General features: G+C 32.5%; 7 protein-coding genes and 1 long non-coding RNA gene across 9 annotated transcripts; 6 read left to right on the forward strand and 2 right to left on the reverse strand.

Moving 5' to 3' along the window:
- Nucleotides 1–20838: 20838 nt before the first annotated feature.
- Nucleotides 20839–23425, forward strand: LOC146953217 (uncharacterized). The gene is made up of 5 exons (XM_085741185.1): nucleotides 20839–21312; nucleotides 21405–21640; nucleotides 21722–22349; nucleotides 22426–22563; nucleotides 22646–23425. The coding sequence occupies exons 1-5, from the start codon at nucleotides 20842–20844 to the stop codon at nucleotides 23423–23425; spliced, it is 2253 nt and encodes a 750-aa protein (XP_085597311.1). The 5' UTR covers nucleotides 20839–20841.
- A 327-nt stretch (nucleotides 23426–23752) lies between these two features.
- Nucleotides 23753–24999, reverse strand: LOC146953218 (uncharacterized). The gene is made up of 2 exons (XM_085745450.1): nucleotides 24370–24999; nucleotides 23753–24284 (listed from the first exon to the last, which is right to left on the reverse strand). Exons 1-2 carry the CDS (start codon nucleotides 24514–24516, stop codon nucleotides 23937–23939), a joined length of 495 nt encoding a protein of 164 aa, XP_085601576.1. The 5' UTR covers nucleotides 24517–24999; the 3' UTR covers nucleotides 23753–23936.
- Nucleotides 25000–36231: 11232 nt separating this feature from the next.
- On the forward strand, nucleotides 36232–39242 carry LOC146953219 (heavy metal-associated isoprenylated plant protein 22-like). Its single transcript, XM_085708465.1, has 3 exons — nucleotides 36232–36414; nucleotides 36515–36590; nucleotides 38740–39242. The coding sequence occupies exons 1-3, from the start codon at nucleotides 36340–36342 to the stop codon at nucleotides 39030–39032; spliced, it is 444 nt and encodes a 147-aa protein (XP_085564591.1). The 5' UTR covers nucleotides 36232–36339; the 3' UTR covers nucleotides 39033–39242.
- Nucleotides 39243–39852: 610 nt separating this feature from the next.
- LOC146953220 (uncharacterized) lies at nucleotides 39853–40495 on the forward strand. Its single transcript, XM_085741195.1, has 2 exons — nucleotides 39853–40032; nucleotides 40130–40495. Exons 1-2 carry the CDS (start codon nucleotides 39853–39855, stop codon nucleotides 40493–40495), a joined length of 546 nt encoding a protein of 181 aa, XP_085597321.1.
- A 1088-nt stretch (nucleotides 40496–41583) lies between these two features.
- On the reverse strand, nucleotides 41584–42565 carry LOC146953221 (uncharacterized). Its single transcript, XM_085741208.1, has 3 exons — nucleotides 42481–42565; nucleotides 42182–42424; nucleotides 41584–41951 (listed from the first exon to the last, which is right to left on the reverse strand). Exons 1-3 carry the CDS (start codon nucleotides 42563–42565, stop codon nucleotides 41584–41586), a joined length of 696 nt encoding a protein of 231 aa, XP_085597334.1.
- Nucleotides 42566–48418: 5853 nt separating this feature from the next.
- LOC146953222 (heavy metal-associated isoprenylated plant protein 20-like) lies at nucleotides 48419–51447 on the forward strand. Its single transcript, XM_085708467.1, has 3 exons — nucleotides 48419–48611; nucleotides 48712–48787; nucleotides 50850–51447. Exons 1-3 carry the CDS (start codon nucleotides 48537–48539, stop codon nucleotides 51140–51142), a joined length of 444 nt encoding a protein of 147 aa, XP_085564593.1. The 5' UTR covers nucleotides 48419–48536; the 3' UTR covers nucleotides 51143–51447.
- Nucleotides 51448–51825: 378 nt separating this feature from the next.
- LOC146953223 (uncharacterized) lies at nucleotides 51826–57281 on the forward strand. 2 transcript variants are annotated; one of them, XR_015008741.1, is made up of 4 exons: nucleotides 51826–52188; nucleotides 52268–52358; nucleotides 56532–56569; nucleotides 56892–57281. It is a non-coding gene; the product is annotated as an uncharacterized LOC146953223 (long non-coding RNA). The 2 variants fall into 2 exon arrangements; XR_015008747.1 differs by lacking the exons at nucleotides 56532–56569; nucleotides 56892–57281 and adding an exon at nucleotides 56570–56786.
- Nucleotides 57282–66093: 8812 nt separating this feature from the next.
- On the forward strand, nucleotides 66094–67826 carry LOC146953224 (MLP-like protein 43). Its single transcript, XM_085708466.1, has 2 exons — nucleotides 66094–66302; nucleotides 67281–67826. Exons 1-2 carry the CDS (start codon nucleotides 66119–66121, stop codon nucleotides 67556–67558), a joined length of 462 nt encoding a protein of 153 aa, XP_085564592.1. The 5' UTR covers nucleotides 66094–66118; the 3' UTR covers nucleotides 67559–67826.
- Nucleotides 67827–71713: the final 3887 nt, after the last annotated feature.

The following is a 71713-nucleotide window of genomic DNA, read 5'->3' on the forward strand; positions in this document are numbered from 1 at the left end:
ACCAATTTTCACTTTCGGTGGTAAGCTTTTAATTCATATCTTATCACATTTTACTGTCATTATAATAAGGTTGTCTTTGAAGAATTACGGATAGTTTATCGAACACATAATAAAAGTTAGCTATATTAGTAAATTTGCAAGTTTTACCCCTGAACTATTTTTACTCCACTTGTAAGTTTATTCATGCGTCTAATTTTCGATAGTTGTTGGATATATTACTCTGTTGGCATGGAGATTGCGATGTGGAGATGTTGGGGTTTGAACCTCATATTCTCTTCTTATTCACTTTAAGATGTGAATTTTTATAAAATAGGCTTCTTGACAAAAATTATATTTAATTTTGTGCCTTATAAAGATTAAAATTGTTCTATTTACATACGTACTTAAAGCAATTTTGATGCAATTTCACAACATGGGGGCTTCAGTTCCGGAGTTTGGACCCTAATGTTGTCGTTTAACAATGTATGTGTGTAGTGTTTATTTGTCATTTCGACAAAAGTGATTAAAAAAAACAACAATGAGATCCTTACGTCGATAACGGGGTTAAGCTTCACACCTGTGGGGTATGAATGAATCAACTATTTACCAAGTGAATAACAGTAATTTACAATTAATTTATCTTTCCCATCATAGGAATAACTTTTACTTACTACATAAAAAAAGATAAAACAATCATAGGTATTTTGATTAAAAAATAATTAATGTAGAAAATTTGAAGAGGGGTTGGGGAAAACACATTCTAGCATTGAAAAGTCGCATATCTTCATACGAATTAGTTTTAAAAAAATAAATTATGTTCAATAAAATATTATAGAAAATCTTAATATAAGATGAGAGAGTCTGATTGATCTAGGTCAACTATCATATAATTTACACATCAAGTTCAATCGTGTTGAATGTGATGGTGTAGTGTGAAAAAGTCAAAAATCATATATTAAGATGTAAGATATTTCTTTTATTTTTATATCGTGCGGCATACACATATTACAAACCGATTATGCAAGAATAAGTTAGACATAATATAAGTATAAAAAAACCTCCAAATACGCAGTCTTATAAAAATAATTAACCACGTGAAAGTGATTAAATACTTTTTTTTATCGTATGTTATATGTACAAAGTATCCACCTCTATTCAGACGTGATTAATCTCTATTCGAAAATTTGTCAGACAAACAAAGTGAATTCTCCTTTTTCAATTTTATATCTAAGAGTCGAAGATCGAACTCCCGAACATTTTCTTAAAGGGTCTGAATTTTTTTACCATTTAGATCTATCTATTGTTGGTAAGAGTTTAAATATTATACACTATAACTCATTCTTTGGTTTATTCTACATTTATACACTATAATTCATGTCTATTTACTTTTATTAAACATTTAAGTGAATTGTTTTATGTGGCTATAGTAAGTTAACCCGTATTCTTTTATAGTTAAACAAGCCTATTGCTGCTATCACAAGTAAAGACGTGTTCTCTCACCCAGTCACCCTATAGGTATTTTGATTGCACCATTAAGAGAGCAAGAATTTTCTTTTTTTGTATATAAAATGAAGATATTGTTTCCCCAACCTTCCAACTCACATCTTTATTTGAAATTACTTCTCAATGTTGATAATGCCTATAACTTTTATCAGTATTAGCTACAAATATTAATTATCTAACATCCTCAATTACGTGTCTATACATCCCTAATCCTTATCTAGACAATCCTAAATATTTCTATTAGAGGTGTACTTTCTTCCATACCTAATTGCTTTACCTGTTTTCTAATCATGCAATTAATGATAGCCAAGTAATAATAGCAAAAAGATGTTACGACCTCATTTTAGAGAAGCTCTAGTTGCTGACCTCTTAATATTTTAATTAATCACTATGAAAAAGGCTTGTTACAATTAATAAACAAATTTCTATCTGATTAGCTTTGTAACAAAAAAAAAAAACAAATTTCTATCTTGATTATTAATTTTTAAAACGTGAAGATAAAAAATTTCTGCCACATAAGTTGAAATTATCTTAAAGCGTCTTTTTCAAACATTAGGCCATGTTATTATTTTATGGGTCTTGTTAACGAGTGCTCCCGGGACACTCTTTAAGCATTCGTAATAAGGAAATTATTCTTTAAAAAAAGTAAAGATTTCGATTTCCAAAGCAATAAATGCACAAACTTTCAAAAAATCTTACTACTTTAAGTGCTTAAAGAGTGCCCGTTAACATTTCCCTTATTTTATTTTAATGTTGCACATGCAAATCTTGTTTTCACTCTTAATCTTAAATCACGATTTAATCCACAACCTAGTCAATGCTAAGTGCTAACGTTATTTGGCAACAATATGTAATTAATACTAGTAAAAGAAATTGTACAAAAAACTAGGTAATTAAAATTTGATTAGTGACAACATATTTACAGTTGTGTGTGAATTTGAGTTCTACCCATTAATAAAAACCTAATCTAAACCCTCATTCATATTCTAAACACGTGAGTACACACAAGAACCCTAAACCCCTAAAGTCTAGCATCTTAGGCTAGGATATTATGTGATGGTGTTATGGACGTTTAACCAAAGGTGGAGGAGGGTGATGCCTTATACCTTGTGACAGTCTGATAAACCACATGAATTATATGCATAATATTAAGTCATGAATTAGCACTCTACGTGTTTTGGGGAAGTACAACAATGAGCCTGATACGAAAAACAACACAACTAATAAAATGATAGAAATAATTCAACAAATTACTTAATAAATAATTTAATATTAAAATGATTTATTTTTCAAAGTTTATTCTTGTCATTTTGTTGAAATAATAATATGATAGAGAGAATATTTTTTCATAAAAGTTGATAATGTTTCTCGTTTATATGAGAGGATAATATCTTGTCCAATGATAATCTTTGAGATGCTTTAGTAAAGGCATGAATTAATGTAATCATTGTGAGAATTATCTTTGAGAGTATATATAATGATTAAAACATTTATGCCTTTTGTATAAGCTACTTTTAAAACTCATTCGAGATTATTCTTAAACATTCTCATCTTGAGACGCTTTAGTAGGATAACACTTTGAGTAGGTTTTAAAGATCCTTATAAAATGCATATGCATAATTTCTATTGGCATGAATTGTAATATTAAATCCTTAAAGCATGTAGAACAAATATCAATTGAGTTTTGTCACAAAACATCAAACATAGTTTTGTGAGCATGTGATGCAATTTTGTTTATCATGACTCATCAACTATGAATCTCCTTATCTTCCTCGAACCTTAAGTACTTGTTGAAAACCTTGATACGTTGAAGAAAAATATATATGATAAGTTTCTCATCTTAGCACATGTAGTCACATCTCGAGCTAGCCCACATGTATTTATTTTTTAAGAGCCTACATGTATTTATTAATCTATCACCGAGTATTAACGAATTGATATCTAATGAAATGTTATACGATTTTTTCTCTTAAAAGAAAAGATTGAACCAAGATTAGATCGTTCTAAATTAGTCAAAAGACCTAACTAATTAAATCAACAAATTATTATTTTTATTTAATTTTTTAATGGCAAATGTTAGTGTGCTAATTGTTATGTTAGTTTTTTTCTCATTGTCAGGACTTAAACCATAAACTTCCAACTCCATTATCCTTAACTCAAATTAGTTGACTGTTATGTTAGTCTTATGACGGGAGAACAAGGCTTACTCGATTAGTTTCACATACCTAATCAATTAGTGTCACATAGATTGTGACAAAAACATAATCAAAAGGACAATTTTGAGGCTTTGGATTGAATTGTCAAAATTTCTTCACAAATTCATGGGGGGTTACATGGTATCCTATAATTAAAAAACTCTACATGAGACTTGGGACTTTGGCAGAAGGATTCTGCTACTTAATTCTATTTTAAACAATATCAAAATTTTCAATATTTGATATTTGTTTTTTTAAAAGAAACCAAACTTGTCCACCAAAATCGATACACATGAGAATGAAACCCGAGACTTTGAGATGACCATACTCCAGGGTCTCAAAGGCAACATCATTCTATATTGTACTTAAAAGTACTTGTAATGGTTTGGAAACTCATCTCCTAAATTTAGAGAGTGTTCCTCTTGGTTAGTAATAAAATGGAAGAAAATTTCTTGGGTTCGTTCGTCTGATATGTGTAATCTTAAGTAGGATGAAGGGCTAAGGGTTAAGGATCTTCGTCTCCTCAATTTAATTATTTTGGGAATGCCTTTGGAAGGCGCCAATTGATGGTCTCGCACTTCACCACGAGGTGTTGATTAATTCTCTATTTTTTTCTGTATTTTGTAGAGGCTGTCGGCAACGACGAAGATTAGTAGTCGACTGAGATTCAGTTGTATATGAAGAGGTCACAAAATGATGTTATTTTCTCCGACGAGGTTTAGTATTTTGAACAAGTGATGGACCGAATTCAGTTTTCTGCTTAGAAGTGATTTTAGGGTAAGACATTTGGATCCTCTTGTAATTTCATATATGAAAGAAATGTGTGTCTCCATTGCAAGCTCCATACTCAACAATTATCCTCATAAAAGTCCGAATTGGCCATTGATAAGTTTTAGTCTTGAGCAATATTATAGAGTCTTGGCTCGAAGGAAGTCATCTTACTTTTTATGCTCCATTTCAATAGAGCTTAAAACTTACACCTTACTTCATGTTCAACATCGTTGATGCGTACCACTGATAAAGCTTACACCTTGCACAATATTGTTTTCTTTTTTCATCTTTAGTTCCTTAACGAGTACATCAAAAGAAGATACTTAAAAGGAATATAAAATAATTAATTTTGGGATGTATGTTACATAATTTCATAAGGTCATGTGAATGTCACTGCATTCGAGAATTAGGCTTTGGCACTAAAGATTTTCCCCACCGTCCCCCAAACAAATTGAAATGTGGCTAATCTTCAAATAAACAACTTATAAAACAAAGGCTTCTTTTTAAAGAATACTCGCGTAACTGGTAAACTATGACAAAAATTTCGAGTTTTTTATATGATAGAGATAGACACAAGTAAGAAAAAAATAGGAACGTTCATATTTTAAAATATTTTCGAAAATTGGTCTCAACAATGTCCTCATGCGTGTCCATTTTTACTTATCTCTCGATCGACTCTGAATTATTAGGACACTTTTTTCCTTATGAATCGGAGGGTTAAAAAAAATTGAGCCTGTCTTTCATTTTATATTTTTTTTTTAGAAAAATGGAGAGATGGTGGTGTAGGCCAAAGTGAGCACACATGTTTCTGCAGTGGCTTAAGTGCGTTCTTTGTTGTTGAATTTAATATCCCCGCCTAACGGGAAGTGGAATCAGTTCAGATAAGAATCAATCTCATTATTGATGAAAATGTGTCATATTATTTGAAATTTGTCCTTATGTGATGTGGTGACAAAGTAGTTTTTTAATTATTTCATATATTAAATCATACAAGATTATGTTCACCAAAAAAAAAAAAAAATCATACAAGATTATAAATATTTCTAGAAACAAATTACATTTTTCAAACAAAAGCAATATCATTCATAAAATTGGCATCCGAAGTATGACTATAATAATTATCCACAAATGGTGTATCAGCTAATAAAAAGAGATTTAAAAGAACTATCCAAATGTACAGAAAATGTTTGTAGATGCAATAATGATACATGAACGCTTACTTTTTATAACTCACGCTTCATTCATTTGTTCATTTTGAAGATTTCAAGGAAAATTCTATGGTGAAGTCATGAGAATAACTTTTCTGGTGAAGTTAACACTATAACATCAAAAATGTAGTGAGTAACACCCAACTGTTTGTACAATGACATCAAAAGTTCAGTCCTCATAATATCATCAATTCATCAAATTAACAAGACTTCATTTAATCTAATTTTATCTTACCTTGTTTTAAGCGTAACACCCCACAAAGGGTAACACTTAAGACTATCACATAATATCATAAACTATGTTTGCATGTTAAAGATTCCAACGATAAAATAGTACATGTAAGTCCAAGATGTTGCAAGCATTACTAGATGAATTACTATTGATCATTAATCAGTAATCAACAATTTAAAAATGAATTTAAAAATGAATCAAACATTAATATCAAAATTAACTTTTTCAAAAAAGTCAGTTTCATGACTGCACCGCAGAAGCTCCCTTTTTAAATACGTTAAATAGTATCCAACACTATAGATAGGAAGATTATTTTTTTTTTTTTTTTTGGTTCAAGAGATAGAAAGATATTTACGAAGTCATATAACAATGTTATTTGATTTTTGTATTAGGCCTAACTCCTCATTTCAGTTTATAAGACGGTGAGTGTTTTTTTATAGATTCATTTTAGCCTTTATTTATTTTATATGTAGGATTTAAGTTTTTTTTTTTTCTCAATACAACCCACACACACACCAGACATTATTGAATTTGGTGGGCAAATATAAATGAAGGGCGGTACATAACGTCTCTAATATTATATTATATATATATATATATATATATATATATATATATATATATATACATTTTTTTTTTTGTGGTGGTCGGGGTTCGAACCCCGTACAGTATATTTTATGCATTGTCCCATACCAACTGAGTTAAGTTCACGAGGACATATTATATTATATTTTTAGCGATGACAAATGTACCCAACCATGCTAAACATCAACAAAAAATACTTTAAATGGGCAAATTTAAATAGGTATGAATGTTGATAGGACACTCTAGTATCCAATTAGTCCCGCAACCCTCACATATAAAATATATAATCATAATTTTATATAACACTAAAATTATTAATTAATCATAAACATTTCATATTTATTATAATATGGACTTTTTTATGCTTCAAATGTTTTTTTTCCTGTTAAATGCTAAAACTTAAAATATTTTATAAGTTTATTTGAGATATTTTGGATCATATTTAAATATGTTGTGATGTTTTTCTTTTGTCTTTTGTTGTTAAAATACAGGTAATAGGTGCAGGTATGAGAGCTTTGGTGCCTAGAGGGTAAACTGATGGGCACTAAATTTGTTTCCAACGAATGTATGAGCTTGGGTAAGAGTATTTTTCAGAAACAAGAGTATGAGATAGACACTAGTATCTTTGTCATAGGGTGTCAATTGCTATTCTATATATTTTACCTAATTCATCTTAACAAGATCAATTTGTGAGATGAGTGGTATTTTTTCGATAGACGAAATGACGATAGTCATTGAAAACTCACAGATAATTGATGGAATCGGGTTCGAGTCTCCGTCATAGTGTCCAAATTAACAATTTCAACATTTTTGTTTTGAGTTGAGACTTGTGGCGAAAGACGCCCGTTTTTATAATCTCTAATTTATGTTATTAAATTTGGAATGGTTTTTTTCAATAAGTGTGGTATTATAGTAAGATATAATAGATTTATTCATGTATATGAAGAAAGTAAGATATAATAGATTTATTCATGTATATTAAGAAAAAAAGTAGTATAAGTTCATACTCATTAAATTTTTAAATAATTTAATTTTGCTTTATATCTACCGAATTCTGGCTTCATTCCATTGCATCATTCATATATATTCCTGGCAACAATTCCCTGTTTTGAATCTATACCCTTGATTCCGTTAGAATGACCCACAAATCAAATTTCAATATACGTTACGTAATAGATTCTCCAAATAATTTATTTGGCAACAAAGTAAATATATTTGAATATATAAGTGCAAAAAGCAAATAGATCATACACCCTACAGAATAAGTAAGAATGCTAATGAGTATTCTATATATCGGTTAAACAATCAAAACAATAAGTTTTTGGATTCTTTAAAGAATGTTATTATAATACTTATTCACATGATACAGTTTATATTTGTGGATTTCTTAACCAATGTTCTTGAAACACTAGTTAGCAAGACCTTAAAATCATTTAAAACATGAGAGAGAAAAAAGGTGTAGTAAGGAAAATAGATGATAGAAATCCCTTTTTTTTGTTTTTTTTTTCCTTCTAGAAATCCCCATTTTTCTTGTTTAAGGATGTGGTATTAAACTACTCCGTCCGTCCCATAATAACTGAACCATTTGCAAAAAAAAAAGTGTCCCAAAATAACTGAGCTATTTCACTTTTCAATACAATATTAATTACTTTTTTACCTTTATAACTCTAATTAATACTACTTTCATCATTCACAATTCAATATATTCCAGTTTACATTAATGATAGTGGATACTTAACAAGTGCACTTAAAACTATTTTTCTCTCTCATTTATTTATACATTTTTCTTAATACGTGTGAAATGAGCTTTTGGCTCCGTTAATCCGGGACGGAGGGAGTATATAGTGACGTGTTTAAGGTAAAAAACCTCAACATTATTGTGTCCACTTGAAAAGTGGAAAGATGGTGGTGACATATTGGTGAATTTTGTGGAATAACTTAGGATCGATACGTGGCTTTTTCAACAACTTTAATTTTGATGACGAAATTAATTTTGATGACGAAATAAAACACAATTTCTATGGATGATGCATCGTGCAATTTAACTTGGTGAAAACTTGAGCAAACATATAATGATGGTGTTTGGTGACTTTTAAAGAAATGGAAGTTATGATGCAGGGAATAGGAAGGGATTCACATAAAGGGAATGAAAATAGGACAAAAATTTGCTACACCTCTTATATATGGTTGTGTTATAAGAGTATGACATATGCAAAAGAGAGAGTTCATTTTAGTGTATATTTTGTAATTTAATAATGTCAATAGATATTTCATAGGTTTTACTTTGATATACAAGCAAACACAAAGAACACTAAAAACATTTATCACAATACAAATATCTATGTTTTATCCATGAAAATAATGCTACAAGAAAGAGGGGATGGTGTTAATTTTCTTAAACATTAAATCATTATCCGAACACTTACAAATTTACTTCTCGAATTCCCTTTTAGTCGTGAATAATTTTATAAAGTTAACATAATCTAAACTTAATTCACAAATATTTTAAAAGACATGATAAAAGTGTGAACGTGAGAGAATGTATTCAAATTATCCAAGTCTTCCGTAGAAAAAAAATAAGGCATAATAGAGTATATATAAAAAATATCACCTCTTATCATAGGTACCAAATTTATATTAATGAATTAGACATAAAAAACTAAATAATTTGAAGCTCTCACTCTAGTCAGAGGTGAACTCAGACATTCGATATGAGTGTGGCTAAAATTTCAAAGAAGTTATGATGCAAATTATAATACTATATATATGGGGTTTTGCTAGAAGACATATATATTAATCAAGTGAAATTGTGACATATTAAGCATTATAGCAAAATGCCTAGGGACTAATCCATTTCATCCATATGGTTCAGGTTCGATTCTCAGCAACTCGTTAACGAGTGTCTTAAGGATACTCTTTAAAGGTATAAAATAGCAAGTTAATGATCTTATAACTTCTAATTGTGAATCCTTAAAGAATGCCCTCATCAAAATTATGATAGATCTTAAGATTCAAATAATACTTACAAAGATACATACAAATTGCTTATTAACACAGTCTCATACTGTATAATGAAAATTGAACTCACGCCCTTACATGATACCGACCAACTGAAAATCAGCTGAACCAACATTTATTGTTTCTCAATCAAATCAACTAAGTAAGCGACATCAGCAGCAATACCAAATTGGTCTCAAAAGTTTATTATATTCTAGCACTTTACCTAGCTATTACTATAGAGCATTATTATTAATATTTTATGCATGTATATGTTCGTTAATGCTTGCTCATTCAGTAGACATTACAAGATTCCTCCAATAGAATTTCCTTTGGTAAATGAACATAAGAAGAATCTTCTATATATCTTGTGGCTTAGGAAAACATGAGCTATCATTATCAAAATATTGGATTAAACACGGTATTATTAGCAACTAGTAAAAAGTAAATATGATATGCGGAAACAATGGGTTGCTTAGTGGTCATTAACTTATCTCTTTTTTATGAGTAGTGGTTAATTTGTCCTTTAATTTCACTTAATGGTTATTGATCTTATAAAACTCACTTTTTACTACTTATCTATAAGCTTTAATTAACACTATTTTAGACCTGTCAAATTATGCTCATTCTCATAATGTAGTCCTAATTTACGACTTTTTTTTGTTTGATATATGGACGTGCATATATCTGATATATGCTTCTTTTTTTTTTTGAAGAATATCTGATATATGTTTATCTAGGGCTTGTTTGGTTAAACAACTTATCTATGCTTTATAATACAGACACTTAATGTATAAGCTTGCATAAGTTATTTTTATAAAAAAAGAAAGATAAAATAAAGCTAAATTATTTTTGTATATGTTATAAATTGTTTTTATAATTTTTATTGAAGAGCTTATGAAAATAAATTTAAAAAGTTTATAAAAGTTGTTTTTTTTACAAGAGTTTATAAAAGTTTTTTTTTATGAAAGAGGAGTATATAAAAGTTGTTATAAGCTATATTCATAGTTTATAAAAGTTTTTTTTTTTACAAGAGTTTATAAAAGTTTTTTTTTTTTGAAAGAGGAGTTTATAAAAGTTGTTATAAGCTATATTCATAATTTTTTTTGTTCAGACGATCGTATAAAACTCATGTAAGTAGATAAACTTAAAACTTATTATCATTGACTTTTGTTACTTCTCAAAACCAAATTGATGACCAAAGACTAATTAAAAAGTGAAAACGATTAATGACTAATTTTGACTCGTGCACCAAATAAATTACTATATACCCTCCGGTCCTATATATAAGAAAAGATTCTTTTTTTAGATACATTGAATAATTAATGTATCTCGTTTACAATGAAGATTAGATACATTGATTATTAAATGTATCTAAAAAAAGAATCTTTTCTTATATATAGGACCGGAGAGAGTACTATAGTAGTGTTTAACAGTGAAGGTGTTGTCGTGGCAGACATGATAAATACTGTTTTAGCATGATTAATTCAAGGTATAGCTGACTCAAAATATTCCAGCAAAAAGAAAAAAAAGTTGATTTTAAATTAATAGTGGATATTGACGTCTACAAATGCAGTTTTAACTTTTAAGTTTGAAAGTGGAAGTACACGATGGGTACAAGAATGGTACAACATTTTTTCCTCAACAATATGCTTAATGCGGCTTAATCCATTCTCAGCCAAACGTTATCAAGTTGCCTTGCCAATTCTCTGTAGCACCTCCTTTAAAAAAAAAAAAAAAAAATCTCTGTAGTACCTTTTATTTTACTTCATCATCCTTATTCCTTAGTGCTTGATGGTTACTTCTCGTAGCATTTAATATCTACTATTGGAAAGCATGTAAACTTTTCTTTAAAAATAATTAATTTAATATAGTTTGGGTTCTATCAACACGGTTTGTGAGTGCCTAAGTGGAGCTAAGGGTTTTTAGGAAAGGCAATGCAGAAATTAGTTAGTACTTTAATTTTGATTACATCTAAAAATAATCTAAGTTGTTAGTTGAGAACAACCAACAATCAAATTAGGTTTAGATGATGTCTATAGGTAGTTGAATAAGAACGGCTGAAAACGAGTTAGGTTAGTCATTCTCTAGCCCAAAGGGTCTCATGAAGGTTGTGAGAGTGTCAGAGTAAGTCAAATAAGTAAAAAAATATGCACCACCCCCGTAGGAACCAGTGAAATAATGCGAGTCATGACTAAGTTTTGTAGGCCGCGATGTTTCTTGTCATTTGGATTAGCTTTGTCTATAAATACTTGGTTTACATTTCATTTTATACATACACATCAATCAAACTTATCAGTTTTTTCGCAATTCATCATTATCTTGCTGCTTCGCGATTTACTCATGTTTTCATAAGTCCAATAGCTCACAAACGAAATTCAACTTTGTACTTCAGACTCTTTTGACGAGTTAAAGAACCCACAATCGAGGACAAAGTTTCTTCTTTACTGTAATCATTTAAAACAAAAAGGGAATAACAATTAAGAGTTATTACCGTTATAAATTTCAAGTTTTTAAAAAACTTCATATATTTTTCATTGTAATAATATTTTTGTTTTTTTTTATCAATTGTCATTTATGTCAACTATTTAGTTTATTTCATTCAATTTGGTGTTGGTTTTGAATTCATTATTAGTAAATTGTTCTTGAATTCAATAAGGTTTTTAATCTCTCATTATCTTTTTGAGCTTGAAGACATTTCCAAGATTTCATGGTCCCCAGGTTACATATTAAGCTGTCGTTCTTGTTGCCATCCCATCATCAAAAGGAGACAAAGAGAATATCAAAGAGTTCTCTCAATAAGAGTGTGTGTTAATTTGAAAAACCATTAACACATCAACGATATCGGATTATGAATTCAGATATGCTTCCGCATATTGATTTGTTATTTCTGATGATTAACATAATTGACTCTAGAGTTTAAAAGTAAGTTTAGTTCTAACAATGCAATGTCAAGAAGATGTAGGTTATTTGAAAACCCAAATATTTTCCTCGGTAAATAAGAAGTAAAATTGGGTTAACATGAAAGAAATCCTATGTACAACGTAAAATTTCAACAAGTTCTACCTGCAACAAGCAGTTAAAAAATAGTTTTTCAGCACCGGTAATCGATTTCCTACAATGTGGTAGTTGATTATATGATTCCATACCATGATGGTGAGACTAGACCCTGTGACTTCCTTTTCCTTTGTCCATGTTCTACCATGGATCTGATTATATATAATACTGATTTCAAGCATGATATAAAATGCAAAAAAAAAAAAAAAAAAAAATTGCATTTTATATCTAAAAAATCATTCACGTGTATTTTTAGTCTCAAATGACATGTTCTCTCCAAATTTTACATCTTTAGTTGCCATTTTTTAGAATTGTTTCGATCAAAAGAAAATACATGTTTATGATAAAATATTTAACAGTAGTCCTTCGATATACTCCCTCTGGTCCTATTTATAAAAGAAATTTAGGTCAACAAAAGTTGATGTATCTGGTTAAAAAATTGGACCTGATACATCAACTTTTGTTGACTCAAATGTCTCTTATAAATAAGACCGGATGAAGTACTTAATTTAAGACTCATTCTTTTCCCATCCTATTATTTCTCGTGTGTCCTTTGCAGTTCGGATTATAGAATCTGAACGATATAAACGCCTCATAAAAATCTTAAAAACACGTTAAAACATTTCAGATTTTAGAATTTGAATACGATGCACTAGAAACTTATAGGACAGATTAAAAATAGCCTTAATTTAATTCATCTTTAAACTCATTTTCTTTGCATTCTTTAACCCATCCAAGGATTTAGTTCAGTTTTAGGCTCAATGCTAATTATGTAAAACTTGGTAGCTTGTAATCACAATAGACACATCCTATCAATCTGTGGATCAATAACAGGGAGATAATTGGATCGTGAGGGGACACGATGGTGATAATTTAGACAAGACGCTACTAAGTTGGTTAAAAAAATTGTGGTATCGAAATAAGTGTTGAGAATTACTTTTGAAATGCATCCATAAAACCCTATTATGAGTACATTGGAGAAACACTCATAATTTGGATTAGCAGTGATAGTTGATGAAGATCATTTTCACATTAGGTGTGAGGCTCATTTTAAAATTGGATTATTCATAAGGGTTTGAAATTCCTTGTTAAAATTCGATAATGTGTGAAATCCTTTAGGGATCATATGCACAAAAGCCAACATTTGCATCATGTTTAGAAACTCTTAAATGCGACATTAAAGTAAGTTTTTCAAGATGTTTGACGACTCCAAATTTTTCAAGATGTTCGAAGATAAGTGAATCGAGGTAGAAATAGGCCAATTAATGTTATCACTCGAACAACACTAACCAAATTTCCAACCTTGAAGTTTGTGATGTGTGGAGAATTCATCGGAAAATTAAGGAAGTTTATGACTTTTTCGGATGAGTCTAAAAATAGAAATTGAATATGCTAAAAACCCATAGGGTGTGTTTGGTTTGCAAAACAGTAAGTACTGGACAGAACAGTACAAGACAGAACAACACAACACAAGGTAGAACAGTACATGACAAATTTTTATAGCATTGAATATTTTTTTTTTGTTTTATACCATTTTTGGGGGACGAAATGCCATTATGGTATTTTAGACAACTTGTACGTGGGACAAAAATTTGTGCTGTGTTTTGGTGAGGGACAAAAATATCAGTTTTTGTCCTGTCCCTTGCCTCCAGTATGTCCTGTGCCTGAAACCGTTTTACAAATCAAACACTGGACAACTGGATTTGTTTTGTCATGTCCTTCATTTCTTAGCAAATCAAACGCACCCATAGAGTGTTATTCTATCGGTTGTCGTCATCTTAGACCTTATAAATAACTTATAGGTTATCTTTCAAAAAAAATAAAAAAATAACTTATAGGTTACAATTCATTAAGTATTGCTACATGAAAATGTTATTGTATATGTAGTGGTGAGGCAGTGAAATTGGCAAATGAAAATCCATGACAAGTTAAATGTTTTTTCAACATACTGAGGTCTCTTTAAATGGTTTAGAGGATTTTGGAAAGTGGTTTAGAGGATTTTGGAAAGTATCAAACTAAGATACTAAATTTGGATGAAAAAGATACTTGACCATAAGAAATATGTTGACTTAGATGCTTTAAAGTATGGAAAATAAAATAAAGGTCAAATGCATCTAAAGGTCCTTTAAGTTTTTCGTTTTTTCCCAAAGTGGTCCTTTAAGTTTCAAAAATCCCAAACAAGTCCTTTTAGTTTTTGAATCGTTTCAAACAAGTCCTATTGTAGATAGCATAGTTGGTAATTGCTTACTTGAACTCATCTTTGGTACCAAATTTGGCTCCTAACACCCACTTAAAATTAGTCATCTTTTTAGGTATGGCAAATGGTGGATAATGCTCTTTGTTGCTATCATCTGAATCATCACCATCATCCTCTAAAATGACTTGTTTGAAACGATTCAAAAGCTAAAAGGACTTGTTTGGGACTTTTGAAACTTAAAGGACTTGTTTGAGACTTTTGAAACTTAAAGGACCACTTTGGGAAAAACGAAAAACTTAAAGGACCTTTAAATTCATTTAACCTAAAATAAAAGAAAATATCTCAAACTGTCTGATTAAAATGATGATGTTTTGGGTATACCAATTACTACAATTGCATTGAAATCATCATATAGCATTGGTGGACGAATACTTGATAAATAACAAAATACTCTATTGCCAATAAATGTTGAAGCATTGTGTACATATGATTGGCTTAATGGAAGTATTTATTCAAATATATGTCCACTAATGATAAATGTTGATTCTAAATGTTATTGACAGTAATCTATATTCAAAACATCACATGTCATCAACAGAAAAATATATACTCTAATTTGATTTCCATACTCTAAAACATCTAGGTCAACATGTATAGTATGAACAAGTTTATTTTCATGTAGATATTGAAAATCAAATTATTTCCTTGAATATCTACATATCATATCATACATTGAAACATTTTCAAATCATTTGAAACACTAGATGAGTGAATGTTCAAGCTACTTATAAATGATGTTTTCGAACATAATAAACTCCACTCATTTGTAGAGAACTTAATATATTATTGGGAAAAAAAATAGTTTTTCATGAATCCTGATGTCAAACTCTCTCATCACCGCCATAAAATTTCACATGATTTCACATAACAATATTTGGCTAATGCACTTATCAAGATATAAGAACAAGTGATAGAAAAACATCGTAAAAGTTTTAATATTAATCAAATTTTCAAATTCTTTTTCTAGTTATACAATAAATCTGATCCTTATATCGAAACACATCATGAAAAATACATGCAACTTTTTCTTAATCTTAAATTGAATTCTCCACAAACCATAATTGTAGAGCTGACAATCTTGAAAAATATAACTAAAATAAAGAGTTATGAGATCATAAAACGACTAGGAAGAACTTGTTCTATAAAAATCTATGTTTTTTAGAAAGTGAAGTCTTCGAAAATCTTTTGCACTCGCAAGTATGAGATCTATGAAATTTCATCTACTGAACAGTGGACACATCTCAATCGACTTGCAAGTTGTCACATATAAGTTTCTCAGAACACAATACAAATTAACTTCATCTAAACTCCTTATTTATTTTAGAATCTTAAATTTAAAAGATGACAAACATCTCTCACCTTCAGACCTCTTAAAAATCAAATGTAAAATGTGTAATATGAAAATACTTTATATTAACCACCAACCTTAAACCAAGTGATTAATATTGTTTCAATATGTTAATAACTATCGTATATATGCAGAGACATATTGTATTTATAGAAATGGTGATTTTCTTGTCTATTTCAACAAAGTCGACAATTTCCGAACTAAGTCTTGCACCATGCTCAAGACCATTTTCACCATTGAACTAATTAAGCTCACTATTAAATTAAATGAAATGTAAAACAACGTATTTATTAATCTCTAATGGTGGAAAACAAATTTATATATGGTGAAAAATCAATTTACTTATGCATATTAGACAAAGTCTATTATAAGCTGTTAGAAAACATAAGTTAGCAATACCCTAAACAAATTAAATAAATATTAAAACAAAACCTATTATTCGCCGTGTGAGAGGAAAATAAAGAGGTGTTCCTCAACATCTGTTTTCTCTATTTTAAAATTCTTCTCTTCATCTTTCTTCTTCTTTTTCCATCTGTTTCCTTTTTACCTTTGTTTGGCCATTTTATGATAGTGATATGGTTATTATCCATGAAGAAACCAAGGGTTTTGTGTATTGTTATTGTTGTTAGATCAATGAAGACGATGAGTACTGTTTTTTTGACATGAGATGAGTAAGGTTAGTAATGTTTGAAGTATAGATTGGTATGTTAGATTTAGGGTTATGGAGGTAGGGATTGAGATGGGTAAGGTCTCTCACTCTCTCTGCCTTTTCTCACAGATTCTACATTTTTCTCAATTTTTATGCATATTTATACCCAAAAATTAATTAGGGGTATGAGGGTAAATGCCAAGAATGGATAGAGGAAAAACTAACTGAAAAAGAACTATTGGAGTGATGCTCCATGGAGAAAGATTTGTTTGGTCGTAAACATGGAAAAAGAAACAAACAAATTCAATTTTTGACTTGCATTGTTGGTGAAAAATATAGCACTATTTGGAAAAGAATGAGTGGAACAAGCAAGCTGTTTGTTGCAAACATTTACAAAGGCGCAACACTCTTGTTTTTTGGAGAAAGACTTGTGTGGACCAGGACCACACAATTGGGTTTGGTCACACACATAGTTTTTTCTTTCTTTCTTTACTTTTTCCATTTTCTCTCTCTTCTCTCTTCTCTCTCTTCTCTCTCATTTCTTTGGTTGTGACCACACAATGGGGTTTGGTCACCGGTCCACACAAGTATTTTCCTTAGTTACTTTACTTGTTTGGTTATTATTATATTTTTGGCTGCAGAAAAAAGAAGTAATTGCACTATGTAAATGAGCTCAAATTAGTGTGCTACATGAATAACTACTTTACTTTGATCTACTTTTAATTCTTTTAAAGCAAATTAACAATGATAGACAAATATGACAATTAACATTAGAGTAATAGGGATTTATTTAAAATTTAAAAATAATGCAAATCTTAATTTTTATTGTTGTACAACGGAAGAAATATAATAGTGTCAAGTTTGATCATTACTTCAAATCTTCCCTATGAACTTTCTTGATCCATAGGATCATACGGCTCTGTTTGGTAAAAATGGCAGATAGCTGATAAGCTAGCTGATAGATGATAACTTTATAGCTGATGACTGGTGACTGGTGACTTATAGCTGATAAACTAATTAAAGTGTTTGGTAAAATTAGCGGTTCAACTAGCCGATCAATGTCAAATGACATAAAAGGACATTTTTATACCATCCTATTTTTTATGAAGACAACACCAACATACATTTTTTATTTTCGTTACAAAAAATGTTCTTGGAAAATATTCTAATTTTGAGTTTTTTCAATCTTTTCTTTAGAGAAAAGTGAATTCATCAATAATTTAATCCTTTTCTTTTGGAAATAATTTGTTCTGAATAACCCAAACTCAAAGTTTTTTAAAATATTTTTATTCAGGAAAACTCAAATACTATAACACCACACAAAAAAAATTAAGAATGATAACCACGTTTGATTCATAGAGAAAGAAGTACATTTAAGAAAATATGGAATACTTAAAATTTTAATTTTGCATAACATTTTCTTCTAAAGAAAAAAATCTTATATTCCAAAATACTAATTTTTTTTTAAATCGTTAAAATTAAGAAAAAAAATATGTAAATTGAATACTTAAAGAATGATTTTTTTTTCCTAACTATTCAATTATATTCAGCTAACCCTAGTACCCATAACGTAATAGCCTCGTTTTATTTTATATTATTTACGTAATAAATTATTATTAAGGGCAAAAATGGGTTTTAATTAAAATAATAAGGGTAAAAATGGAATAAAAAGTGATAAGCTATAAGCTCAAACGCTACTTGTAATAGCGTCTGAAAAATAGCTTATAAGCTCATGAAATAAGCTATAAGCTCGTTGTAAAAAACCGTTACCAAACAGAATTTTTTTTGTCAGACGAGCTTATAAGATATCCGCTATAAACTATAAGCTAATTTTTTGGTCTTGCCAAACAGAGCCGAAGATATTCTTTTTCGAAAATGGCATTTCTTCGCATCACATGGCATTTGATGTATGAAGTCCTACTACACTCTCATCGTGTATATTTATTTCATCGCAGATTTTAAAATTTAATTTCATATGTTCATTGTCTTCAACAAAGTTTCCCCAAACTATCGATGTTATAGTTATATTTTTACGGGTTAATAGGCTTTTACCCCCCTGTAATATAGGTGACTTTTGGTTTTGCCCCCTAGGAAAATTTTTTTTTAGATTCCGTCCTTGTAAAATTGAGATTCTTTGGTTTTGCCCCCTAAGCCAGTTGACTCAGCAGAATCTCCTACATGGCAGTTGCGTGGCATTTTCTTTTCTTTTTTTATTTTTTTTTAATTCCACGTGTTGCCACGTGTTAAACACGTCATTAAAAATAAAAAAATTTAAAATTTTTAAAAAACCAAATTTTTTTTCTGAAATGTTTTTAATTCATTTTTTTATTTGTAATTTTTTTATAATTAACTAAATTAGAATATGAAGGGTTTTCACTTTTCACCCCTATCATTTACACTTGTGAAAACTCAATCGAACTTGTGAAAACTGAAACCCAAACAGATTTAGCAACCCTAAATCACTAAGATTCGATTCCCAAACAAACCAAACCCAGAAAAGCGAAGAGCACAGTAAAAAACGAAGAAGACGATGAAGTGGAAGGGGAAGTCTGTGAAGGAGAAAAACGATTCGAAGAGAAGAACGGATGCGACGAAGAAGAAAAATGACGGAAGGAAGAAGATGAAAGTGATTATGAACACGAAAATGACGAGAACGAAGAACGAACAAGCATCAAAGAAGAACAATGAAGATGGCGCATCTCGAAATGTAAGTTTCTCCTTTTCGTACTTTGTAATGTTTCGATTCGTTTGCATGTGAATGAAGTTTATTAGTACCATAAAAGGGTGTATTTTGCTGTTGTGGTCCCAGAGAATGTTCTAATTGAACAACATGTTGATGGAAAAGAAGCAACTTTTTAGGGTTTTTTATTCATGTATATTGTTGTTGTCTGTTGTCTTTTGCTGCTTGTTGCAATGTGTGTGGGGTCTACAGTGACACGTGTCTTAATGTTATTGGTTGTTTTTCTTTGTTTAACAGAAGAAAGGGGTATTCAACTGCATCTTTCACCATGGTGGGGAGTTTTTTAGGGATAAAACCATTTTCTACAGAGGTGGTGTTGAAACAATTGTGTCTGATATAGACCCTGATGTTTTTACAGTCGCAGTTATCAAGGAACTTGTTAGGAGCTGGGGTTATGAGAGAGAGGAGTTTAGGATATGGGGTAAGATGGATCGGGTGGACAATGAGTTTTTTGAACTCATGGTGGACAATATTGCAGACTTGATTTCAATGCGTGATGTTGCTGAAGAAGAAGATGGTCATGTATATGTGGAGCATAACATCAGGGACAGTTATGTGAAAGTCTTGGAGCCTCGTTGTGTTGATATCAATGGGTCTAGTGATGAGGATGAAGACAACCTGTATGTTTATAGCAGTGATGATGGTGGTGCTAGACATGTGAAGTTTGATGACAGTGAGGATGAGAGGGGTGCTCCAGTTAATGATGGGTTTGAAGCTGTTGAAGTTGAAGTACCAGCTAGTGGTAGCAATAGAGTCAATGTTGGTGGTAAGTCTTTGAGGATAAAGAAGTGTGCATCTAAATCACCTATGAAGAAAAACTCTTTGAAAAAGCAAATGAAACTTAAACTAAAGGCAACTGAAGATGATGATGTATCTGATGATGTGGAGTATTTTAGTGAGGAGCTTGACAGTTCAGATCCAGATGCATCTGATGGTGAACATGGTATAAGGTTTGAAAAGTTTAGACCAGAGCAATTAAATGCAGATTATCAATTTAAGTTAGGTATGGAATTCAATTCACTTAAGTAATTCAAGGATGCAATACGTGAATGGAACGTGCTCAATAGGTATGAAATTACCTTTTTGAAAAATGAAAGTTATAGGGCAAGGGCAGTTTGTAAGGGTAAATGTGGGTATTTGGCTTATTGCTCTAAAGTGGGGGACAGGCACACTTACCAAATAAAGACTTTGCAGCCAAAACACAAATGCTCCAGGGATGTGAAAAATAGATCTGCAAGCTCAAGGTGGGTGGCAAACTTTGCTGTGGTAAAGAAGCTTCAAACTTCACAAAAGGTAACAATCTCAGATATTGTGGAAGACATGAGGACAAACCATGGAGTGGGTATTACAATGGGTAGGGCTTGGAAGGCTAAAAAGATTGCTCAGAGTATTGTTGATGGTGATGCTGATAGGCAATATGCCATGATTTGGAGGTATGCTGCAGAACTGAAAAGGGTGAATGCTGGAAATAATGTGAAGATTAATGTGGATAGACTAACCCCATCAATCCAACCCAGGTTTGGTTCTTTCTACTTTTGTTTTGATGGATGTAAGAAAGGTTTCATTAATGGGTGTAGACCATTTGTTGGGGTAGATGGATGTCATTTAAAGACCAAGTATGGGGGTCAGCTTCTAATAGCTGTTGGTAGGGACCCAAATGACCAATATTTTCCATTGGCATTTGGAATAGTAGAAACTGAGTGTAGGGAAAGCTGGAAATGGTTCATGGAGCTTTTAATGGATGACATTGGAAGGGATAGGAGATATGTCTTCATATCAGATCAACAAAAGGTTTACTTTTAAAATTCACATATTTTCTCAATTTTTTTTTTTGTATTGTTTCCTTTTTTTGTGCCATTACTTATATTGTTTTATACTGTCAGGGATTAATGAGTGTGTTTGAAGAGATGTTTGAAAGCATTGAGCACAGGGTTTGCCTAAGACATCTTTATGCAAACTTCAAGAAGAAATTTGGGGGAGGAACTCTCATAAGGGATCTGATGATGGGAGCTGCTAAGGCCACATATTATCAAGGGTGGAAAGCTAAGATGGATGAGATTAAGCAGGTTGACAATGGTGCCTGGGAGTGGTTGATGGGACACCCAACAAAAAGCTGGTGTAAGCATGCATTTAGTTATTACTGTAAGTGTGATGTCCTGATGAATAATTTGTCTGAATCTTTCAATGCTACAATCTTAATGGCCAGAGATAAGCCTTTTTTGACTATGTGTAAGTGGATTAGGAATTACCTAATGAATAGAATGTCTACTGCTAGAGTTAAACTTGATAGATGGCATCACAACATCATGCCTATGGCTAGGAAGAGACTAGATAAGGAGGTGTTTATGAGTAGGCATTGGAATCCAACCCCATCAATTGATGAGGAATGGCAGGTACAACATAGCTATAATGGCCATCAATTTATTGTTAATAATGCTAATAGGAGTTGTTCATGTGGTTTCTGGGAGTTGGTTGGAATTCCATGCAGGCATGCAGTGGCAGCTTTGGGGTACAGACAATGGAACCCTGAGAATTATGTGAATGAATGTTACTCAAGAACACAATATGAGAGGTGTTATCAGAATTCTATAAGTGCCATCAATGGCATGGAGATGTGGCCAGAAGTTGAGCAAGAAGGACTCTTGCCACCTGAATACAAAAGAGGCCCTGGAAGGCCTAAAAAATTGAGGATAAGAGAGTTTGATGAACTTGGTGGTAGGATAAGAAGGCCTGGAGTGGCTTACATATGCACCAAATGTGACAAAATAGGTCACAATGCAAGGAGATGCAACTCTGCAGTTCAGAACCCAGATGCTGCAAAGAGAAAGGTAAATTTATACAAGTTCAATTGTAAACTTATAGATTAATCCAGTTATACATGTTAATTGGTTTTTTGTGTTTCAGAGAAAGCCAAGCAAGAAGAATATTGCTGAAGACATTGCTGGTACTTCAAGAAGCATTCCAGATGTTGCAAGAATTCCATCAACTGAAGCAAACTTAACTGAGTCAGGAACTGATAACGTAGCACCTGCTAAAAAGAAGGTAAACAACAAATTGATGTCCTTATTTAGATATCTGATTGCAACTACTTTGACTGATGTCCATTTAAATCAATTTTCTGTAGAAGAAACTGTTAAAACAAGCTGAGCATGAAGGTGAGACTGTCAACACTAGCCAAGCAACTGAAGTGGATGTGATTAATGTCAACCAAAGTCAAGCAACTGTCAACACTAGCCAAGCAACTGTCAACCCTCAAGCAAGTGATGTGATTAATGTCAACCAAAGTCAAGCAACTGTCAACCCTCACCCTGCAAATACTAATGAAGCTACTAATTTCTTTGATGATATATCAGACGAAGTGTTAGCATCTTTACCTGACATTGTGACTGAAACTGAAACACAAGCTGAGCATGGAGGTGAGACTGAAACACAAGCTGATAATGAGACTGAAACAGAAGCTGAGAAGGTTGGTGAATCTGAAACACAAGCATCCAAGGTTGGTGAGTCTGAAACCCAAGTTGATGACCAAGTTGACACTGGAACAGCTGTTAAATATGGTCAACATATGAGGTTTGGACCAAGAATGTTGAATGTCCCAAGGCCAATTAATGGACCAAGAATGCTGAATGTCCCAAAGCCAATGAATAGACCAAGAATGCTGAATGTCCCAAAGATTACTAAGAGATGCAGTGGCAGGTTAAGGAAACTGAGGTGCAAGAACATACAGGGTCCAGGTGCTACATCTGATGAGCCTTTGGTCGTGGATGAAGATGAACATGAGGACATGACACAAGAGCCAACACAAGAACCAACACAAAACCCTACTGTCATTGCTTCCAAGGAAGGAATTGTGTTGCCCTATATCAGAACTATGCCTACACTTGTTTTTACTAAAGAAGACTGAGCTGTTTATGTTTTAAGTTAACTTTTCACTATTTTAAGTTGTGTAATGACTGTTGGTGTTTTGGTAATATTTTGGTGTAATGTTAACCTGCAAACATAGCACTTTAAGTGCATTACTGTGATGTAGGTTCTAATTAAGCATAGCACATTATGTGCAATATTTTGGTGTAATGTTAACCTGCAAACATAGCACTTTATGTGCATTATTCTGATGTTTTGTTCAAACATAGCACTTTATGTGCATTATTGTCTAATGCCTAATGTTCTTCTCATTAATTTGTGTCATTAACATCTTAGATTGCAAGTTAATTAGATAGATAAGAAAAACTTGACAGAAAAGCAAACTTCATTAATAGAGATAAAAAATCTCAATTGTGATTACATTTCACCAAACCAAAACACAAAAGGATAAACTTAGATGAACTAAACTAGAATTACATCAACTTAAAAACAACTGAAAAAAAGATCCACGACAACACAAGTCCAATCATCAGTCCTGAGCTTTTCTTCCTTTAGTACTGCAGCTTCTTCTTTGTTTTCATAAGCTTCTTTGAGGCATTTTCCTTAGCATATTCCTTGCCTAACTCCTTTCCAAATTCAATTCCAATTTCCTTTCCAATGTCTTTGCCAAATTCCCTCAGGTGTTCAGACAACAATCCACACTTATTGCAACCAACTTCAACATTTGAAGACGAATTATCAATGTTGTTCGAGCTAGTTGAACCCAGATTTTGATACTTGCTACAACCACCATCAGCCTCACGGTTATGGTTCTTTTCAGCAATTTTTTGAAGCATTGCTATTACTCTGGGATGATCAAGTTCATCATCCCATATGAACAAATTGCAGTGGTCATCGTTCTACACAAAAACAAAATCAACTCAGAATATTTAAAAGGATTTTCCATATGAAAAAAAACAAAATCAATCGACTATGCTAACTTACCTCCCAAAAATTTCTGCATCTCCAAAATTTTCTCTTTGGATTTTCGTCTGTGTTTGATACCCACAGTTTCATAAAAGCATTGCATCCACATTTGGGTTTGTTCCTTCCATCAGAGACCCCAACAGAAGATGCTTTGCTTCCTGCCATTTCAGTAACCCTAATTCCAAATCTGAAAGAGGAGAAGAAAGGAAGCAAAATGAACGGCGATAAGAGAAAGAAGATAAGTGAAAGGAACGAAGAGAAGAGAAGGAACAGAAAGCAACGAAGAAGAGAAGAAGAGAAAGAATTCGATTTGGAGAAGAAGAGAAGAGAGAAGATCTGTGTTATTTAAGAAATTTTTTTATTATGTTTTAAAATTAAAAAAATGAATTAAAAACATTTCAGAAAAAAAAAAATTGGTTTTTTAAAAATTTTAAATTTTTTTATTTTTAATGACGTGTTTAACACGTGGCAACACGTGGAATTAAAAAAAATAAAAAAAGAAAAGAAAATGCCACGCAGCTGCCATGTAGGAGATTCTGCTGAGTCAACTGGCTCAGGGGGCAAAACCAAAGAATCTCAATTTTACAAGGACGGAATCTAAAAAAAAAATTTCCTAGGGGGCAAAACCAAAAGTCACCTATATTACAGGGGGGTAAAAGCCTATTAACCCTATTTTTACCTATAGATTGAACTTTCTTCAATTTCATACTCAACTTATAATATTGTTCGAAAATTAATACGAACAATTTAAAATATAGGTTAATTATCAACACTAGACATGCTACATATATTTTACTTATAAATTTTAGGCCAAATACCTCCCTGGGTCCTTTAAGTTTCACGTTTGTAACAGACAGGTCCTTTAAGTTTCAAAGGTTACAAATAGGTCCTTTAAGTTTCTAAGGTTTCAGATAGGTCCTTAACGGAGGTTGATAGAAAGGACCTATCTGAAACAAACTCGCAACTTAAAGGACCTATCTGAAACCTTAGAAACTTAAAGGACCTATATGTAACCTTTGAAACTTAAAGGACCTATCTGTTACAAATGTGAAACTTAAAGGACTCAGGGAGGTATTTGGCCTAAATTTTAACCCGTCTCGCAAAATTAAACCTAATTTTAACCTAATTCTCTCGCCTAATTTCCCTCCACACTTTTGCATTTAATGTTTATCTACAGTCAAATTATGTTTCTAATTTCATGAGAAAATTAAGCCCGTTTCAATTCTTAATGATGAAGTGAAAAGTCAAGACAAGTGCCATTCTGATCGTAGCAAAAAGCCTCTTGACTGTACCCAAAGATTGGATCATGAAAAAATGAGAATTGTTTCCTATCATGGGAAAGTTTTTTTTTTACCATTGGATCAAATATAGACCATGATATTATCATAGACACTCACCACAATATTTTTTCACTCTCTTCCATGTCTCTCTCACCACTTGCAGCAACCTTACTTAACCCATTTAACAACATCCAATCCATGGCAAAGATACCCATTAAACTCAATCAACAACAACTTCATATATGATCATTTCAGAAAAGGGAAAAAAACATAACAAAATCTAGTATTCAGATTCATAGGCAAGCAAAATGGAAACATGAAAAATAAAAATAAAAAACAATCAAAAAAAATAAAAGATGAAATTGTGTATGAACTACCCTTTTATTCCCACGGTGCTAAATGAATCAAAATCAACTTGTGTAATAGTAACCTCAAACCCAACAACACCCACGCCTCTTCATCTCTAACCTCCTCTCCCCTCATGAATGCAAAGTTTGTTCTTCTTTTCTTGCCATTACCACTGCTATGTTACATTGTTATGTACCATTTTCCATTCTAATTGATTCTTATTTCGATTCTGATATTGTTGAAGGAATTGGAAATCATACACAAGCGTAACAGCACCATGGGAATAAAGGGGTAGTTCATACACAATTTCATCTTTTATTGTTTTTCAGAATACCCATCTCATTGTGTTTATTTTAAGAAATTCATGAAACTGAGTCATATTGGAGAATGAATGAAAGAAACACATGGTGGTTTTTCTTTTATATTTGAGAATGAATGAAAGATTTTTTGAAAGCACGTATATGTTATCAATGCCATGGTTGTTGTTACAAAAACTATGCTTTTCAATATTAATGATGAATTTTACTTTTACCATGTCTTATTATTTAAAATTGGTTTTCATTTTGGAACCTATTATAAACCTATAATGGAAAGGGATTTTTATGCACAGGAAAGGAAAGGGATTGAGAGACCAATTTCATGTCAAACAGCGAAATTCGAAATGAAAACCAGTGGGGAAGGATCCGTGAGGTTGGAGGGGTTGTTTAATGAGGTGGGTTGTTGACTTGAGTTTGGTGGTGGTGAAATGAGAGAGATGATAGTAAGGTTGAAGACAAAGTTGGAAAAGATATAGTGTGTGTATACTATAATAAGATCAGTGATCCTCTTTAATCTGACGGTCAAAAAATACTTTCCCATGGTGGGAAACAATTCTCCTTTCCCATGCTAAATGCCACCTGAAAACAAAGAGCATTATGGGTGCATGTAATCCTTTATTATGACCGTAATGGCTAGTAACTTTTGAAAAAACTTCGGTAACACTTTGTAAAATTGGATGGTTTTTATGCAATTATCATCATTCATTGTATTTAACTCTATTTGTACAAAATTAGGAAGAGATAAATAGCTTGCTTCAACACTTTAGCATTCTCTTTCATTCGATACAATTGTATTTAGCTCAATTTCATATTTCCTCAAGGAATATCAAGTTTCTTGTTCATGAACCTTGCAAATTGATCAATAAAGTAAGTTCTCTTTTTTGTTTGCTTTTGCTTATGTTTATTTTATTTTGTCTACCATGAATTCTTGTGAGTAGAATCACTTAATCTCCCAGGTGTGAAAAGAAGTGGCAATGATAGACTTTCCTTAAAATCCCAAGTCTTGTTGCTATGTTTTTTAGGCCCTCTAATTTTATCTTAGTGCTTTTATAAATAAATTTTGGATATGGTTGTTTAAGCTTGGTTATAATCAAACCTTTTCTACGTGTGTCCTGCTTCATAGCCTAAGAACACCATTAAAATTACTTCAAGTGAATTGAATCTTGTGAATATGGCTTGTGCAAACAGCACTCGAACGGTTAACCTTCTATGAACCATCATTAGAGTTGCACCAAGTTAATTGAATCTTGTGTTGCAGCAAAAGTAAATATTGAAATAATTTGTAAAAACATACGCAGGTAATTCAAGGAGTTATTACTTGAATAGTTCATAGTCGTTTGAAGGCTTAAAAATGAGATAAAAATTGAAAACGATACAACATAGAGAAATAATTATTAATGTCTCAACATGTAATTTACATTTAGTGTAAACAAATGTTCCTTACATTGCATTCATGGTCGATCCTATCATTTTACGGGCCTTATGCATAGTATGAGAAAAATGTCTCTTACATGATACATCATAATTTTATTTTATTTTGTGATAAATGACGAATGACACATGCATTAATTATGACGGTTGACAATATATTATCCATTTTCTATCACTAATCTCATCATTGCTTAATTTTGATGAATAACTTACATGAGAATTGTCTAAAATAATAGTCATTGGGAAAACTAAGATTCATTTCTATAGTAGGCTCATTTTCAACTAGAATATCCCTTGATGTGTTTTAAAGATTCTCCTAATTTCTTGGATCATAAATATTAAAATGGGCAATTTCAATATTAGATGTATTTGGTACATCATCACCAAGATTGGAGAAAGGATTTGGCACCCTTGACGTGTTTTTCCGATTTTGCGTTTGAGTTTCTACATAGTTTTCATTTATGTTATTTTGTGTTTTAGTTAGCCAAAGCTTTGTGTTGCTATACAACACCCCCCCCCCCCCCCCCCCCCCCCCCCCACCATTGGTATGGGTCCTTTTGATGAAAAACCGGTTTAAAGGCTGCTGGGCTAAGGCTTTGATACAAAATACATTTGGGCCCTTTTGGTGCATTTGCTATACGGACCACCTAATAAATCACGTATTGCTATATACACCCCTATATTAAAGAAAATTGGGCCCCTACAGGCATGGGCCCTAGGCCATCGCTGTAACGCCCTCCCTTTTATTTAATTATTTTTTTTAAGTTAGAATTTATTTATGTGATTTAATTATTTATAAGAGGTGTTAGTATTTTATTACGTGGCATATTTCTATTATTTATTAGAATATGAGAATTATTAGTGTAAGTAGAATTGGGGGTTAGAATAGAAAGGAGATTAAGTTGTCAGGCCCAAATAGATTTAGAAAGAATAGAAAGGTTATAAATAGAGGAAGCTAGGTTGAGAGAATAGTTGACAACGTACGTTCAAGTTTTGGAGAAAAGAGGAGAAAAGGCAAGAGAAGAAGAGAGAGTTGCGATTTCTGCAAAATTAAGGTAAGGGTGAGACTATCTTGCTTTAATATTAAGTTGTAAATCATTAGATTACATCTAACAAAGTTGGGGAGAGTTTGTGAGATTAAGAGGATTAGGGTTTTGAGTGAAGAATTGAGGATTAATGGATGAAAATTGTTAGATTGATGTAGAAACTGTGAACAGTCCTTAGATAATCCGTAGAATGATTATTGGAATAGTTTTGAGGTTTAAAACATATGATTAGATGAGAAGTCGGTGAGTTTAAGAATTAGGGTTTATGAGCGATTTTGATGATTAGATGATGAAGAACCGTAGAATTGATGAGAGAATCGTGAACAAACGTTAGATATCCTATAGGAATGTTATTAGAAGTAGTTTGATGGTTAGAAACATGAGAATGGATGAAAAGTTGAGATTCTGAGAAAAAGTGATTTTAAGTGTTTTTGAGAAATAAGTGATTCTAGGATAAGCTGTTTTGGAGATTTAAAAATATGATTTTTCAATAAAATATGATAGGATTTGTCGAATAGAACGCGTAGGCGAAAACGGAATCGGATTCGGAGTAACGGTTAGGTTTTTACGGACGAAACGGTAAAACCGAAAAAAATGGGACTGCACAGAGCTGCGTCGCAGGTGGGCTACTGCCTTCCCACGCCTGGGCGCAGTTTTCCACGCCTGGGCGCAGCAAGGCAGCCCCTCATGGGTGACTGCTTGTTGTGTTTTCGTTGCGTGCTGTCAGAACTTCGATTGTTGCGTTCTTGTGTCTTTTTCACCCCTTTCCGTGTTGAATTAGCTTTCGGTGTAAACATAAAAATTGTAGATATTTGAGTTAGCTTTCTAATGGTTTTGGTTTGACATGAAAATGATTCAAAGTTTTTGAGTTATGATGAAAATAGTCCAAGTGGGTCTTCAGAAAACTTTAAGAAAACTTAGCATAACTAATCTCAAGTTAGTCCAAAAACTTATGGTTGGTTTCCCAACTTCAACTTAAGTATTAGGGATTTAGTTGAGGTGTTTTATGAGTATTTGGCTTATGTCTCATTGATCAAACTTGATTTGCTTTTGAAGAATGTTTTGGACTTTGATATGAATGTAAGTGATTAATGTATATGTGGTTATTGTTGTTGATATGTTGGAATACATTATGTGAGTATTGTATGATACATAATATTATGATGTTCTATGATGTTAAGTTGATATGATTCATTTCTTATTGATGATATGATATTCTAGCACTGTTATATGCTGCAATTGTTGCTGTTTGTTGCTGCTGAATCTTAGTGAAGATGTATAAGTCGGTCTAAGTTGTCATGATTTAAGAAGTTGTCCATTTTAATGGAATTGTATAAGATGTTCACGTTGTTGTCCAAGTTGTAGGAAGATTGTGTCGTTGCATAGTCAGCGATGGGGGCTTAATGCCCGACAGGTTCTTTATGACCTTAGCGATGGGGGCTTAATGCCCGACAGGTTCTTTATGACCTTAGCGATGGGGGCTTAATGCCCGACAGGTCCAAATATGACCTTAGCGAAGGGGGCTTAATGCCCTGGTGGTACCACATGCATATTGAAGTTGTCTAAGTTGTTGTTGAAGTTGTCTAAATTGTTGTTGAAGATGTTGTTGCATTGTAGAGTCGTCATAACTTATATTTGATGATGATTTAATGATGATGTTTGTTTAAGAATTTGATTACGAACTTAATTATGAAGTTGTTTTCGATAAATGATATGCTTTGATAATGATACTTATGTGAAATACATGATGATGCTTATGATTATATTTGGTGTTAGATGTTGATGCTTATGATCATTATATGTGTTAATGTTTGTGATTAATATATGTGTTGATGTTTGTAATTAATATTTGATGATGTATGCTGATGTTTATGAATTAGTAATTGATGTTATATGATGATGTTTACGTCTATAATTAAGATGATATAAGATGAAGTGTATAACTAATGTAGGAGATTAATGATGCTAGTTAATGGAGTATAAGATATGTTAATGATGTTTAAGTTGTTGAATGTACTTTATATGATTTATATGTTTAATATTATTGTTTGAGAAATCTCACCCCTTCTGCTTGAAAATGTTGCAATGGGTAACTTGCAGGTAATAAAGACTAGAAGTGTTCGTGAGTGGACTCCTCACTTGTGTCTAGGTGCTCTGATACGTAACGGGATGGGACTTACTTTCATATCTATTCCTTACGTGTCTTTTATGAACTTTTTATGAATAAGTATTGAACCAAATTATGAGATTTTCTGATAAGGCCTGCGTGCCAAGACTTTATTCATGTCGAACTATTTCCGCTGCGTATTTCCAGACTTTTATGATGTTGAACCTGGAAGGATATTTATTAATATCTATTTTATGACTTTAAAGTAGTATGTGACATTCCGTTTATGATTTAAATACTCTGATTTAATATGAAATTTTTATGTTGGGAAAACGGGGTGTTACAATCGCACCCCGTAGCTATGCCTTGGGGCGGCCCTTGTTGCATTATAGGATAACTATGAGCCGATGCGACATATACAATAACTATTGCTGGTGCATACCTTCTTATAAATTGAAACTTGTGCCTCACTGCACTATCTATTCTCGCTTCCTAGTTTTCTCGAAGTATTTTAAGAGTCCAATTTCCTCGAAGAATTATTTTCTTTTTAAAAACTCTAGCTTTCAAAAGATTTCTTCTTCAGATTTCATAGAATCGTAACCATATCTAAGGTGGCGTTGATAGTTCCTGTTATGAATGTTCTGTTTCTAATTTTGTCCATGTTTTTGTAGCTCATTCCTCGCTTGATCATCCCTTAACTTTGTTGTCTTCTATTTCCCCTTCTACCTTTGTTGTAAACGATGAGGCGATTTTCTTGGATCTTGCATTTGCCTAAAAGAGTGTTTTCACATCCCAATATATATGGTTGAAGAGTGGTTCTCTATGTTGAAGTTGGTTATGAAGTTGTTTGTAGTTTGTTGTTTGTCCCACATCGCTCAGGTTCCAAAGTGTTGAGTGTACAAATATGCTTGAGTACCTTCATCCTTAGAGATAACTGTTGGGATGAGATCTAAACCTATTTAACATGGTACCTGCAATGTGGGAATTTGACCCAGGCCCACGAATTTGACCCAGGCCCAAGCTAGGCGTGAAGGTGGGTGTTGAAGTTGTTTGGGATGAGATCCAAACCTATATAACACTCTAATGAAGGAATATAAGTTGATTTTTCAGATTATTATTTTCCCATCTATATGTTGCCCGTGTGTCTTGGTTTATTCATATGGAATCTGGCCCACGCTAGGCGTGAAGGTGGGTGTTGAAGTTGTTTGGGATGAGATCCAAACCTATATAACACTCTAATGAAGGAATATAAGTTGATTTTTCAGATTATTATTTTCCCATCTATATGTTGCCCGTGTGTCTTGGTTTATTCATATGGAATCTGTTCTTGGCCGTTGATTTTTCAGATTATTATTTTCCCATCTATATGTTGCCCGTGTGTCTTGGTTTATTCATATGGAATCTGGCCCACGCTAGGCGTGAAGGTGGGTGTTGAAGTTGTTTGGGATGAGATCCAAACCTATATAACACTCTAATGAAGGAATATAAGTTGATTTTTCAGATTATTATTTTCCCATCTATATGTTGCCCGTGTGTCTTGGTTTATTCATATGGAATCTGTTCTTGGCCAAACATGAGATTCAAACCTATATAACACTCTAATGAAGGAATATAAGTTGATTTTTCAAATTATTATTTTCCCATCTATATGTTGCCCGTGTGTCTTGGTTTATTCATACGGAATCTGTTCTTGGCCAAACATGGAAACAATGGGTCATATATGGTGTGATCATTCACTCTCTAGTTGACATGGGTTTTATTATGAAACTCTTTTTCGGCTTCCTCGACTATTGGTCCTTGGATTCCAATGCAATTTTATTCCCTTAAGAAATTATGACTCCTTCCCTTCCCGACATGGTTGCCACCACTGAATGACCAAGGGTTGATCACTGGATGCATTAACTCGGTTGGTGCCCTTTGTATTGGATCATACAACTTACACACAATACACATCCTTTATAATATCGAAAGCAACCCATTATAGTAGGCAATTAGTATCCATGGTTATATATCAATCATTTCATCGTAGGACCAACTATGTGAGATCCATATAGTCCTTCGTGAACTTCTCCCATGACTTTGAGAGATTTTTCCTTTCCCACAAATTTTAGGAGAATACTATTAACCTTTCCCTTACGTAGATCACCATTTTCTCCACGAGCTACATGTAAGCCCATTGTATCTTCAAACATATATAATAGTTTGCTAACCGTTTCACAACTTCGTTGGAGATTTGGATTTAAGCATTTACATCCCCTAATGATTTTTTTAATTACTAATTAAGAATCCCTCTTAACTTGAATATGATCATAGTCATAGACCATGCTTGCTAGTATCCTAAGTCCCATGTTCATGATCTCATATTCGACTTGATTGTTAGAAAATTCAGGATATAGTTGGCACTTGAATTTCCAAACTCTCTTATGGGTTAATGATAATTATCCCAACTTTGGTCCAATTTTGGGATTCTAGATTTGTTGAAGATAAAAACCTAAGGATTTTTAGTTACAAAAAGGTTTGGTTCAACTATCGGATCTTGAACAGCCACACAAGGAAGTTGTGCTAGAGAGTTCGCTAGAGTCTGACCCTTGACTTTTAGTAGTGGCACATACTGCAAAAACATGAAGTTTAATACAAAGGGTATGTGAAGTGTGTACTTTTTGTTAAGTTCACAACTTATGTATACGATGAATCCACTGATCAACACAAATAATTATTTTGATTTTGTAATGTTCACACGATTCGAATTTTTGTGCTTGCAAGTTGCACCAGCATTTGGCTTACACTTAATATTAAAAAAAAGCTACAACTGAACTGGCAATGCGCGTAAGCAAACAGTAAAAGCAGCCTTACCTAAGGACTCAAGCTAACATTGTACAATATGTCTTGTGTGAATTAAAAATTAAATTTCATCAAATTACATTTTATGAAAGTTACGAAATTAACATATAAACCCAAAACTAAGTTTCGAAAGGAATTTAATTATTTACATTAAAAAAATACACTGAAATTAAATTTCATTTTGTGGGAATATTCTTAGAGTGTGTTTGAAATATTTAACAACGTACTATTTAAGATATTCATTAGTTCCTCCCTCAAAAAAAAAAAAAAAAGATATTCATTAGTTCCTTATCACTTAGAACAAACATGTGTCAAGTTTTTTTTTTTTTATTTCTTTATTTGACACATCATTTTCAATTCCTTGTCGTAATAAGACATGATATTTGGTATGGTCAAGATAATAACTAGTGCTGTTATATTCGATGGTGAATATTTTAATAAAATGTTAATGAGTTTTAAATTCATTGTAGCAGAAACCGCGGGATTAATGTTTGAAGTCAAATCCCTTTGTAATACAGATGTGCATAACATGATGCATGTAGATCATTCTATTTCTAATTTTCTATTTTATATGTGTATGGATAAAACTATAAGTTAAAGACTAAAAACCGCTTAGATAAGATAAGATAAGATGTCACTGGTCTTTTCTAACTTAACTAAGTTTTTGGGTTCGAATAATACAACAACCTTAAAACTCTTAAAGAAGAGTTTGTTGTTCTTTGTAGATCCCACAAAACTCGAGAAATTAGTTTTGACAGTTGTGCATATGGAAGATGCCCTCTTTCAAGAAAAAACATAAGTTAAGGAAAAACTTTACAACAATTTGCATTTCTTAGGGCAGAAGAAAAACAGCTAATCCGCGCGGCTTGACATAGAAGATTTTGCAGTGCTCAATAACAAACAAACAGCAAAGCTTTTCTTTCATCAATTATTTTCTCATTGTTAATTAATTTGTAGACAAAATCAATCATAGAAGACACTAAAAGACAAGAGAAAATATCATAGAAGACACTTGTGACTTAAAAACGATAGCCCTTTGTAGGGGCAAATGAAAACAGCTTAGTTGCGGCTGCAATTTAGCTATTGCTTGACGGAAGAAAACAAAATAGTGGCTACAATATTCAAATTGAAATGTTGGGTAACATTAAATTGATAAATATGTCCTCGTGAACTTATCTCAGTTGGTATGGATAATACATAAAATATGCAAGGTCCGGAGTTCGAGCCCCGACCACCACAAAAAAAAATGATAAATATAACCATTTACTTAATTAATCTATACAAATTCACACTCCTTAATCTAACATAGTACCTTTTATAAATGACAAAATTGTGACGGCTAAAACAAGAATTAAAGTGGACAATACTTCAAAAATGCATCGATGTAAATTTGATGATGGAACGAGATCAAACTTAATTTAAAGGGGTGCATGAGAAAATGATATAAGCTAGCAAAATGACCATTTTGTAGTGTGTGAGATGTATGATTCTAGGAGTTAGGTTTCCCAAGAGATTATGGGGGGAATTTGGGATTACCAAATCTTACTTGATCAAAATAACGCATTTGGTTCTCTTGAGAAGTTCTAAAGACTTAGACTATGATATGAAGAAAAGTCAAAGCTCCGATTAGAAGATGCATCAAGTCTTAAAGACTATGATGTAAACGGAATCTGATGGAAGCGCATTCTCATGGACACGTCACTAGTCAACACTCTAAGAAACTCTGACTAATTTTATCTTCTTCCGAAGGAACGTCGCTTTTAAGTTTTGATCGTACTGTTTGTCTTCTTCTGACCACGTGCAGAAATAAACAAATGACAATGAAATCCAAGACAAGCTTCTCTAAATGACGAATTGTTCGAGAGAACCCGAGTTCGATTTTAAAAGATGGAACTAATAAATGTTATATCGTCTCTCCTCTCCCTTACCGCTCATAAAACACATAACCAAACAAGTTTTATTAAAATGGTTTTGTAACGAGTAACGAGTGCCCCCAAGACACTATTTAAGAATTTTCAATTTATGAAATTAATCTTTACGAAAATCAAATTGTTCAATTTTCAAACAAAATATACAAATTTTTATAAAAACTAACTACTATTATTATTTAAAGTGTTTAAAGAATGTTCTCTCCTCCCTTCCCCTCCATAAAACCCCAACCAAAAGGAAATGTCATGTGTTTGTGTATGTATATGCGTGATGAGACCTTATTTTTACAACATCCAAACTATCTTCAGAAGAATTAGTTGGGTTAATAATAATTTTTTAAAAGGTAATCATATATAATCTGTACTTGCCATATTGGTTTAGCTCACATCCAGCTAACCCAAAATCACACGGCTTGGTGTTCTGTTCTGTTCAGGACATACATGATCTGTGTTTGTGGGACATCATATACATTTTTGAGAGAAGAGACCATTGTTTTGTATCAAATAAAATATTAAACACAATTTAGCAAACAACTTTGTTGTCTATAGGCCCCTATATAAAGGAAACGTTTCCATTTTAAACGTACAAGTTTTGTACGCCAATATTTTTGTACTAAATAAACCCCTTTTGCCCTTTCTCTCTGTCACACACAAACAAAGTTATTCTGTTCTGTTTCTTTGCTTGAAGAAATGGGTGTTCTTGATAAACTATCTGATTATTTCCCTGAATACCCATCAACTGGAAAAAAACACAAACCAATGCAGGTTTTCATCAGTTCTTAGTCTTACATATCCAAATTTTGTTCACGCTTCTTTGTTTATAACATAACATGATTTTGATATTATTTGTATATTTCTCTTGCAGACGGTTGAAATCAAGGTGAAAATGGACTGTGATGGATGTGAAAGAAAAGTTAGGAATTCTGTTGCTTACATGAAAGGTTTATATTTTTCCTTTTCTTGCTCTATAGTAACAATTGCATACTTCAAACTTAGTGGTTTTTTCTTGACATAAATGGAAAAAACTATATTATTTTCATCTTTTAATAAATGGAAAAAACTATATTATTTTCATCTTTTAATAAACTTTACTTTCATTTTATGTTTTGTCTTACTCTTACTTCAGTATTTACATTCTTTTTTTCTTTGAGACTACTTTTTAATCCAAAATTTCAAAACTTCGAGCCCACCAATTGCGGTTGACATAGATGGTTGAACATTATGTTAACGGCCCGTATCACTTGGGTTCAAGTCTGAAACTTTGCATTAATAGGTTATACGTTAAAAAAATTGTGAATCCTCAACGAGTTTGGCCTGACCTATTTAGTAGAGAGGCCTAGGCTTTTTACAAAGCATGTTAAGTTAAATAGGCCAGACTTAGGCTTTCAGAAAAGCTTATTAAGTCTGATAAACTGCCCTATTAATACTTAGTTATTAAAAAGTTTTTTTTATATTAAAATAATTGCATACATTAAAAATAGAAACACATTTTTCTTTATCTATCAGTCTCGTAATAGGCTTTGTTGTTATAGGCTTTTAAGTAGGCTTTAATGTTGTTAAAATTTGCTTGTAGTGAAATAGTCTTTTAAGTAGTCTTTAAGGTCTGTTTAGTGTATTTAGTAGGTCAAATAAATTATTTAATGACCTTAATGTAAAGTAGGCCTGGAAGTAGGCTTTCAAATCAGTCCAGACTTTCAAAAATCTCTTTGAACCTATCAATTGCGGTTCAGAGATGGTCGAACATTCTGCGAACACACACTATGATTTGGGTTCGAGTCCAAAACTTTACAATTGTTAGTAAAAAAAAAAATTGTTAATCTTCAACGAGGTTGGTCGTTCTCTCTAACCTTTGTATGGAAGTGTGTCTCTCCTAATCTAAATTATTTTTATTATAAAAAAACTTTGCACCTCCTTAAATATGTAGTTTTTTAAGATTGGATCCTGATTCTTCCTCTCACAATCCTAACATGTATTGTCAAATGAGATATATACTTCGTCCTCGTGAGCTTAACTCAGTTGGTATGGACTATGCATAAAATATTCAAAGTACGGGATTCAGACCCCGGCCAACAAAAAATAAAATGAGATATATACTTCCATTGCATTTAGTGTTTACATTCTTGTACTACTAAAATGACATAATTTGGTGAGATAGGAGAAGGAGATGCATATTTAATATAGGTTCATAAACTTGTTTGCGAGAGGTGGAAAATGGAAAACTACATTAATGTTGTTCATACTGCCAAATACACTGAACATTAGCATGGTAAGAATATAATAATTTCATAGGACTTGGATGCCTAAAACAATTTTATAGGGTTACTGTAATTGTTGTACAAAATATAAGATGTCTCACAAGAATAGGTTGTGCAATAAATTTTTCAACTCTTTCTCTTGTTTTACCAATCATTCAAGGACACAAAAAAAAAAAAAAGATAATAAATGCAACATCATAGGTCCTTTACTTAGCTACGTTGAAAAAAAGAAATGGTTCTTTTGTTCACATGCTTCATGTGAACGCTAGAATCCATACATGATTCATGCCAATGTTCTTGGCCATTAAAAGAAAGAAAAAAAAATGTATTATTGTAAATAAATGGAGCTAAAACAAAGTTTTTACTATTAGCTAATAACCTTAGAGATTTTTTCAATAAAAAAAAAGTTTATTTTTCACCATTTATTAAAAACTCTTAAAAACTTGAGAAGCAATATAAAGAGAGTGCCAAGTAAAAATTGAGATATGAAAGCTAATTTCAACTTTTTTGAGAAGTTATTTTCAAAAAGCTGTTATGACTTTCAAAACTCTTTTAGTATTTTACTTTTTTGAGAATTTGTGCAAATACAAAATTTAATTTGGATTGAAATTTTGTTAAATGTATATCGTTTTACAATTAGATATATTTACATAAAATTGAGTTTAACAATAATTTAAAACGAAAAGTTACATTTGAAATTAGAAACTTTAAATATATAGTCTTCAAGGGAGAATCCATTTGTTCACTTTAAACATATTAAAATAAATTTTATATATAAAGATATTTCCAATATCATACAAATGGAATCTAATCCATATTTGGACCATGCATGCAGGTGTGAAGCAAGTGGAGGTAAATAGAAAGCAAAGCAAAGTAACTGTTAGTGGTAATGTTGACCGAAATAGAGTGTTAAAGAAAATACAGAACACTGGAAAAAGAGCAGAGTTTTGGCCATATATTCCATACAACTTGGTGGCTTATCCTTATATATCACAAGCATATGACAAGAAAGCACCAGCTGGTTATGTGAAGAACTCAATTCAAGCAATATCTAGCCCTAATGCAATGGATGAGAAACTCACCAACATGTTTAGTGATGAAAACCCTAATGCATGTTCCATCATGTAACCATGCATTCATTATGGTGATATGGTATTATATTATGTCCATGTAGTTTGCTTCTTGCTTTTCACATGGATTAAAATTTGGGACTACTTCAATTACTAGATTTAGGAAATTTTGTAGTTAAAGAGTGTGTAAAAGGAACATGTGTCTATTTTGTACAATTTCATTGTTGTTTGAGTTTAATTAGTTTGAAAAAGAGTTACCATATAATTATTTAAACGTGTTGGTTTTTTAAAATAGGAAATGCTAACAAGTGCTTTTAAGGCATTTGGTTTTCAACTTAGCAATGTTGGGCAAGCAAGGGTGAAAATTTCAGACGCAGTCGTAGTCACTTGTTTCTCGTATTTTCAAAGTTAGGTATTTTCCTAACAATAACTATTTTTCGAAAAAGTTGGGTCACAACCCTAGTTATGTATGGCGTAGTATTCTTCGTGCACGGTTCATTGTTCGTGGTGAATCTCGTTGGTGTATCGGTCTAGGTAATTCTATCCCTATCCTTAATGAACCTTGGTTGTTAAATGGTGAATGTATTGATGGCAATATAACAGTAGCGCATTTTGTCCGTGTTTTTACTGTGGATAGTTTGATTGATAATAATTCCAAAAGTTGGAACGTTGATTTAGTGAGGCAAGTGTTTAGTGAGGACATTACGTCTTCTATTCTTCAAACTCCATTAACTCCTTAGGTTCCTACTTATCATATTGTTTGGAAAGCAAAGAAAAATGGTATGTATTCTGTCTGTAGTGCGTACAGGTTGTGTGTTGACGAATTAGTTGACACCTCTCATTAGGGGCGTCCGGGTTTTTGGTCGGGTATCTAGAAGATGAAAGTTCATCCAAAGGTGAAAAATCTTATTTGGAGGATGTGTAAGGGTTGTTTGCCGACTAAAGTTTGTCTTCAGGACAAAGGAGTTCAATGTCCAACAAACTGGGTTAGTTGTAATTCTAACCAGGAAGACCTTGCAGATATTGCTTTTGAGTGCCCTTTTTGCGGTTCAAGTATGGCAATTGGCTGGAATTCGGATTAAGGTTAATCATGCGGTTATTATCACTAAATCGGCTATAGATGCTAAGTTTTCTTTGTTGCAAAATCTATCATAGGAACATGTTCAACATATGGTAGTCATTCTTTGGAGTCTCTGGAAGCATCGAAACATCAAACCATGGAAGAATGAACATGAGTTATATGCAAATGTGGTTGATAGAGCACGTCTGTTTATAGATGATTGGAAGCCTGCTAATACTCCTCAAAATGTGCACAATCACCAACAAGTTCCCCCGGTTTTGAACAACAGGAGCACGTCCCAGTCGAGTTCCATCTCAGGTGTGGTTTCTGACATGCGATGGAAGCGCTCACAACAAGGTAGAGTTAAATGCAACATAGATGCTTATTTTTCGCAGACTTTGAATCTTACATGTATTGGCATAAGTGTGCGAGAACATGATAGAGCCTTTGTTCTGATGTGAGTTTTTCTCCGATTTATCCTGTCTCTGTTGGAAAAGCGCTTGGTTTGTTTTATGTGTAGAATGGTTAAGTGACATGCAGATGGATAGTGTTGATTTCGTGGTGGATTCCAAAATAATCCATGATGCTTTTCATTCTAACAAGCATGATTAATTCGGCCATATTATCCCATAGTGCAAATGACTTTTCACTTCACACTTTACAAACTCTCGGTGGAGTTTAATATGCGCCAAGCAAATGAGGTAGTTCATGCTCATGCAGGAGAAGCCGCATTATCAGCTAGTCTCACCATTTATTTTAATATCCCTCGTTGTATTAACAATATTATTATTAATGAAATGCTATAAGCATCTTTATTTAAAAAATAAAAAAAAAGGCACTTGCTAAGAAGATTAAAGTGAAAACTTTATATTAAGAATTGTGTAATCAACACAATGAAACATTAAAAAAAAACTTTTTTACATAAAATTTATCACTTCTAGTAAATTTTTGTTAGCATAACCCTTCTAAAATTTCACTATACTAAGAACAAAACTTGATTATGTTGCAAACTTTTTATTAAATATTACGTGAATTCGTAACTCCAAATTTTACATCAATGAAATTTAGATTCGTGGGACAAGTATCATTGCCAACATATAACCAAAATAACCACAAGTCACAACATCAGACCTAGAGCTAATATAGCAATCAAGTGTAAATGAAACCCACAATTGAACCAAAGAATAAACAAGATAGAGAGTAGATAAAAAAATGAACTCCAAGAAATGATAAAAATGCAACATATTTAGTTAAGATTTATTCCCACTTAAACAGAGCAATACATGTTGGGTTCACATGTATCTACATGTGAAATGCATAGGGTCTACTGTACTATAATCATAGAAGAGCTCTATTTGACAAAATTGGCCATAAACTAGCCAATAATTTAAAAATTTAACTTATACCTGGCAGTTTAAAATTGCTGAAAATGTTTATTGGTTACAAATGCAAAGAAACAGCAACAAAAACAAAGAAAAAAGAAACAAGAAACTAAGATCTCAGGAACCAAGTTCTTGTAGCGTCATTCTTCAACAAAGGTAGCAGGTCATCAGGGGGAATGATGAAGGTTTAAACCGACATTTGAGAGAGCTCCACGATTCGCAAGAAAATCAGCGCAATGATTGCATTCACGGAGAGTGTGGAAAACTCTGTAATTAGCTTGGGAAAGCAGCACCTTAATATCCTGGATAAGAACCGCATGGAGATGGAACCTTGAAGGGTTACCAACAATAAGGTTGATAGAGAGGAGAGAATCCGAGTAGCAAACCAACTCTGTTATCCCCATCTTTTTTGCCATTGAAAGACCATGATCAATAGCTGTTAGCTCGGCTTGAAGGATGTCCTTGGAAGATGGCAGGAACCTTGAGAACCCTGCTAGAAAGAAACCTGCGCTGTTACGAATGCGGCCACCAAAACCTGCTCGAATTGGATTGCCAATACTCTTCCGTCAACATTAAGAATAACACAATCAAAATTATTGTTATTCCACATGACATGCCTTTCAATAGGAACAACCGGCGATGGAGTGGAGAAGCTCGAATTGATATCTTCCACTGAATTCTGAATGTAAAAAGACAATTGGTTCAGAGACATTGTTTCATTACTTAAGCATATAGCGTTGCGGCATCTCCAAGACCACCACAAACCTGCTAAAAAAGTGATGGCCTTAGGTCCCTGTGTTTGTTCCTTAAGCCAATCTGCCACACAGTCAGAAGCAAAGAATGATGGATCGTTGAAACCTAAGCGAATCCAAATGGCCCTCGAGAAACTGCAGCCACGGATGCAATGGAAGAAGGTCTCTTCGTGCTCTTCACAACGAGAGCAGATAGAAGAAGAAGCAATATTCCGATGGTGAAGAAGAGAGAGAGTCAGAACAGCCTTGTGACAAGCTAACCAAATAAAAAACTTGTATTTTATCGGAATTCTAAGGTGCCAAATCCAAGACCAAGTGAACAACGAGTTGATTGTGGTGTCTGATCCGGATAAAGAAAGAAGCCACTTATAGCCGCTTTTGGTGGAATAGACTCCATTTTTATTGAGAGGCCAAACAAAAGCATCACCAACTTCATCATTAAATCTGATATTTGTGTTGTTAACGAAATCTGCTACTGCCTGAGGAAGAGTGGTGTAAAGAAACCAGAGATTGTTGGGTGCAAGTGTGAGTTATATTGTCCCACATCGGATAAAATAGTGGAGGTTGAACACTTTATAAGTGAGAGGATCCATAAACTCATAGCCTTAAGGTTTTGGGTAAGAGTGTGGCGTCTCTCTCACTTGTGCGGTTGCTCTGGCCTGGATGTGGGCGGTCCCCCTAGCTCCCCTCGTGACCCAACAGTGGTATCAGAGTCGTGGTTTGACGAAGGGTTTGACCGACTCCTTGTGTCGAAAGTCCTCCTGACCAAGGGTGTTCAGGCGGCGGGTTTTGTTGTGTGCGGAGACAACGACGGTACAAGTATAAGTGTGTGCGGATGAAAGAGCTCCCGCTTGAGGGGTAAGCATGATGAATTTTGATGGCCTCACACTTGAGGGGGAGATTGTTGTGTGCAAGTGTGAGTTATACTGTCCCACATCGGATAAAATAGTGGAGGTTGAACACTTTATAAGTCAGAGGATCCATAAACTCATAGCCTTAAGGTTTTGGATAAGAATGTGGCGTCTCTCTCACTTGTGCGGTTGCTCTGGCCTGGATGTGGACGATCCCCCTGGCTCCCCTCGTGACCCAACAGACCCGAATAACCCAAAATCATTCCAGCAGCTGAAAATTGCTGAAAATGTTTAGAATTAATCATTCCAGCAGCTGAAAATTGCTGAAAATGTTTAGAAAATTGATTGGTAAAAACTTTGTCTTTACATTTTTAATTGCAACAGGTTAAACCAATTTTTAAAACTGCTGAAATATCTGCCATTAACTTAGTTAATGATTTATTTCGGCTGCAAAACCATTTTTGTAGTAATTGATAGGATGGTAAAATACTAGTGTCAAAAGAATTTGTTCAATTATCTAAAAGAAAAAATTGTTCAATAAAATTAAACATCATGTATTATTTCATTCAAAAAAACAATTTTAAAGGTATTATTAAGGTTCGTTTTATTAGCTCATATTCATTTGTAACTTTAACAATTGCTTAATAAGAACAAAATTTAACATTATATTTTTCCTATTGCTTTGAAATATGTTCATCTTTTAATATCTTTAATAGATATCCTTCATACGTAAAAATAAAAAAAAATGGAAAATTTTGGGTGTGGCTATCATGGGGTCGACCCATGCCATCATGTTTAAAACCGTCTAAACACAAGACAAGGTGAACCAAGTCAATCTAGTTAATCGAGTTTAAAATTGTACTCTGTTCCACTTTGTGACGAACTGACGAGTTGATGGACCGGCCCATCAAACATAAAAAACTTTTTTCATACATATTTTTGACAATTTTTTTAAGGGTTAAATATGTTTTTTGTCCCTATAAAATTGAGACTTTTTAAGTTTAGTCTTTACTTAATTTTAATAGTTCTTTTAGTCCCTAATTTTTTTTTCTGCGCTCAGTATTAATCTCTCCTCAATTCAAATTTGTTTAATTTATGTTTAAACTCTTGAGTTTTTGAACAATTCTTTGAATACGTGTTAAGAACATTACTGAAAGCTCCTCTGCAAAAAATTGTCGTAAAATTTGATTTCTACGTCCAAATTTTGTTAAGTTTATCTTTAACTTTTGCTGTTTTAAAAAATTCATATTTAATTTGTTTCATGTTAAAAAATTCTAAATTTTAGTAAATGAACCTTTCATAGTGTTCTAAATGTGTCTCAAAAAAATCGTTCAAAAATTTAAGAGTTTAAGGTTGATTAAACAAACTCTGTTGTAACAGGGACTAAAATTAGAAGTAATTTTTTTGCAGGGGCTAAAAAACCTATTAAAATTAAGCTAGGACTAAACTTAGAAGTTCCTAATTTTATAGGGACCAAAAACATATTTAACTCTTTTTTAAAACTTATGTTGCTTTTATTATTTACGAATATAATTTTTAATTTGAATTCTGTTTTTCAATCATAAAGAATTACACTAGACTATATAATCGTTCTTTATTGTATTTTGGACTGAAGTCCTAAAAAGTTTTATTTTTTTATTTTAAAGAACGAGTAGAATATTTTTTAATATAATAAAAGTGAAGCTGAAAGAAAATAATAAATTATAAAAATTCAAATATTAATTACGTGAGAATATAGTTTCACTTTATAATCTCTTTTGTCATCAAGGGTACGTTCAAGAAATATTTCTTTCAGGATCAACTTGTCCTCACCACCTCCATCCACCCCATTTAACAAATCATCATCGGCAAGAGTAAAATACAATATCAAAAGAACATTCTATAGATCCCTAACAGTGCATGGGCACTCGCATCTATAAAAAAAAGTTTGAAGGAGGGGGCACACCAATGATATAAATTCCCCACTAAGGCTTTGTTTGCGAGTTTTGAGGGAAAGGATATTGATTCTTGCTATCCAAGAATCAAAATAGATTATGACACGGTTGAGAATCATGATTCAAATAATTCTATCCGTATCAACCTGTGGAATAAGGGGCGTGTGTAATATCTTCTCAGCAATATCAACGCTAAATACCTATATCGAAAAATTGATTAATAGAGGATAAATTCTCCCATTTCAACTTGAATTTTTCATATACAAACATCATAGTTCAAATATCTAACAACGTACTATTTAAGATATTCATTCGTCGAGTTACTTATCACTTAGTACAAACATATGTGTCAAGTTTTTTATTTCTTTATTAGACACATCGTTTTCATTTCCTTGTCGTAATTAGACATGATATTTGGTATGGGCAAGATAAAATACTATATTACTAGTGCTGTTATATTCGATGGTGAATAATTTAATAAATGTTAATGAGTTTTAAATTCATTGTAGCAGAAACCGCGGGATTAATGTTTGAAGTCAAATCCCTTTGTAATACAGATGTGCATAACATGATGCATGTAGATCATTCTATTTCTAATTTTCTATTTTATATGTGTATGAATAAAACTATAAGTTAAAGACTAAAAATGTTTAAATGGGATGTCACTGATCTTTTCTAACTTAACTAAGTTTTTGGGTTCGAATACAGTATTAGACATACGACAACGTTAAAACTTTTAATAAGAGTTTGCCGCCCTCTTTGATCCCATAAGACTCGAGGAATTAATCTTCACAGTTATGCGCGCGCGGAAGATACCCTATTTAAAAATAAAAAAAAAAGTTAAGGAAAGGAAAAACTTTACAACAATTTGCATTTCTTAGGGCAGAAGAAAACAGCTAATCCGCGGCTTGAGATAGAAGATTTTGCAGTGCTCAATAACAAACAAACAGCAAAGTTTCTTTCATCAATTATTTTCTTATTTTTTAACTTGTAGACAAAACCAATGATTGAAGACACTAAAAAACAAAATATCATAGAAGACACTTGTGATTTTAAAACGATAGCCCTTTGTAGGGGCAAATGAAAACAGCTTAGTTGCGGCTGCATTTAGCTATTGCTTGACGGAAGAAAACAAAATAGTGGCTACAATATTCAAATTGAAATGTTGGGTAACATTAAATTGATAAATATAAAATAATATTTTTTACTAGTATTAAGGACCATTTACTTAATTAATCTATACAAATTCACACTCCTTAATCTAACATAGTACCTTTTATAAATGACAAAATTGTGAGGGTTAAAACAAGGATTAAAGTGGACAATACTTCAAACATGCATCGATGTAGATTTGATGATGGAATGAGATCAAACTTAATTTAAAGGGGTGCATGAGAAAATGATATAAGCTAGCAAAATGACCATTTTGTAGTGTGTGAGATGTATGCTTCTAGGAATTAGGTTGCCCAAGAGATTATGGAGGGAATTTGTGATTACCAAAGCTTACTTGATCAAAATAACGCATTCGGTTCTCTTGAGAAGTTCTAAAGACTTAGACTATGATCTGAAGAAAAGTCAAGAAAAAGTCCAAGCTTTGATCAGAAGATGCACCAAGTCTTAAAGACTATGATGTAAACGGAAACTGATGGAAGCACATTCTCATGGACACGTCACCAGTCAACACTCTAAGAAACTCTGACCAATTTTATCTCCTTCCGAAGGAACGTCGCGTTTAAGTTGTGATCGTATTGTTTGTCTTCTTCAGACCACGTGCAGAAATAAACAAAGTTTTCAAAGGCAAAGAGAATGCAACGGATCATTCCAAAAGATCGCAAAGGATCTCTCTATTATTATTCAACGAAATTATTCATTGGACGCAAAGCTTTCAAACCTAGTCAAAGCTTCTCAACGAAGATTAATGTGTTGGCAACTCTCTAAACAACGACTATATTATTATCTCATATTTAAGAACCTGAGCATTTGAAGAACCACAGAGACATCATGAAATTTTACAAGTGTCAAAACTCTGTCAAATTATATAGTGCACAAATATTTAGAAAAATTCTTACAAACTTTCAATCTTAGAATTTCTTAAGTGTTAGAAGTTATTTGAGCTTTAGGTCAGTTTATCACTCTATGGTATCAAAGTGTAAACACAATTAAATTTATTTGTAAACTCTTATTGTAGAAGTCCTCGAGTGTGAGGCAAGGAAATCTTAGGCTTGTGTGTCGAAGTAATTGTAATCTTGTGTGATTATTGGAAGTGCAAGGAGATTGGACTAACCTCGGATTGTGGGGTGAACCAGGATAATTGCTCTCTCTCTCTCTCTCTCTCTCTCTCTCTCTCTCTCTCTCTCTCTCTCTCTCTCTCTCACACACACACATTATCTTGCTTGCTTGCTCTATTGGTTCACCAAATGACGAATTGCTCGAGGGAACCCGAGTTCAATTTTAAAAGATGGAATTAATAAATGTTCTATCTTCTCTCCTCTCCCTTCCCGCTCATAAAACACATAACCAAACAAGCTTTATTAAAAGGGTTTTGTAACGAGTAACGAGTGCCCCAACTATTTAATAATTTTAAATGGGTTAATTATGTTTTTGGTCCCTACAAAATTGCGACCTTGTAAGTTTAGTCCTTACTTAATTTTAATAGCATTTTTAATCCCTACAAAAAAATTTTGTACTCAATATTAGTCCTTACTCAATCCAAATTTGTTTAATTTATGCTTAAACTCTTAAGTTTTTCAACAATTTTTTACAGGCGTGTTAAGAACGTTATTAAAAGGTCCTCCGAAAAAAATCTCGCAAAAATTTGATTTCTACGTCCATATTTTTGTTACTTATATCTTAAACTTTTGTCGTTTTAAAAAATTCATATTTAATTTATTTCATGTTAAAAAATTATAGATTTTAGTAAATGAACCTTTCATAGTGTTCTAAACTTATATAAAAAGAATCGTTAAAAAATTTAAGAGTTTAAGGATAATTAAACAAAATTTATTTTAGCAGGGACTAAAATTATAAGTAAATTTTTTTTTGTAGGGATTAAAAAAGCTATTAAAATTAAGTAAGGACTAAACTTAGAAGGTCGTCATTTTATAGGGACCAAAAACATATTTAACCCATTTTAAATTTATGAAATTAATCTTTACAAAAATCAAGTTGTTCAATTTTCAGTGCACTAAATCACACGCTAACCCACCACAATTAAACTCCTTTTTTTTTAAAGGTAATCATATATAACCTGTACTTGCCATATTGGTCTAGCTCACATCCAGCTAACCCAAAAATAAATCACACGGCTTGGTGTTCTGTTCTGTTCAGGACATACATGATATGTGTTTGTGGGACATCATATAAGTAACCATTGTTTTATATCAAATAAAATATTAAACACAATTTAGCAAACAACTTTGTTGTCTATAGGCCCCTATATAAAGGAAACGTTTCCATTTTAAACGTACAAGTTTTGTACCCCAATATTTTTGTACTAAATAAACCCCTTTTGCCCTATCTCTCTGCCACACACACAAACAAAGTTACTCTGTTCTGTTTCTTTGCTTCAAGAAAGATAGAAAAAATGGGTGTTCTTGATAAACTATCTGATTATTTCCCTGAATACCGATCAACTGGAAAAAAACACAAACCAATGCAGGTTTTCATCAGTTCTTAGTCTTACATATCCAAATTTTGTTCACGCCTCTTTGTTTATAACATAACATGATTTTGATATTATTTGTATATTTCTCTTGCAGACGGTTGAAATCAAGGTGAAAATGGACTGTGATGGCTGTGAAAGAAAAGTTAGGAATTCTGTTGCTTACATGAAAGGTTTATATTTTTCTTTTTTCTTGCTCTATAGTAACAATTGCATACTTCAAACTTAGTGGTTTTTTCTTAACATAAATGAAAAAAAACTATATTATTTTCTTCTTTTAATAAACTTTACTTTCATTTTATGTTTTGTCTTACTCTTACTTCAGTATTTACATTCTTTTTTTCTTTGAGACTACTTTTTGATTCAAAATTTCAAAACTCCGAGCCCACCAATTGCGGTTGACATAGATGGTTGAACATTACGTTAAATGCTCGTATGACTTGGGTTCAAGTCTGAAACTTTGCAATTAATAGGTTATACGTATAAAAAAAATTGTGAATCCTCAACGAGATTGCTCGTTCTCTCGAATTAGGGTTGGAAATAGATTAGACCGGTCTACATGGGCCTACGACCTGCTATGGCCAGACCTGTTTAGTAGAGAGGCCTAGGCTTAGGTATTTTACAAAGCATGTTTAGTTAATTAAACAAGTCAGACTTAGGCTTTCAAAAAAAACTTGTTAAGTTTGATAGGCCGACCTTCCCGCAAAAAAAAAAAAAGTTTGATAGGCCGACCTATTAATACATATCTATTAAAAAGTATTTTTTATATTAAAATAATTGCATACATTAAAAATATAAACACGTTTTTCTCTATCTATCAGTCTCGTAATATGCTTTTTTGCTATAGACTTTAATGTTGTTAAAATTTGTTTGTTGTGAAATAGCCTTTTAAGGTCTGTTTAGCATATTTAGTAGGTCAAATGAACTATTTGATGACCTTAATGTAAAGTAAGCTTGGAAGTAGGCTTTCAAGCCAGTCCAAGCTTTTAAATATGTCAGACTAGACCAAGAAAAACGGTCTATGATAGGTCATATGCCAAACTAAGACTTATAAATTTTTTTAGGTCAGACTCATGCCTTTCAAAACCTGGCCCCGAAATGTGTCATTCTTAGTATACATTTTTTATTATTAAAAAAACACTCTTTGTACCTCCTTAAATTTTTAGTTTTTGAAGATTGTGGATTGATTCTTCCTTATATAATCTCATTATGTATTGTCAAATGAGCTACTTCCATTTAGTGTTTTCATTCTTGTTTGCGAGAGGTGGAAAGTGGAAAACCTCATTAATGCTTTTCATACTGCCAATCCAAATACACCTAACATTAGCATGGTACGAATATAATAATTTCATAGGACTTCGTTGCCCAAAACAAAAATTATAGGGTTACTGTAATTGTTGTACAAAATATAAGATGTCTCATAAGAATAGGTTGAGCAATAAATTTTTCAACTCTTTCTCTTGAACACCAATCACTCAAGGACGCAAAAAAAAAACATAATAAATGCAACATAATACTAGGTCCTTTACTTATTTAGCTACGTTGAAAAAAGAAATGGTTCTTTTGTTCACATGCTTCGTGTGAACGTTCAAATCCATACATGATTCATGCCAATGTTCTTGGCCATTAAAAGAAAGAAAAAAAAAAGTTTATTGTAAATAAATGGAGCTAAAATAAAGTTTTTATTAGCTAATAACCTTAGAGATTTTTTCAATAAAAAAAAGTTTATTTTTCACCACTTATTAAAAATTCTTAAAATCTTAAAAAGAAATATAAAGAGAGCAAAGTAAAAACTGAGATATGAAAGCTAATTTCATCTTTTTTGTGAAGTTATTTTTAAAAGGCGGTTAAGACTTTCCAAACTCTTTTAGTATTTATTCTTAAAAATAAAAAAATAAGAAAATAAAAAACTCTTTTAGTATTTTATTTGTTTGAGTATTCATGGAGAAACGGTTGATTATGTGATTACAAAAATTAATTTTGATTGAAATTTTGTTAAATGTATATCGATTTACAATTACGTAAAATCTAGACTTCGAGTGAAGCAAGTGGAGGTAAATCTAAATGTATATCAGAAACTTTAAATCTAGACTTCGAGTGAGAATCCATTTATTATTCAAAAAGTAGTTCTATTAAAAAAAAACTTTAAGCATATTAAAATCAATTTTATGTGTATAAAGTTACTTTCAATCTTATAAATATGGAATCTAATCCATATTTGGACCATGCATGCAGGTGTGAAGCAAGTGGAGGTAAATAGAAAGCAAAGCAAAGTAACTGTTAGTGGTAATGTTGACCGAAATAGAGTCTTAAAGAAAATTCAGAACACTGGAAAAAGAGCAGAGTTTTGGCCATATATTCCATACAACTTGGTGGCTTATCCTTATATATCACAAGCATATGACAAGAAAGCACCAGCTGGTTATGTGAAGAACTCAATTCAAGCAATATCTAGCCCTAATGCAATGGATGAGAAACTCACCAACATGTTTAGTGATGAAAACCCTAATGCATGTTCCATCATGTAACAATGCATTAATTATGGCAATTTACAAGGGCTTAGTTATAAGTTGGTGATGTAGTATTATATTATGTCCATAGTAGTTGGCTTCTTGCTTTTCACATGGATTAAACTTTGGGACTAGTTCAATTACTAGATTGAGGAAATTTTGTAGTTAGAGTGTGTAAAAGGAACCATGTGTCTATCTTGTAGAATTTCATTCTTGTATGAGTTTAATTAGTTTGAAAAAGAGTTACCATATAAATATATAAATGTGTTGGTTTTTTAAAATAGAAAATGCTAACAAGTGCTTTTAAGGCATTTGGTTTTCAACTTGGCAATATTCTTGGGCAAGAAAGGACGGAAATTTTAGACAGAGTCGTAGTCACTTGTTTCTCGTATTTTCAAGTTAGGTATTTTCCTAACAATCACTACTAGAAAATATACATTTGACATCAGGGCTTTCACATCAGTGGAGAAATATCTGAAGGGAAAGAACTTTGGAGAAGGTTTTCACATCAGCTGAGGAAATGCCTGAGGGGAATAATAGATACTAAAGAGTTTTCACATCAGTGGAACTAATGCCTGAGGGAAAAGATAAACGCGGTGGCAATTTCGTAATATTAGTGAACTTTATATCAAACATTGTTCACATCAGTGGATCCAGTCAGCCGAAGGGAAAACAAATAAAAAATAAACAAAAAAGATATTAGTCATTATTTTCACTCGCGTTCTGTCTCTCTTCACTCTTCTTGACCCACCACCAAAACCCTCAAAATCTCCACCACCAATTTCAGTCCCAAATTCGTCCCAACCACCACAAATATCCGTTCAATTGTGTTTCTTTCCAATTTTGTTCAACTGGGTTAGAAGGATCGATTGAGTTCACTTCCCTCTAGTGGAAGCAAAACCCTAGATCTACAATGCTCTTCATCTACTGGCTAGTTCCTTTCTTCGTAAAAGAAGCCGTCGAGGACAGATAAGACTGCAACTTAAGTGATTTCGTATATATTCACGACTATTCCTCTCTGTTGCCCTCTCGTCTCGTCGTCTTCTGAAAACCCCAAATCTCTGGTCTTCTCTTAATCTCATCTTCTTATAATGGTTTTCATACAAGAATATTTGAAGTTTAATTTTGTTCTTTTCCTTGTAGGTTGTTTTGAAGATGTCGAAAGTGAATAGTTTGGATCTATGGCCAAAAGACACTTCGTTCTCTGCAGCGATGAAGGTGTAAGAATTAGCTGGTATGTATTTCTTAGTTCCTCTTTTCAATTCACACTTTCTCTCTTTGAAAACCCTTTTCATTTTCTTTTATTTAATCTTTATTTTTTGTTGTTGTTTCTGATTATTTAGCCAACGTGTTTGGTGAATTTTCTGTTTAATGATCATTGGGGTTAGGGTATGTTAGCATCTACTTTGATTGTTCAGCGAAAACAAATTTGAAGTCCCTCTCATAAGTTGTTCTTATCACTGATGCTATTGTGAATTTGGGTTTGAACTAGGAGTTACTACTTTTTTTCTTAAGATTTTTTTTTTATTTGTGGTAGTTTGTTTTTTCTTAATGCATTCAAATGGATTTTTTTTATTTGCGTGGTAAAATGGAATAATAGAAACACGGAAGGCCAAGAACAATGTATCTAAGGAAGAATTGGATTTTTTTTTCCTTAATGGATTCAAATGGATTTTTTGCATGGTCAAGGGAAGAATTGTCTAGATTAAATGATAATAAGTGTGGTGCTTATGTCATAGTGTAGGCTGCATACTTGTTGATAATCAAACATTTTAAATGTAAAAATAATTCAAAAGACTTTGAACTGAGAATGGATCAAATTAATGTTTGACATAATTAGAGCCTATAAATCATTGAAACAACATATATAATTTGCAACTGTTACTTGCTTCATTACAATATATATATATATATATATATATATATATATATATATATATATATATATATATATATATATATATACCTTCACAGTGGTGTATCATCTAGAATAGCCACATAAAATTTGGATATAAAGACATCAATATTATTCTTGTAGGCTAGCCATTGCCTCTATTTTTTTTTTAAATGACTGTCTTTGCTTTATTGAGGCAGTTCCATCATTTTGTCTCTAATACTTCAATCCCACTTTGTCAATATTGCAAGACAGGGCATCTGAAGCAAATGAGTTTTCATTACATCTTGTAGGCTAGCCATTGCCTCTATGAATATCCACTTGACAGAAACAAAAAAAAAATTAGCAGAATTTTATAGTCTTTGAGTTGATTTGTTCACGTCAATATGCATTGAACTTTCTCTCTATCACTACTAACCTTATTTCAAAATTTAGCAAAAACTGCATCAAGGGTTAATTTTGGGATTGTTCTATCTTTAAAGTAGTATGGTGAATATAACTACAATGATTTTCATGAATTTCTTTCACTATGGAATATCTTTCGTTATGGAATTAATACCCTCATCATTAATTTCTTTCACTAAGTTTTGCATATAAAATTTATACATCAACTGTATGGTTGGGTAGTTTGGGATCAGCCGGTAGCATTAATTTGGGGTATATGTGTTCTCTTGTTGTGTTGCTATCATAATTCTAAGATTTTGTGGTGGTCTGTTATGCTTTTCTGAGTTTTGCTTGGTTAGTGTTGCTGCTTGTGTGGTGCTGAGTTTTATAGTTGTTTTAGAAGATGTAGTTGTTTATTAAGGGTTATTTTGTTGAAATGATTGATCTTTGAATTTCAGTCGTTGATAGTCGTGTATAAGGCTTCCTGTTTCTGGTTTCTTGTATTTGGCAATCTTATTTTCCTCTTGTTCATATCTGTTTAGTCTTAACTTACAAGGTTGTTAAATCAATCATCAACAATGTATTTGTTTTTGCTCTATCTCGGGTACGTCTTGTGCTTGGGTGTCAATTTTTTCTAATATGTTTAGCCGTTAAAAATAAAAATAAAAATTCTACCTCTGCAATTTGCAACTGATCATATGTGAACTGAGATCCCTTTACTTTAACCAGCAAATGTTGAACATGTAAGTTTATCTTTAATTATATCATATATACATAAATGAACTTGTACTAGATTTTGGTCGATGTTCTATGTGGAAAACTAATTGAGTTGTTTAGGGGTACTAGATGCTAATTTAGTTCTTATTTGTGCAACATGAAGCCAATGGTAGAATGAAAGGTTGGATTATAGTCATTGTATCAGATTAGTTACTTTTGTTTACAATTTTTTTACGAAGTATTGAACAGGAACAAAGAAACCCATTCCACCCTATTACTATTTAGTTGAATATAACATGTGTTAAATTAGTACTTTTAATTTAAAATTTGTGTAGGTTAGATATCAGCAAGGAAATTGTTATTGAGATGAGGGTTTACAATTTCCTTTTTCTTATACACAGTGATGATGTTCTTGTGATGAGGTTTTACAATTTCCTTTTTCTTATTCATCTCAGCAAGATTTTCCTCGCATATAAATATCTATTTATCTATGGTAAAAAAAAGATTTTTCTACATTTCATAGTGTAAAGGTATGTTTTCGGCTCCCTGTGTGACGCTGTTTCGATAGCCATGTGACAGGAATTGTTAGAACAGTTTTTATGTGGTGCTGTGGTTTTTTATAGGTGTTTTCTTCTGGGTTTTTACCTGTTTTTCTTCTGTTTTTGCGACTATGCTGGTGTTAGCACAGCTGTGCTGCTAAACACCTCCTTTTGCGGCTATGCTGATTCAAAAAAATAGTGTAAAGGTATGTGAGAGAGAATGTGATATTGAAGAGGAATTGGCTATTGGTAAAAGCTGTAACAGGCTTGCATTAATACAATACTCTCCATTTTTTAACAGATACCTCACTCACTTATGATAATAACAACAAAATTGAATTATCACTCAATAATTAAGAAGAAAACAAGTGTCATTAATATTATGGGCGCATGACCAATTGAGTTTAATATTTACACAACCTTTCTCAAATACCATAATGTTGACACTGCATGTACCCGAAGTGGCTTGTCAGTTTCAAATATCATTATTATTATCGAGAAATTTCTTTTTTGTTTTAAATGTTTATGCTTGTTATATCTGCAAAATGATATGAGAATGATCTTTTCCTATTATCTAGTGAGCAACATTTCTCTGTTTTAATTTCATTACTTTCTAATATCCAAAGTTGCAATATCTAAACCACTAAGCTTATGAGAATGATCTTTTCCTATTCTTCTGCTATTGCATTTGAAACTATTTATTTCCTTATACCATTGGCGAAACTAAAGCTGAAACAATCATTTTTCTCCAATACATTTTCTGTAACGTGCCCTTAATTCTGTGTGGCCGATCGAAAATGAACTTAAATATATGTGTTTTGACTTCCAAAAGACGTAACTTTGTTGTCATGTTTGAATCCTAACCGTAGCTTTCTGTTTATGAATTAATTCGTTAAAGCCTATTTTGTTGCTTTTACAATGATTTTGAGATATCAAAACATTAGCAAGTTCTGTTATATTAGTTTTCAAATTTATATTACATTTCTAACTCATTTCTGCAGCATGTACTTGTGGCTAATAATATTACTAGCACTTTGAAATGTGGTTTCTGTCCTATGGTGTGATAAGTGGTATTCAAATGTATTTTCCCAATTGTTGTGATAAGTTATGTTATATTAGTATCTTTGCTTGTTTTTTGTACATAGTAGCCGCTCGTTGTTATGATGACAGTGTTTAATTAAGGATGTTGAAGTAGAGATTCTGCATGTTGAAGTATTCCTTCACGTAACAAATAAAGAGAAATACAATCAACATAATACTGAGCAGCATACTTCTATACCAATCTTCATCAGAGTAACATGCTCAATTTTACTATAATTTGGATAACATTAATAGGAGATAAATATTGAATTCATTGTATAACTTTCATAGTTACGTACCTCCCAAGGTTAATTTTGAAACTAGCATTAACCACCTATGGTTTTCAGAAATATAATATTTAGAGAGAAATGATTAATGATACAACAATAGCAAAACATTGCATAAGTTTATCGAACCCATCACAAGCACTTTTCAATTCAATCATAAAACTTAGCTCAAAGTTACTACTGTTAGTTAATAATAGCTCCTTATATCTCCCAATTAATTCCCCAAATCAAGTGTTATGTAGCCATTGTACCAAGAGAGTCCCTACTGAACTCTCTATAAATTGTTTACCCTCAATGGGCTTCCGTGGGTTACGATTGGTCTGTTTCCTCAAATTGTGATAACTTAGCTTTGGTGAGTTCGACCAAAAAGCTTTAGCTCTAATGACCTGCTACATAATTCTCTAGAACGAGCACTTGAAAATTTCTTCTCCCTTAATCCATTCATTTCCTTTATTCCTTATTTTGTGAGTTTGATTATCTTACTATCCTTGTTTTTGGTGTGCTAGACATCGTCTCTGCTAATATTACTACCTCTTGGATGAAGGTATACACGTGCAAGTTTCCCTGCATGTGGCTCGTCCGCGCTTTCCGAGGCGCTGCCTGTGACTCAGCATGGGATAAGAGGGCGTCACACTTTCGTGTTTAGAGCATTGTCCGAGTGAATAGGCAGCGCCTACCAAGCAAAGCTTTCTTGAAGAGGCTGGTTCCGCATTTTTTTAAGATGTAGGGGCAAGGCAAGCCCCATATATATATATATATATATATATATATATATATATATATATATATATATATATATAAATTAAGATAGATAGACATATCCTTATTGTTATTTTACTTATTTAAATCTATTTTACAAACTGTAGATATTCAATGATACAACAACATTAACAGAAGATGAGCTGTATGCTTTGCGAAACGATTGAGCAACTTGTTTTCTTGAAGTGTATGAAACTTAGGATTTATTAGGAGGATGTATGCTTCAATGTTTAATTAGTAATGTTGGTTTGTTGTTATTTCTAGCTGGGAGATATGTTGGCACTTGAAGAGAGAGACCTTTTTTTTTTTGTTTTGGTACTGCTGGGAGATCTGTTATTTCTAGCATGACATTTCTTGTTTTGTTTTGTGTGTATGAACCTTCTTGTTTGTTGTGGATGTACCCTTCTTGTTTTTGGTTGCTGTTGACATAGACATTTTGAAGGTTTTGTTTGATTTAGAAGAATGGTTGAAGTTATAAGTATTAAATATTGTGAAAATTTGTCTATTCAAAGAAAAAAAGGCATATTTTATCTGGTCCTGTACCAGGTTAGTAAGCAGAAAATTCAAAAGATTTTAAAAAAAAACGAGGTAATTCACATCGGTGCAAATTCACCTGATGTAAAAGGTGTTTTAGCACACTAAAACTCACATCAGTGCAGATTATTGCCGATGTGAATAACACATATTTGACATCGGCTACATTTGTACAGCCGATGTGAAATCCTATCTTTTCACACTATTGCAGCTCATATCACATCAGTGGCTGTCCGCCCGATGTGGTTTTCAACATATCACAACGGTTCATGGCCTGATGTGAAAAGTGAATGACATACAACATCACCTTTAGTTACATCGGTTGCCACCCGATGTGAAATGTCGATTTCCACTGATGTGAAATGTCATTTCTGTAGTAGTGAATAACCATCTTTCGGAAAAGTTGGGTCACAACTCTAGTTATGTATGGCGTAGTATTCTTCGTGCATGATTCATTGTCCGTGGTGGTTCTCGTTGGTGTATCGGTCTAGGTAATTCTATTACTATCCTTAATGAACCTTGGTTGTTAAATGGTGAATGTATTGATGGCAATATAACAGTAGCGCATTTTGTCCGTGTTTTTACTGTGGATAGTTTGATTGAAGATAATTCCAAAAGTCAAAATGTTGATTTAGTGAGGACATTGCGTCTTCAATTCTTCAAACTCCATTAATTCCTCATGTTCCTACCGATCATATTGGTTGGAAAGCAAAGAAAAATGGTATGTATTCTGTTTGTAGTGCGTACAGGTTGTGTGTTGACGAATTAGTTGACACCTCTCATTAGCGGCGTCCGGGTTTTTGGTCGGGTATCTAGAAGATGAAAGTTCCTCCAAAGGCGAGGAATCTTATTTGGAGGATGTGTAGAGGTTGTTTGTCGACTAAAGTCCGTCTTCAAGACAAAGGGGTTCAATGTCCAACAGACTGCGTTAATGGTAAATCTAACCACGAAGACCTTGCAAATATTTCTTTTGAATGCCCTTTTTGTGGTGCAAGTATGGCAAATGGCTGGACTTTGGATTGAGGTTAATCATGCAGTTATTATCACTAATTCGGCTATAGATGCTAAATTTTCTTTGTTGCAAAATCTATCACAGGAACATGTTCAACATATGGCAGTCGTTCTTTGGAGTCTCTGGAAGCATCGGAACATCAAACTATAGAAGAATGAACATGAGTTATGTGAAAATGTAGTCGATAGAGCATGTCAGCTTATAGATTATTGGAAGTCTGCTAATACTCCTCAAAATGTGCACAATCACCAGCAAGTTCCTTCGGCTTTGCACAATAGGAGCACGTCGCAATCGATTTCCATCTTAGGTGTGGTTTCTGACGTGCGATGGAAGCGCCCAACCCAAGGCAGAGTTAAATGCAACATAAATACTTCTTTTTCGCAGACTTTGAATCGTACATGTATTGGCAAATGTGTGCGAGATGATGATAACACCTTTGTTTTGGTAAAAACTGTGAGTTTTTCTCTGATTTGTCTCGTCTCTGTTGGAGAAGCGCTTGGTTTGTTTTATGCGCTAGAATGGCTAAGTGACATGCTAATGGGTAATGTTGATTTCGTGGTGGATTCCAAAATAACCCATGATGCTTTTCATTCTAACAAGCCTGATGTCTTAGAAGTTGGCCATATTATCTCAGAGTGCAAACGACTTTTCACTTCCCACTTTACAAACTCTCGGTGGAGTTCAACATGTGACAAGCAAATGAGGTAGTTTATTCTCTTGCAGGAGAAGCCACATTATCAGCTAGTCTCACCATTTATTTTAATATCCCTCATTGTATTAACAATATTATTATTAATGAAATGCTATAAGAACCTTTATTTTATTTTTTAAAAAAAGGCACTTGTTAAGAAGATTAAAGTGGAAACTTTATATTAAGAACTGCGTAATCAACACAATGAAACATTAAAAAAAAAATCTTTTTTTACATAAAATTTATCACTTGTAGTCAATTTTTGTTAGCATAACCCTTCTAAAATTTCACTATGCTTAGAACAATACTTAATTATATGTTGCAAACTTTATATCAAATATAACGTTGTGAATTCGGTAACTTCAAATTTCACATCAATGAAATTTAGATTCGTGGGACAAGTTTCATTGCCAACATATAACCAAAATAACCACAAGCAACAACAACAGACCTAAATCTAATATAGCAACCAAGTTTAAAGCAACCCCATAATCGAACCAAAGAATAAGCAAGATAAAGAGAGTAGAGAAAAAGATCAACACCAAGAAATGTTTACCCAGTTCGGTTCAATATTGACCTACTATGGGGGAGACATTGATATCTTCAATCCACTATCAATGAGTTCTTAACAAAGAGATACAATAGTTACAAGAAATTAGCTTCAACAAGCTCTCTAAGAACAAACCTAATTTCTACCATTTTTCCAATCTTCTCCCATGAACAAGAAACTCAATGATTTCCATCATCCAAAGTGTTTCCAACTCTAGAATCTAACCCCCAAAAGAGAACCAACCCTTAGCCTTTGATTTCACAAAGGATCTTTTCTTTTGGTCTCCGAAGACTCACACAAGTTGCTCACAAAGACTCTCATTTGATGTGTTTCCATAGCAATACGGTACGGACGAAAAAAAATTGGATCTGGAACGGAAGGAGGATTGAAAACGACAATGAAGGAAGAGAGAAAAGGTGGATGGTACGCTGATAGAGAGAACGTGCAGAGAATAGAAAGAAGAGGAGGTTGTGTTTTGACAAAATTGGCCTTATTTTACTGTTGAAATGTCGAAACTACCCATGGTGTTGTATTTGTGTCCAAATTTGTGTGTTTGTTTATCATTTTTGATGCTATAATCATAGAAGAGCTCTATTTGACAAAATTGGCCATACACTTGCCAATAATTTAAAAATTTAACTTATAGCTGGCAGTTTAAAATTGCTGAAAATGTTTAGAAAATTGATTGATAAAAACTTTGTCTTTACATTTTTAATTTGCAACAGGTTAAACCAATTTTTTAAACCGGTGAAATATCTGCTATTAACTTCGTTAATGATTTTCCTTCAAAAAAAAAACTTCATTAGTTAAATATGTTTTTGGTCCCTATAAATATATCACGTTTTCGTTTTAGTCCCTCTAAAATTTTCCTTCAACTTTTAGTCCCTATAAAATTTTAACCATTAAAAATATAAAAATTCATATTAAATTCATGTTTTGTTAAAAAATTCTAATTTTATTTGGGAGATATTCTTATAATATTATGAATTTTTTTGCGAAATTTTATTAAAAAATATGAATTCTACATATGAGTTTACTTTAAAAGAGGGACCAAAAGTGAAGATGGAAAATTTTTTAGGGACTAAAAGTTGAAGAAATTTTTAGATGGACTAAAACGAAAAGTTGACATATTTATAGGGACCAAAATCATATTTAACCCATGATTTATTTCGGCTGCAAAACCATTTTTGTAGTAATTGATAGGATGGTAAAACGGACCGACCGAGATCCAAAACTAATGTATTGGTGTGGCTAAAATACTAGTGTCAAAAGAATTTATTCAATTGTCTATAAAAAATATTGTTCAATAAAATTAATTAAACACAATGTATTATTTCATTCAAAAAAACAATTTTAAAGGTTTTATTAGGGTTAGTTTTATTAGCTCATATTCATTTGTAACTTTAACAATTTCTTAATAAGAACAAAATTTAACTTCTGTCGAAAATAAAAGAACAAAATTTAACATCATATTCTTCCTATTGCTTTGAAAAATGTTCGTCTTTTAATAGCTTTAATGGATATCCTTCATACGTAAAAAAAAGTGGAGAATTTTTGGTGTGGCTATAGCCACACTTAGGCTTATGCTAGATCCATTCATGGGGTCGACCCGCCCCATCATGTTCAAAACCGTCTAAAAGCAGGACGGGGTGAGCCAAATCAATTTAGTTAATCGAGTTTAAAATTTCACTCCGTCACATTTAGTAGTTGATTGACGAGTTGACGAGTCGGCCAATCAAACATAAAAAACTTTTTTCATACATTTTTTTGACAAATTTTTTAAAACCTATGTTGCTTTTTTTTTTTTTTTTAAGGAGCCTATGTTGCTTTTATTACTTACGAATGTAATTTTTTAATTTGAATTCCATTTTTCAATCTTTATTACTTACGAATGTAATTTTTTAATTAATTTGAATTCCATTTTTCAATCATAAAGAATTACACTAGAAAGAATTACACTAGACTATATAATCGTTCTTTATTGTATTTTGGAGAGAATTCCTAAAAGTCCTATTTTTATATTTTAAAGATCAATTCAGAATTTTTTTTTTTGTGGCCGGGGTTTGAACCCAAGACTTTTTTTTTTGTGGTGGCGGAGGTTTGAACCCAGGACTTTTTATATATTAGACATTGTCCCTACCAACTGAGATAAACTCACAATGACATAATTTTTTTAATATAATATAAGTAAAGCAGAAAGAAAATAATAAATTATAAAAATTCAAATATTAGTTACGTGAGAATACATTTTCCCTTTATAATCTCTTTTGTCATCAAGGATACCTTCAAGAAATATTTCTTTCAGGATCAACTTGTCCTCATCACCTCCATCCACCCCACTTAACATATCATTATCAACAAGAGTATAAGACAATATCAAAAGAACATTCTATAGATTCCTAACAGTGCATGGGTACTCGTATGTATGTATATAATAAAGTTTGAAGAAGGGGGCACCGCCAATTATACGGATACTTGATTCTTGTTATCCAAGAATCAAGATAGGTTGTGACGTGCGGTTGAAAACCTTGATTCAAATATTCGATTTCAGAATTGAATCAATTTCTTTTTTAAAAGGATTTCAATTAGATTGATAAGCTCACAATACTTTATACTTCTTTTTTTTTTTTTTTTTTGACAGAATATATACTTTATTACTTCTAAGAATTGAATAAATAGGTAAGAAAAAATATAAGTTGAAGAAAAGAAATAAAATTTGTTACTACCTCGAGTCAAGTGCACCATATTTTTAATTGAATTGCAACTATCCAGACCTTGTTGATATTCTTCTTTTTGGTATCTTCATAGCACATGGAAAGGGTGGGTAGTCTTTAGACAGGATTTTGGTAATTAGCTTAAAGAGATATCACAAGTTTTGGTAGGGTTTGGGAAAACAATTTTGTAGTATAGCTTAATGTGAAGCAGCAACATTTTTGGAGCAGAAGGGTCAATGGGGAGAGAGTAAGATGGACGATGACCGTTGAGAATTGTCGAAGGAAGAGGATTGAGACGTGCAGCCATGGTAGAGCGATGGCACAAACAAGCACGGGTGGACTTGCTGGAGACGAAGCAGGGCCGCGTGATTGTTGCAGGGTTTATGCAAACCCTAATGGGTTGCTAATCAGTGGCGTTGCCAGGACCCTGGGTCAGGGGGTTCAACATGTGTTTGATACTGAGACGGCAAAAAATAATTAATGCTGTTGAAAATTTGAAATGTGGATTATAAAAAAGGATAAAGAAAAATCTTAAAAGTCATATATTTAGAGACGGTGATATTAAAATTGTAAATTTTAATATATATTTAAAAACATTATATAAAAACATTAAATACTTTACATTGTTTTTTGTTATATAATCTTTTTCTTTAAAAAAGAAAATTTAGAGTGAGAGGATGATGCCCTGTTATAAAATCTTATATCAATTATAATTTGTAAATACCATACTAAACATCCTAATACAATTCAAATGCTATAAATATATATTCATGTAAAGAACTGACCCATAAAAATATTTTTTACAGGTTGAACACCTAGCATGCAGTGTCATAATGACTTAATTTAACTTATTACTGATATTTGAGAGAAGAGATAGAGTTTGTGCATGAGCCAATAAGGTGCAAGGTAGAATTTTGAGGGGGTTCAAAATAACAAAACATAGAAAAATTGGTATAAATTTCAAGAGTTGAGGGGGTTCACTTGCATCCCCTGGCTGCAAGGTAGCTCCGCCCCTGCTGCTAAGCATGGGCGGCAACGTTAGGTTGTCGCACAAAAACAAAGCATATGCGGCACATTAGGTTGTCGCGTAAAAAAATGTTCTTACTATTTTTACTTTTTTTCTTTTTTGACTAAAAACTAGCGTTACTTGTTAAACATGAAAAACAATAGAGGTTAATTTATATCCATTGACGATGTAATTTATTTTACATATGCATCCAATTAAATTAAACTAAGTATAAATTTTAAGAAATATTTTAGAAAATAACCTAAAAAAGTAGCATTGTGAAGTGGTTTGATTGCACCAAGGATCAACCCTAAGTCTTTATCTTTTTACTTTAGTTTTGGATGTACTTACGGAACACATCCAAGAGTTAGCACCGAGATGTATGTTTTTTTTTTGCAGATGATGTAGTCTTGCTTGGAGATTCGAAGAAGGAATTGAACGGAAAGCTAGAGACTTGGAGACAAATCTTAGAAGTGCATGGTTTCCTCCTGAGTAGAATCAAGATGGAGTATATGGAATGTAACTTCAGTAAAAGGCAAAGTAGTTCGACTTTGGAGGTGAAAGTTAGAGATCATATCATACCCCAAGTTACACGGTTTAAATATCTTGGGTCCATGGTACAAAGTGATAGAGAAATAGAAGCAGAAGTAAATCATTGTATTCATGTTGAATGGTTGAAAAGGAGAAGAGCGTCAGGTGTTTTATGTAATAAGAAAGTACCACTTAAGTTGAAAGGAAAGTTCTATTGGACAACGGTCAGACCGACGATGTTGTATGTTACAGAGTGTTGGACAGTTGAGAGCCAACATGAGAATTAAGTAATAACGAAGATGAAGATGTTGCGCTGGATGAGTAGTACGACTAGACGGGATATGATTATGAATGAGACCATTAGAGAGAGAGTGAGGGTAGCACCTATAGTAGAACAATAGGTAGATAATATGCTTAGATGGTTTGGGCATGCCATTTGAAAACCTTGATTCATAAAATGCTTCAAAATCGAGACACCTTTTTTTTAAAGGATTTTCAAGATTGATAAACTCACAATACGTTTTTTTTCCTTCTTTTTTTAAGCTCACAATACTTTATCACTTTTAAGAATTGAATAAATAGGTAAAAAAAAAATAAGATGAAGAAAATAAATAAATTGTATTGCTACCTCAAGTCAAGTGCACCACTTTTCAAATTTAATTTGTCCACTTTAAGTTTTATAAGAGTCGTCATAGCATATCATTATGTTGAAAAGTGCCTTGAAATTTGTTTTTGGTTATTCTACCATTTTGTGCCCAAATGCAGGAGACCTACTAGAGGCATGTTTAGTGGTTGTTGCTTTGCGCCTAAGGTCTATAAAAATACAGTTTCAACACATTTTTAAGTGTGGGAAAAGGTAAACTTAGAGAGACCAAAAGAATGAACCTTTAGGAAATCAATAAGCTAAAGGTTGAGAGCTTTCAGGGTAGATTATGGGGTCAAGAGACCCTTCAAACACTTTGGGTATAAAATCATTGAATTTCTTGGCCACAAGAAGAGATTCAGGAAAAAGGTAGAAATTAGGGTTTACGATTGCAAACTTATTTCTTGTAACATTTTGGTTTCACTTTATAAAGAACACAATGATAGTAAATTGAAGATCTCTCTCTCTCTCTCTCTCTCTCTCTCTCTCTCTCTCTCTCTCTCTCTCTCTCTCTCTCTCTCTCTCTCTCTCTCTCTCTCTCTCTCTGAGTTGGAGAACAAATATCACATTGTTTTTCATTGAGCTTGTTTGATAACTTTGGTTAGATTGTTGCTAATTTTGCTCCACACATCAAAGTATTGGTATGAGTTTTGTCTGTATTTACAACAATAGGTGCCTATCATGGGACAATTATTATGCAAGCACCATGGGTACAAAGTGGGATATTGAGAAATTCACCGGATACAATGATTTCGAGTTGTGGAATGTGAAGATGCGGGCAATCTTGATTCAACATAAGTGTGCAAAGGCTCTAAAGGGTAAGGTTGTATTGTTGGCTACTATGTCACAAGCAAACAAGGTTGAGATGTTTGACAAGCCTAGGAGTGTGATTGTCGTGTCTTACATATTAAAATACAAGTGTAACAAACACCATATGACTATGCATATGTTCAGTATGTATATTTACTTTTTCATTATCTCAATAATACCCTTAAACAACTTTTTCTATAATAATGATTTTTGTTGGTATCATTAAAAAAATAAGAATTTATATTATATTTTTTTTGTTATATTGTTGGTGTCATTGAGATAGATAATCATTGTTAGTTTGATTTGTTTTAATTTTCACGCCATTACTAATAGTACTTGGGAAAATAATTGCGCGGTAATACATAGATGATAATACTTTAGGTGGGCGGATTTAACTTCTTCAAAAAAGTAATGGCGTGAAAAAAATTTATGAATAAACCATTTTTTTTTTTTTGAGGAAAATGAAAAAACCGTTGTTTATCCTCCATTCAAAAAAAAAAAAACTATTCCTAGGTCCAAAAAGAATATATGCCCGAAAATATTTTGGTCCCTCAGCGAATAGGCCAACAATATTTTGGTCCAGCATCGTATTCATATTCTTTTTTTTTTTGATCAAGGTATTCATATTCTTTTTACGAATCTAAAAATGTACAACTTATATTTCTTGTCAAAAAAAAAAATTATATTTTTGCGGCGTCACATTAATTAATTTATAATTTAATTTTGAAATTTCAGTTAATTATTCGTTAGATATCGTGTCAATCAAACAACTGAACAAGGCTTCTATTTAAGGGAATGAAGTCCGAAACCTTACGAGTAGAAACAATATTAGAGAGCAGAGAAATGGCTTTGAGTGGGAAAGTGTTCACTGAAATAGAGATTCAAGCACCAGCTGCTAAGTTTTATAATGTTTGCAAGAAGCAACTTCAACAACTTCCTAATATCTCTAATGACATACATGTAGCTAGATTGCATCAAGGTGACTGGGAAAATGTTGGTTCTGTCAAACACTGGGAATATACAATAGGTAATAATTAAGGTTGTTATTTTCATAATTTTATTTACGCAGCCTCCTTTAAATATCCTACATCTATGTAATTTGATCCCTTATATATATAGTTCTCATCCAATGATGTTTAGTGATTATTGAGCTTTCCCTAGGACGAATCGTTCGAAAGATCAATTCGAATTTTCTATATAGAAAGAACTTTTGTCTAGACTTTACTTACCTCCCGATAAAATCCGTATTTTTATTTTAATAGGAAAATTCAATATATAACGAAAACAACATGTCTACAAAGTAGATGTACAAAGGCATACACAAGAAATACCCGAACCACATCAAAGAAAAAAAACAACAAAAGCTAAGGAAAAAACAGCCAAAAGCCACCTTATACCTCTGCAAAGGCGGAGAACACCCCATAAACACCAAGCCACATGACCACAAACCCTAACTAGGGACCAGCCTACTGAAGGCGGGAAGAGAGAAAGGCAACTCCAAAGCGGCGGCCGAGAATCATAAGACACCACATAGACTCGATGGGACCTAGACCACGAAGCCAAAATACCCCATCGATCGGGTTCAACACATGACTGGTTGCACCTCCCATTCATAAAAAGGACATGGGCTACCAAGGTCCTTTACCAAGAAACCATTTCCAAGACCACCACATCAAACTCTGAATTACTAGGGTCTCCTTTCCCTAAAAACCGGAGGGTTAACAAAAAAATATTTTAAGAATTATATAATAAAATTATTTAAAATTTATTTATATTTCAAACCATAACTTTTGAGTTTATTTATCATCGATATACACAAGAAAAATAAATAATTGTCATCGCAAAACATGTTAGTCACTAATTTTGATGTTCCTAATACTTATATTCAAAATTTAATATGTTTTTTTGAAAGAGAATTTAATATGTTTTTGTTTCCTCTAGTTTCTATGTATTTATTTTTACTAATCAATCAAAACTAATTTTAAATACGTGTGAATCCTTGCAGAAGGAAAAAAAATAATTGCAAAAGAAAAAATTGAGACTATAGATGATGACAATAAGATAATCAAATATAGCCTCTTTGATGGGAACGTGGGTGAGAATTACAAGAGTTTAAAGGCAATATTACAAGTGATTGATAAGGAACATGGTGGTGGGATTGTGAAATGGACTTTTGAATATGAAAAGTTAAAACAAGATATTACAATTGCATCTCCTAATTCATACTTAGACTTTTCTGCAAAGGTCACAAAAGAAATTGATGCTCATATTGTCATGGAATAGCAAGAAGATGAACAAAGACGAAGTGTGTTCTGGCTAGAGTGTTATTACTTATTAGATAATTTATGGTGTGATGAATGTGTTTAAAGTAGTCTAAGTTAACTTTTATGTTTGAAAGCTGGATTGCCTGCAAAATAATTTATGGTTTCTTTACCTTCAAAAACTAGGTATGCCGTAAAGGCAAAATGTTGTGATATATTATCAACATTGTATCGAGAGAGTTGGTAATATGACGCTCTACATAAATAAAACTTGAGTTTTATTTCTAGTATGGTCCAACTTATGTAAAAAATTGAATGTCTCGTTGATAACTAAATGATTAGTCTCATAATAGATCTAGAGAGCTTAATTGTGACGATACTTTAGTTCGCCTCTTGGATGGCCAAGATCCTAATTATGGTACGATAAAAGAATTAGCTATTTATAATTAATTTTCTTGATCTAATAAAAGACAATCGTCTTAATCAAGTTGTCTTTTATAAGAGAATAACATAGCGTTTGCATGACAAATTTATTTATATGTTTATAAATGACTAAAAATACAAAGGAACAATCAGTGCATATGAGGTGCAGAAGAAAAATTGTGGACTTAGTACATTAATAAAAAGTTACAAGCCTTATTCAATAATAAGTTTTTCGACAACAAGAGCGGTTACAATGTCAAACATAGTTGTTCGAACAAAGCCAATTTTTTTCGACCAAAAAAAGAACAAAGCCAATTTTCCTTAACAATGTACTCCCTCCGGTCACATTTATAAGCAAAACACAACTTTTTAGGTTCATTGAATAGCTAATGTATTTAGTCTATAAATGTGACTAGATACATTAGTTATTCCATGAACCTAAAAAGTTGTTTTTTGCTTATAAATGTGACCGGATGGGGTAGTGTGGAAGACCGTTCTCAACTAAGGACATGTGGCAAACATGCATGTTGTGAATTCGGTCTCAAAAAACAAACCCTAATTTCTACACTTTTTTCAATCTCACCAAAGAACAAGACACTCAATGATTTTCACTCACCCAATGTGTTTACAAATGTTTCCCAACCCAAGAGAACCTCTCAAGATAACCCTAATCAAAGACCCTCAACCATAAAGTTGCCTCCTTTGATTTCCCAAGTTTCTCTCTCTTGAAGTTCTTCCTAGAAAATGAACTGAAACGCTTATATAGTACCTTGATACGGTCAAAATTGTGTCACGATTGCCAAAATCATGTCACGATTCCTTGCGTACGACCCAAGGTAAACAAATCTTATCCACAAATCGTGTCACGATTTTCTTCTAGTAGCAACATCACATTTTGCCTCGAAAATCGTACCACAGTTATAAAATTGTGTCACGATTCCAAAACTCCAATTTTAAGTCACATAGCAACAATGCATGTCAATAGCGGTTACTATAATTTTCTATAAATACAAGTCTAGGAGCACCGTAATAAGAGCTCCTTAATGCATTTTAAAAATCACATCAAACACAAAAAACGATTTGTACATGATTAAACATATCATTTTTCTTTTTTATTCTCAATTTATTTACCTTTTCTACACTTAAAGTTTACTATGCATTTTAATTTTCTATACATTTACTTTTCTGCACATTTACTTTTGATGCACTTAGCTTTCGTCGGTTTACATTTTAATATATTGTCAAGGATACCCTGCAAAATAATTCGAGGTCACTTTGGAGCATCTCTTTAGTGGTCAAGACCCTACTTATGGTAGGATAAATGAACTATTATTATTTTTTACAAGGATAAATGAATTAGTTTAAAATCTAATTTTAATAAATGTTATAAGATTTGTTGGAACATGTGTGGAAATTGAGTAAAAAGATTAAACACAAATTCTCATGTTGGGTAGAACTAGTGTTGTGTGAATTGAAAAAAGTGGTAGTCCCACATCGGATGGAACACACACATTAGTAATGTTTATATAGTGGGGGTGTACCTCTAATAGGGGTACATAATTATGTGAACGAAGTACGCACTAGAGAAAAAATATATATTGATATATATTTTATTATTTGGAAATGATAAATTAAATAATTAATTTAATCATTATTAGAAAGTGCTTAGTCCTTAATCATTATTAGAAAGTTTAATCATTATTAGAAAGTGCTTAGTCCCCAAGTTTTGCTAAAATATTGTGGAATTTGGAAATGATAAATTAAATAATTAATTTAATCATTATTAGAAAGTGCTTAGTCCTTAATCATTATTAGAAAGTTTAATCATTATTAGAAAGTGCTTAGTCCCCAAGTTTTGCTAAAATATTGTGGAACGCAATCTAGAATATTTTGGAACACAATCTGAAATATTTTGCTAGGTAATCTAATATATTTTAGTGCATGATCTGAAATATATTTTGGTACATAATATATTTTTGTACTCAATATAATATATTTTGGTACTCAATTGAGATATTTTTGTACTAGATCTAATATGTGAATTACTTAATCACAAAGTAATGTATTACTTGTTCCCAAAGTTTCTCACTTATTAGTTGTGAATTTTCTCTATAAATAAAAAGCTCACACAGTGCATTCTACACACCAAAGAGTTTCATTGAGTTGTCGGGAACTCTTTCTCTCTTCTCCCTTTCTTGACTTGTGTTGACGAGTCTTTCTTCTCTTCATCTCCTTTTTCTGTCCCTTCGGATTTAAGAGTGTTCTTAAGACCATAGTCCCTTTTCGGTTTAAGGTCCCTTCGGAATTAAGAATGGTCTTAAAAACATAGTCCCTTCGATAATATAAGTCCCTTCGGAATAAAGAGTACTATTAAGATCATAGTCCCTTTTCGTAATAATAATGTCCCGTCGGAATTAAGAATGATCTTAAAGGTATATAAATTATTTCAATAATTTTCTATTTGAGGAGAAATGGTGGTATCACCATATTTGAGTGGTCGTAGTGACATATTGATGTTTTTGAGAAATTAAAGTTAGAATGGTGATAACACCATATTTGAGTGGTCTCAGCACCATAACAGAGTGGTAACAATACCATATTAAAGTGGTTTCAGTATTAAAAGAATGGTCTTGGTACCATATTGGAGGTGTAATTCTCGAACGGTTTTCTACAGTGCAGTAGTTAACCGCACAGTTGTAGCTGGGCTTGTTTTATCCTGGAGGCGGCGTGGTTGATAGTCTGCCTGACACAATTTTGGGCAGTGCCACGAAACATCTTAAAGAGAGCGACCTGGTCGTGACTCAATCTAGTAACAACTTCGGTAGATAATAGAATTTAGAAATCCAAATACAACAGTTTGGAAATCCAAAAACAACAATTTTAAGATGTTTCGTTCTGTCTACCGAAGAAGTTACTTACTGAGGTTAAGTTGTCCCTAAATACAAGAAGGATAAATCAAGCTATAGAAATACATTTTTCGACTGAAACAATGAAGTGCTTGCTGTTATAACAACAACATTAAAATCAACCGGAGAACAATATTGATCTTATATATATCAATAGAAGGGACTTCCGAACCATTTCATACTCCATGGCTTATTTACCTCTCATATTTAGTAAGAATGTGACTTCTACGTTGTTGAAGAACTCTAAGGGAATTACGTCATTCCTGCCAATGAAAAGCCAAGAACTGCAGCGAACCACTCATTGGTTACTATTAAAGTTGGGATGGTAATGTGTTGATGTCCTGGAATAACTATTTGGAAAAATGCAAAAACTCTTAAATTTGTATCCTTGGTTTATCGGTTAAAGGAACTAACATGATTTTAGATCGGTAGGGAGTGCTAAATCTGATAAGTTAGCTACTCTAAAAATAAGAAAGAATCTGAATTTCAGATTTCTATTGAATAAGACTGAGTTCACTCAGACTTAAAGAGAGACTTGTGTTCATGCATTCTTGTGGAAAAAGATTGCGCTTTGATGACATGTCCAAAATTAAATTCTCCTTCTATTTTATTAGTTGTGTGATTTTAATATTTGACTTGTCAAAATTTATCATGTGGACAAACGTTTAATTGTTAACTTGAGTAACTTGGACTTAATTCCAATGTTATATGAGTAGACAATTTCATTTATTGCAGTCAAGATATATGAACCAAATAGTTCATATAAATCAGAATTTAGAGAATATGAATCTCTAAACATAATAAATTATGATATTGATGGCACATAATGTAACACCCCGTTTTCCCAA

This window comes from Medicago sativa, chromosome 1 (genome assembly GCF_051527215.1).
Source record: "Medicago sativa cultivar Bolivia chromosome 1, Bolivia_mono, whole genome shotgun sequence".
NCBI lineage: Eukaryota > Viridiplantae > Streptophyta > Magnoliopsida > Fabales > Fabaceae > Medicago > Medicago sativa.

Bases quoted from the DNA above. Each gene is read 5' to 3' on its own strand.
- LOC146953217 (XM_085741185.1), top strand. From the start codon at position 20,842: ATGAGGACAAACCATGGAGTGGGTATTACAATGGGTAGGGCTTGGAAG. The intron at 21,313-21,404 runs GTTTACTTTTAA...TTATACTGTCAG, and splicing joins TCATATCAGATCAACAAAAG to GGATTAATGAGTGTGTTTGA. The intron at 22,350-22,425 runs GTAAATTTATAC...TTTGTGTTTCAG, and splicing joins CAGATGCTGCAAAGAGAAAG to AGAAAGCCAAGCAAGAAGAA.
- LOC146953218 (XM_085745450.1), bottom strand. From the start codon at position 24,516: ATGGCAGGAAGCAAAGCATCTTCTGTTGGGGTCTCTGATGGAAGGAAC. The intron at 24,285-24,369 runs GTAAGTTAGCAT...GTTTTTGTGTAG, and splicing joins GATGCAGAAATTTTTGGGAG to AACGATGACCACTGCAATTT.
- LOC146953219 (XM_085708465.1), top strand. From the start codon at position 36,340: ATGGGTGTTCTTGATAAACTATCTGATTATTTCCCTGAATACCCATCA. The intron at 36,415-36,514 runs GTTTTCATCAGT...TTTCTCTTGCAG, and splicing joins AAAAACACAAACCAATGCAG to ACGGTTGAAATCAAGGTGAA. The intron at 36,591-38,739 runs GTTTATATTTTT...CCATGCATGCAG, and splicing joins TTCTGTTGCTTACATGAAAG to GTGTGAAGCAAGTGGAGGTA.
- LOC146953220 (XM_085741195.1), top strand. From the start codon at position 39,853: ATGAAAGTTCATCCAAAGGTGAAAAATCTTATTTGGAGGATGTGTAAG. The intron at 40,033-40,129 runs GCAATTGGCTGG...AATCTATCATAG, and splicing joins CTTTTTGCGGTTCAAGTATG to GAACATGTTCAACATATGGT.
- LOC146953221 (XM_085741208.1), bottom strand. From the start codon at position 42,565: ATGGAGTCTATTCCACCAAAAGCGGCTATAAGTGGCTTCTTTCTTTAT. The intron at 42,425-42,480 runs GTCTTGGATTTG...TTATTTGGTTAG, and splicing joins ATCAACTCGTTGTTCACTTG to CTTGTCACAAGGCTGTTCTG. The intron at 41,952-42,181 runs GTTTGTGGTGGT...CAATTCGAGCAG, and splicing joins GGCCATCACTTTTTTAGCAG to GTTTTGGTGGCCGCATTCGT.
- LOC146953222 (XM_085708467.1), top strand. From the start codon at position 48,537: ATGGGTGTTCTTGATAAACTATCTGATTATTTCCCTGAATACCGATCA. The intron at 48,612-48,711 runs GTTTTCATCAGT...TTTCTCTTGCAG, and splicing joins AAAAACACAAACCAATGCAG to ACGGTTGAAATCAAGGTGAA. The intron at 48,788-50,849 runs GTTTATATTTTT...CCATGCATGCAG, and splicing joins TTCTGTTGCTTACATGAAAG to GTGTGAAGCAAGTGGAGGTA.
- LOC146953224 (XM_085708466.1), top strand. From the start codon at position 66,119: ATGGCTTTGAGTGGGAAAGTGTTCACTGAAATAGAGATTCAAGCACCA. The intron at 66,303-67,280 runs GTAATAATTAAG...GAATCCTTGCAG, and splicing joins ACACTGGGAATATACAATAG to AAGGAAAAAAAATAATTGCA.